Raw genomic sequence first — 72089 nt, forward strand, 5'->3', positions numbered from 1 at the left:
GAGTGTTCTCTGTGTAAACGTCCCAAATAATATTAACTATTGCATGTGATTGTAACTGTTCTAAAATGAATTTCTGGAATACCTTGGTTAAATTATCTTTGAAAGTTTCACATGGTGGGGATAAAATGTTTACAACTACAGCTCCATCAATAATCAAACATTCAACTATGGGTTTATCTATAAGTGCGCGGTGCAAATCATTGAAACAAGTTAAAGCATCTTATTTATTCCCACGGCGTAACAGTCCATCTTTTGAATGAGACGGTGGAAAAGTGTGTTTTTCATGACCAAAAAACTCGTTAAGGTTGCCATCTCGTATCAAGCAGGAAATGTACAGTTGCGAAAACAATTCGCAGTTCTTTTTGTATTGACATAACTAAAAAGTTGTAACTTGAAACCTGCTATAATAGTTTTGCAATTAAAATATCTCAAAAACTTCGCATCCCATAACAAAACATCTAATGAATGAAAGTTAGGGAATTAGAATGTTAACACAATGCACAACAAAAGATTGCTGAAAAGCAGTAATTTAAGGTACGCGGGCACTTTTTTAATTTTGGACCAAAAAAATAAAAATAAAATTTTCACTATTTTCCTTTTGGCTTATAAATTTTTTTATATATCATCTCTTAAATGTTAATTTTTACCAATTTATCGGAATTTCAAATAGAAGTAGCCCTTTTTTCCTTAGTCTTACTGTTTTCTATAAAATCTAACTAATGTGTCACCTTGTCTAGGCAGTAAAGCAGCTTTGAAAAAAGTAAATTAAACTGAACTATCAAACACAAAGAAACAGCTTTGATAAGAAATAATTTAGCGGTACATTATTTATATATATTTTTAAAATTAGTAATTATTAAATCGGGCTTCAAAGTTTAAGAGTAAAAAATAGTATTTTTATATTTTTATGACCCTTTCTTATTATTTAATTTTTTCTCTCCTCTTACTTACGTCATTAAAGAGCATACAATAAAAAGTTTATAAATTATACACACGCTTTTTGTTAGTGAAAGTTTTATTGACGATTCACGCAAGTTTCGTACCATGAATATTCTTTTATTTGTTGATTACTCAACTTACCTCACACTAATGTTCAACTTACCCAGGTGGGGCAAGTTGAGCAGTTTCGCTAACTTTAGGCAATACCTTCTCAAAAAAATCAAAAACTAAATTTTTTACTTAAAAAAATTTTAGCTGGTTAAATTATCTTTCAAATATTCAATATAAATATTGGTTTTTTCTTTTAACATTTCCTGGATAAATTAAACTCTCTGTAGTCTTCACCTGACAATACAAACACAATTTATAGTTAATTAACGAAAATTTAAATAAATTTACACTTAAACGCCTCTATAAAATTTCCTCGAAAACTAATTTAAATTACTTACAAAATAGATCATAGAAAAAATTTGCTTTTACTTCTTCTATTTTTTACAAGTTTTTTTAAACAACTGTCATAGCGAATTTGGAATTTTGTATGTACATAAAAGAATTTTGTAACAAATTAAAGTGAAAAAAATTTCTGGTTAAATACACCGAGGAAGTGTATTTAACCAGAAACTTCACGCCTCACACTAGTCTGAAATGGCTCAAAACTTGAACTTGAGTTTCCGAAGAAATCCTTTGGGGTGATTAAAGTACACATGCTTCCATTTAAAAAAATTGAAATCTTACTATTTTGTCCGAGAAAGAAAATTGATTTTGTATTTTTAACATTTTATGAAGAAATGCCGGTTGACATAATTATTGAAAAAAATGATTTTGACTCATTCTAAACTGGAAATACCATTCAAATATTACTATATGGAGCATATTTGAGTGTTTGGAAATTAACTTTTATGTTATTGTGTTTAAAAGTTTATAAAAATTTTTCTTTTTAATAAGATTTTCACTCATTCCGAAAAAATCTAGTATAAGAATGTTAATATTCAAAGATTCTAAATTTTCAATGAATATTTCTAAACACCTCATTTGTAAGTTCAAAGTATAAGTAATTATAACAAGACAGAAATAATGCTTTTTGAATTAAGCTAAAATTAAGTCAAAGAAATATTTTTTGATGAAATTGATTTTGCCGACCAAAGGGTTTCCTTGGGAGTTTGTGATCGCTACAGAGTTAACCTTCAAAAAAGGCAGAATAGCGAAAATGTGACACTTCCAAGTCTTTTTAATTTTGGCCAAGTTGAAACCCGTCCCTCAACAAGAGACCAGGACTGTGATTGTCTCATTTGCAAAATTGGCCACCTCAAGCTAAATGAGAGACACTCCTTAGAAAAATCAAGCATTCCATCATAATCATCATCATCATCATCATCATCATCATCATCATCATCATCATCATCAAAATCTGAGAAAAGATGTTCAGACTGCTTAACAATTATTAAAAGAAGTTTTCCACACACTTGCAGTAAATCTTCCTTCAGGGAGAATATGAAGCTGCTTGCATCTAAAGATTTGAAGGTTAGAGAGCAGATTGCATCATCTGTAATTCTTTCAAAAGATGCATCTCCCCATGGAACCATCAAAATAAAAAGATCTGGGGGTGGAAGACCATTGCCTATAACACAAGGTATTGTTTTGGAAGATTTATTTTACTTTTTATAATACAGATATATTTGTAATTTCACCTATGAATTTAAACAAAAAACTAATATTATGATTTTTTATCAACTTCTCATGGACAAGCCTTTGTTTAAAGGAATACAATAATAATTACCTTTGTACCAAATTGATGAAAAGTTAAATTTTTTTTTACATAGAATGGACTATTTTATTTTTCTCACTTCTACATCATTTTTAGGCCCTGCGTGTCAAACAACAACTGATGTTCATCATGATCAGATTAAAATCAGTATTCAAACAGTGGTCCACTGCAAAGAACTCTCTGCATTTACAGACGAAATTTTGAGGAGAAGAACTTTGCATAGATGGAGGTAGCGGTTTTCTTAAAATCACCCTTGGAATCCAGGAGGATCTATCATCTCAATCACTCTGTCCACCTAAAAGAAAGTTATTGACTTCTCAGCTTGGAAAGGACAGTAGCGTTGAACGTCAGTTTCTTGTATCCATTGCGGAAGATGTTCCAGAAAATTATGAAAATCTGAGAACAATCCTGAACCTAATTACACCAAACAATGTGAAATACTTTTTTTCATTTGAAATGAAAGTAGCTAACATCCTGTGTGGATTGCAGTCACATCTACAAATTTGCTAGTACCCATCCATGATTGCTTGTACCCATCCATGCACATGGTGTGATATAGACTCCAAGAATCTGTCCTTCAAAGGCAATCTTCGCACTTTTGGAACACTACGGAAGTGTTTGAAAGCCTTTGAAATGCTGGCAAACATCTAAAAAAAGCAAAGCAGTTCAAAAATGTCATTCATGATCCCCTTATCTCTGTGGAAGATGAAATGCTTGTCTTAGACGTTATTCTCACTCAAAGACGTTATTCTCATTCAAAGACGTTATTCTCACTCAAAGACGTTATTCTCATTCAAAGCACTGAAGGACCGCTGGTCAAAGGCTGATGAGTGGCCATCAGCTCTTCACATCAAATGTCAGCCTTTTCATGGGGGTCAAATTACTGGGAATAAGTGTCACAAACTTTTGAAAAACATTGATGTGTTGCAACAGCTCGCTGAGAAAAATTGCCCTTTTGAAACATTTCCCATCATTGACACATTCAGGAAGTTTGATTTTGTTGTGACAGCTTGCTTTGGCAATGCACTTGATGAAAGCTATATTGATAAAATCAACAGTTTTAAAAGCTCCTATCTTCAACTTACAATGGTCAGTGTCACTCCAAAGGTTCATTCAGTTTTTTATCACATTCAAGACTCTGTTGCTCAGAGAAAAGAGTCTTTTGGGCGTTATAGCGAACAAGTAACTGAGTCTATTCATCACAGCTTCAGTGTTCATTGGACTAGATTTAAAAGACCCTCTCATCACCCCAAATATGGAATAAAATTGGAAGCATCAGTGGTCGAATTTAACGGCAAACATTTGTAGAATGTAAAAAGAAATAATCAATGTGATTTTTATTTGTTTGGAAGAATAAATGAGAATTAAAATTGTTTAGTGATTATCATTTTAACTTAATTGTGATAAAAAAGCCTCAATATTATGAATACTATGCTTTTTTTATATTCAAACAAAATTTCTACAACTACCGCTTAGTACACTAATGTTTTTTTTAAACTAAGGATTTTCCTAAACCCACACACATAATAACGGAATGTTCCAGCACACAAATAATCAAAATCATTTTTTTCAATAATTCTGTCAACCGGCATTTCTTCATAAAATGCTAAAAAGACAAAATCAATTTTCTTTCTCGGACAAAATAGTTTGATTTCAATTTTTGAAATGGGAACATGCGTCTTTAATTCCCCCAAAGGATTTCTTCGGAAACTCAAGTTTAAGTTTGGAGCCACTTCGGACTAGTGTGGCCTCCTTCCATACCGTGACGCGAAAGTATGTTCGAGCTCGTTTCGATCCTGGATCTCCTGCTTCTAAAGCAAACGCTCTTACCACTGCGCCACGGCCAGTAAAATATAAATAATTTCAGAGGGAAAATACTATGGGCTTGATTGTCTTATCAAAGTGTTTAATATAAGGAAAATTGAAAAAATAAACTTATTTCATATTCTAAATAAATAAAAACCTTTCAAAATTTTATATAGTGTTTTAATTTTTTTTGCTTTATTTTTATTGAGCTTTCGATTGGTGTATAATCAGATTTTGAAAAATAAAATTATGTTGCTATGGGCAGGTACTAGTTTCGATGGAAACCATTGATGGTCTTTTGAAAGTGGGTCTGAGTCTTATAGCGGATGTTTTAACCTTATCAACATGTCCACTAAATTTCATGTTTTTACTATAAACAGCACAAAGTTTGCACCAACTGCGCTATAATTAAAGCAAAATATTGCGCATATAAACAACTAAGTTCCCTAATAAAATTACCGTTAGCCGAATCTGACATTTTAAAATTGGTCGCAGTTTTATTGAATCCTTGTAATCAAATTTTGTTACTTTAAATGAGCGTAACTTTTCGTAGAATTGTTGCCTTGTTATGAAATTTTCATTACTGTAATACTAATTTTAGCCTCCTTCCAACGATATATAATAATCAATTATAAAAATAGTTTGAAATTTTTTTAAACATACCAACGTAATGTGAACAGCTCAAGAAAATAAAATAAGAAAACAAAGAAATAAGAAAAGAGTATATGAAAATAGGAAAAAATATTTAATAATTAGAATAAAATTATATTAAAATAAAGTTGAAATAATAAAAATCAATATATTAATAATAATAAGTGTATAATTATTAAAATATACCTAAAATATTCATTCAAATTAACATTATTATTATTATTATTTAATGTATTTAATGTATTTAATTCAAACATGTTTGAATTAAATACATTAAACACATTAAATAACATATATGTGTATATATATATATATATATATATATATATATATATATATATATATATATATATATATATATATATATATATATATATATATATATATATATATATATATATATACACATATATATGTAATATTATAAATTTAGTTTAGAAAAATATGTCTATACTATATGATCCAGAGGAAGAATTTAAGAAATCTCATAGTTCTTACTCACGTCGGTCAAACGATAACTATCAATCAGAAACTGCAATTAAATATGATGATTTGCTAGTTTTTGGTTATGAGTGCAAATTATTTAGAGATGATCAACAAGCTGAATCAGTAAATAAAGGGGAGACATTAATTCCTTGGATGGGAGATAAAATGCTTTTAATTGACAGGTGTGTTTTAAAATTTTTTTACTTACTGGTTTAATTATATATACTTTAGTTCATGTACATCTTTTAACTTGTAAAAATGTATGTTCTAGATATGATTGTCGTGGCCATTTGTACCATATTGAGGAGTTCGATTTCAGTAAAATTGTTTCTAATGATTCTATGTCTCCAGAAGAGTTAGAAATCGAAAAAATTTGTGATGAAGAGAGATATATGAGTTTAAACAAAGATATGATCAATGAAGATATATTAAAAGGTTATCTTATATATATATATATATACATTATAGTGCTTGGGATTTTAATGACCACAATATTAATTCTAATAATTTTTTAACAAGTAATATTAGAGTAGGTAGACAAATCAAAATGTTGTCTGCAGCCATGAAGTAAACAGAGTTCAAATTAAATAAGCAATGTTCTCCATTTATGTTTTTCTAAGAGACCTAATGGCAGGTGGCTCACACTTGAGGATCTCAATTTAATTTAATAGATAAAAATAAATCAGTTTATCATTGACTAGGTTTTCAGCTCGTTAAGGTTGAATATATGGGATTCCTCAAAAATCCTTTATTAAAGTATTTTTATGAAAGTTATTGATGAGGTCATGTTCCTCAGGTGTTAATTATTTATATGGGCAATAAAGTTAATGCTCAAGTTAAATTTCAATATGATTTGTTTGATCATTGATAAGAGGGAAACTTGATGGGTCTTTATGTTTTATAAGGACTGTAGTTTTCTTTTCATGTCAATACTTTATATGTGTATATTAAAGATTAGCTTGTATGCGACTAACTTTTTCTACCAGTGTTTTGTACTTGTTGTTACATATGTTTCTTTTCAGCAATATTAGGACCTTGGACGGTTCAGTAATCCAAAAAGTTGTAAAGTAGAGGACTCAGTGAGAGGGTTGCCATTCATTAATATAGGAATCCTGACAGTATTGCAATAGTTGTTTGCTGTAAATAAGAGAGTTTTTTTGGAATTAAAATTTACAAACCACTATGAGCCCTAATCTGTAACAAAAGTAAGATCAGGTTCAAGATCTTATCTTTTTGATTGCTAACAACAAGAAGCTGCTTGTTGTTAGCAATCAAAAAGATATGATTTTTTTTCAAGACAAGAGTATAAAGTTGAGTCATTAACAAAAAGAGCTGCTTTAAATGAAAGGTTGTTAGGAAGATCATTAATGTAGATAAGAAACAAAACAGGCCCAAGGATAGAATTTTGAGGTACCCCAGAAGTTACTGTATCTGGAAAATTTTTGAGATTATCAAATTGTTTCTTTCTAACTACTTTATTATTTTCATACTCGAAGGCTTCCTGTTGGCCTTCAGGGCCATATAAAAAAAGCTTATAGAGAAGACCATCAAGCAAAATTTTGTCGAAAAATAATCACAACAGTTAGCAAGTCAGCCATTGAGCAAGAGGATTGAAAACTGTGTTGATAATTTGACAGTAAGTTCTTTGACTCAAGATGAGATATAAGAAATTTGTTGATCAAAGACTTAAAGACCTTACTAAGATAGAAAGAAGACTGATAGGTCGATAATTGAAGGGGTCAGAATTTTCACCTAAGTTTTTGAAAAATGAAACAACAGATACTATTTTCCAGCAGGCAAGAAAGCAAGACTCAAGCACTTATTAAATAGTTTAGAGAGAATTGAAGAGAGTTCTGGAGAACAATTTTGTAAGACTATGACAGGAATGTTGTCTGGACCATAACCCGTAGAAGAGTTTAATCGAGATACAACTTTATCAATGGAAGCTGAAGTGATTTGAATGTCTAACAATAGGTTAACCTATTTAATTGGAATGGAAGGAAGAGAATAGTCGTAAAGTTTGACAGTCAAATTAGATGAAAAGTTCTTTGCAAATAGTTCTGCCTTCTCTTTCGAAGAGGTTATAAGATCAGTCCCATGAATGAGAGATAAAATTTTAGATCTACCCTTGTTAATGACGCTGTTGAAGATTTTCCAAAAGTCTCTTGAGCCTAACTTCTGAGATAAGATACAGTATTTAGTGAACTGAGAATAATGGAGCTTAGCATAAGAGCACCTGTTTACATCGATTTCTTGCAACATTAAATAGCCGTTTGTTCTCTAGAGAGTTTTTCTTCTGAAAAAGTTGAAAAAAATGATTACGGTTAGATATAGCAGATGCAAAAGAAGGTGAAAACCATGGAGTAGAATGAGGCTTGACTTGGAGCTGATGAGAAGAAATAAATACTTCCATACCTGTCTGGATCCTGTAGATAACATTGGAGACATATTTATCAGTTGAGAGAAAAAAGAAATCAGCTCAAGGACCGCTATTAAGAAAATCACAAAAAGAATCCCAGTCAGCTTTAGGTTAGTAGTAAGTACTGTGATGATAAAGTGAGTTGGAAAAAGAAGTACAAGATGAAAGGTTTAAAGAGGTCATTGCATAGTCAGAACCACCTAAGGGAGAATAAGAAGAGAAGCTGAACACAAGCTAGGATCAGAGACAAGACATAAATCAAGGAGTGAAGGTAAATGATTTTGGTTGTCAGAAAACAGGTCACAAAGTTAACTATCTGAATAAGAGATTGAGAAATGCAGAAATGATAGGTTTTAGTGCCAGCAGAGTCAGTGATGTTAGAGCTTAGCCATTCAGCTTGATGATCATTAAAGTCACCAAAAACAATAATGGCAGAGGGGTAAAGAGAGAGATAGCATGGTCAGTTTGATCAGAAATTACATCTAAAAGAGTGCAGTCTTGGTAAGAAGGAGAATGATAAAGAACAATAAGAAAGTGATAGTGTGAATAGGTGCTAAGCAAAAGCACATAAAAGAATGGTCAAAAGATTCAAACCTGATTTCACAACAAATAGGTAAATTGATGTGTATGTATACCCACAAGTCAAGTAATATGTAACTTTTTGAGTCTTTGTGAATCAAAGGATAATACCTATCAACACTGAGAGGGTTTTGACCACAAGTAGCCTCATCATCCGTATTGGCTTTCTCGGCTTTGGAAAGGTGAATTACAAAAAAGGAAAAAAAAAAGAGCAAGCAAGTCTACTGAATGTTGCTATAGGTAAGATTCAACTGATGGAAGATTACTTCTAATCATAATTTATGATTTTTTAAAAATTTTTTTTAACAAAAACCCAGTATATAGAAAACCCAGTATAAAGATTGGAATGCAGCCAACCTGGTTGCTAGGGAAAAAGCTAGTTTGAAAGATAAAGATAGATTTATGGCTAAACTTGAAAGTAGTTAATGAATAAATGTTAATTAAACTCCTATGTAAAGTTAATTTTAGTTTTATTACAAGTATCTGCCTGTTTCAACTTTAAATTAACAAAATCTAATTAAATTCAAGATTAACTTTTGACATTTGAACCATTTTAATTTACTTATACTAATACATAACATATAATATATATATAATTAAAAGTACATGTACTTAAAGTATTTTACAAAAAGTTATTTAACGAAAATTCAATTTCTTTATCTACATTAAAAAAAAATTGTATGAAGAACTGCAACAAATAGAAGTCAGGAAGGTTTAAATTGGAATTTAGCGAAACAGAGGAACTATTTAGTAATGAATGTTGCATAACAAACAGCAATACTGAGCTCAATCTTAAGTGTTAACAAAATGAAGTTCAGGAACGTTTACAAGGATGAAGGAATTGTTAAAGCTCCATGTTGGTTATTGATCACAACAAAGGCAAGAGAGCTAAAGAAAAAATTATGCAGTCTCTTTCTATAGAGTTTGTCACTCAATGCAGGACTAGCATTATTGATTGTGTTTTTTTAATGGCAGAATTGATAATACAAAAGTTCAATTAATAGTTAAAGGTTTGACTGAATATTATCCTGCTACAATCAAAAAGGAACATTGTACAGTATGTCAAGAGCCTGGTGGTAGGTATTTTCTCCATTTCACACCTGAAAAAGTTCAAAAATATATCAAACATGCTGAAGTAATTGCTGAATATATGTGAATTTAAAAAAAATAATGGTACCGATAAAACTAGAAAGAAAACTAAACTAGCTGGTTTGCACACTCCATAAAAAATTTTTTTTTTTGTAATTCAACTCCTCAAAGCCAAGAAGGCCACTACAGATGAGGAGGCTACTTAATAGTGGTTATAACCCTATCTCAACTCTATAACTCCAAAACACGATCTTGACGAACAAGGCCGCTGCGCGGAGAAACAAGTTGAGCAAATGACGAGAATTTAAAAAACCTTAAATTATTATTTGAGTTCGTTGTGGGAGATAACTATGTGTTTTAAAAGTAAACTCAAACACAGGTTTACTGAAGAACTGAGACACATTTTTTACCAACTTAGCCTTATGAAATATCAATCAATTGAAGTAGTTGCAATTATTATGCCAACGTTTGGTATGCTTGGTATGCTTTCTCTGAGTTCGTCATTCAGACCATGCTCTGCTCAGAGAATGTAGAGGAAAGAAAGAATGATATAGATTTAGTTGTGAAATTTAGAGGCCCCGGTGACAAAAAAACTTCAAACCTGATGAAATAAAACCTGATGCAACAACACTTAAACAGCTAATTGACTGGACTATCTCCTATGAGCCTTTTCTTAGTTGTGATCTGACAACAAAAGAAATTAAACTGATTATATTTCAGCCTATGGATGTTCCGGATTGGCGTTATCATAAGTAGTCAATTGAAAGACAAGTTAAATAGGTAACAGAAGCGGCAAGCAAAATTGATGGCAAAAAGGATGGTTTTTTAAGAGGGCAGGATTTATTGAGATAGTGTCTATTAATCTGTCAAAGAAAGATTCGATCTTAATCACAAAAATTAAAAAAATGTAAATTTTGTTTTGTTAAAAAAATTATAGTAAAAAGAATTCTTATTTTATTAAATAGATAAATAAATGAAAGGTAATGATTATAAATAGTAATTTTTTTAAAAGTTTTAAAAATAATAGATAAAAAAAAAAGTTTAAAGGGTCAAAAATATACAAACACAAGAAAAAATTTGCATTCTTGTACAAAATTTTCTGCAAATTTAAATGAATTGTAAATCACGATTTCTGGTAGCTTAATGATTTTTTAATCTAAGCTTTTTTTAGTAATATTATATAAAAATATAAGTTTTTAGAATACATTATTTTCAATCTAGAAGAAAAATATAGTATGACATAACAGGCCTTGTTTTAAATAACAAATGCTTAATGCATTAGCTTAATGTGAGTTTGATGTCATAAAATTTCTTTATCTTTTTGTTTTTTAAAGACATCAAAACTAATGCAATATAATAAATTTCCGCAAAATGCGACCATAAAAAAATAACTCAATTAACAAAAAACAATAAAGAAATGTTATATTGGAATGTTTATTTTCCTTAAATTTTTTAAATTATTATTAAATAATTAAATGAAATTAATTTATTATTTAAAATATGATTTTGTTAAATTATTATTTCTTAGTTTTTAATTTCTGCTTTGCTACTAAAAAACAATTTTTTATTTTTAAAAAGTTAGGGAGTAAAAAATTAAAAAATTAACATTTTATTTATTTACTTTACCAGTGATTTGTATTTGTTTGTATTGTGTATTGGTTTGCTTCAAGCGTGTTTGCGTTTAATATTGCGCTTTTCAAGCAAAACAATCGATCATTACCATAAAACAAAATAAAAGTAAAAATAACATAAACAGCAATAATATAAAATATAACTTTTTTGTTTTTTGTTATTCACTTGTTTTTACTGTTCAATAGAGGTTTAAGGAATTTCTTTTTATTGCTATAAAAACTTGTATAAATAAATATACTTGCTAAATAAAAAAATAATACATAAAATAATTTATCGCAACATTTAGTTATAAATATTTCTTTTATGGTTTTCTTTTAAGTTTCATTTAGTAACTTTGTATACAAAGCAAAAATTGAATAAACTTGTTTTTTGTTACTAATAACAATAAACAATTTTATTAATGATTTTTTATAAAATTAGTCATTATTTATCAAAATATATAGCATACTATATATTTTGATAAATAATGACTAATTATTTTGATAAAAAAATGCTTAACAAAGCTTAAGTTTTTCATTAGTAAATAGCGCATATATCTAACATAATTGTCATTCAAACATAATTTTTACATAATCGTCAAAGTGGTTTTTTGTAAAATTAATTACTTCTTTTATCTTACCGCTTAATAGAGCAATTTAAAAGTTAAAAAAATATCAAAGTTGCTTCATGTAAATCGCTCTTGGCGTACATAATTCGTATGTAAATTGCCGGCAACTTAACGCTTTAAAACAAGCGCTGCATATCCTATTGCTTTACAGACCACAAATACTTGTAAAAGATATATTAAAGCAATTAGGTGGTGAGGATGGTATTTTATGTTTAATATTTTAGGTTACTTTTGGCATGATTTAAGTTTAAAGAGACTTGACTTATTTATAGAGCATGGCCTTCCAAGCAATGAGCTATGCAATTGATAATACACACCAAAAGCATTAACAGGGACACCATCTATGCGCAACATGGCGCTGTTAATACTCTGATACTTTGCAGCTGTTGATGGAATCAGCCTCTCTGAGAGCTAGAGAAACTTTACTGTTGGCCTCAGGACCATTAAGCTGAGTTTTACCTTACTTTAAAACTGCTCTAAACTAGCTCTAAAACTGAGTTTTAAAGCTAGTACCCTCATTAAGATATAGCAGGAAGAGTTGCATAGCCACTATAAAGGAAGTACAAGTAAAAACTTATGAGAAGAGTCAAGAAGATCCAGCGTTCATCATCGTAGGCATGAAACAATGTAACCCAGAGTTATTCAGCTTATCCTTTAAGTCTTTGCCTAGGAGGCCTCCTACAAGACAGTAGCTGAATGCAGTTAACATCTGCCCAAGATGAGTATTTTTATCGAGACACCATCTCTATTCTTTACTCAACCAAGAGCCCCAAGGCAGGGAATTTTTAAGTCTGACTTTGTTTTTCCTAACCTTTAGGGTGTATCTGGGTTACATGATACCAGTAGCAGGGTGATCCTGATGATCCTGAACCTGACCTGACCTGGAATAATTAAAAGGAGCTGCTTCCTGCAAAAAGTACCTTAAAATATTTGCCATGATGTTTTGTAAATGCATTAGGAAAAATATTACATCTAACAAATACTAGAGATCAAGGTGACTGTAGGTTTATAGTTGGAGATCTACTTAGTTAATGAGTTCACACTGCGTCTAAATAGATTTAAACATTTAAACAGAACACAAACATAAAGTAACTTAAGAGTGAGTAAACACTGCGTCAGACATTCAGACAGAACAAAAACATACATATAAACATAAAGAGGAAAAACACAAGCATACATAAAATAACTTACGGGTGAATAAACACGTAAGCCACGTCTTTGGTTTAAACCAAACACAAACACACATACAGTAACTAACAGGTGAATGAACACCGCGTCAGAGGTTTAGACAGAACACAAACATACAGATAGCAACATAAAGGTGAGTCAACATTGCGCCAGAGGTTTAATTAAACTAAAATGACATGCAGTTAAAGAGTACCTTCAATGTCTGCTTTTACTATTGTGCATGTTTTTTTTTCTCATTTAAAGAATATTTAAACTCAGATTTTAGAGAGTTTTTGAAAAAAAGACAACAGGTTGATTGTTAAGTAAGGGAGGTCAATTTTGTACTTTTTTCAAAATTTTAACTTGCTGTGCCCTCAGATAGCTGGGAAATATTGTCAGGAATTCGGAACAATCTTTCTTTTTTTTTCTACTTTGCTCAAATTTTTTGCAATTGATTAGAAAATTCAGTTAAAGTGTCAATTTTACTAAAAATGTGTTTAACAATTGAAGGGTATTATAGATAGTAGTTTTAAAGTTTTCAATTTTTTAGATCTCTTGCCTACATTTACAGTAAGGATGTTGTTGTATTGTTACAAAGAAGCAAAATCATTGAAACTTTCCAGTTACCACTAATTTTACGCTTAAAAACTGCAAAACAAACATTGTTACATAACTCCTAATTTTTTTGGTAAAAATAAAAACTCTGTCATTGCTGATTTTACATTGCACCCATCAACTAAATACTATTTTTAGTTATATAGCAGTTGAATATACAAGTTAGTGTTATATTTTACAGGTTTGCAAGAACCAGTGAAAACAGGTAGCAAAAGTAGTAACTGCGTTTGATCCCCAACAGTTTTAAAAGTAAACGAACTTTTATTGAAAAAATAGTTTTTTAAATACTAAAAGCTTATCGAAACTCAATTAAAACCATTACTTTTTTCTTATTTTTTTTATTCAAATTAGGTATTATAAAAAATAAATTTACCATGCAGCATTTATTTACAGCTTTACAGCTAAACAAAGGCATATGGTTTTAGGCTAAAAAAATTTAGTTTTTAAAATATCCTTAGATCCTATTAAAGTGCAATGCTTAGCCTTAGCTATTCCCTAGGTATAATCCAGCAATAGTTCCAAAAATTAGCAACTAAAAAATAAATTTTTAACTAAATTTTGTTTTAGCTTTAGGTAAAATAAAAGACTTAAAACTTAGAAAAATTATGTTATTGATGATATTTTTTTATTTTAATTATTAGCATTTAATTAATTTTTAGCATTTAATTATTAGCATTTAAATTTATTATAATACTGTGGGTTATAACATAGAGGAGTGTTGAGAAAGTTAAAAAACAATAAATACTATATATCATAATCTTATTTCGAATAAAAGTTTTTCCTTGAAATTCAACTTTTTTGTTTTCCTACTGCTAACTCATGCCTATTCTGTAAAGAATACGCTTTTTTTGAAACTTCAGAAACAAGCTTTACAGCACACTTAACAGACTGACTGTGCAATGGAAAGTCCCAGTCAAGCTCACAAGGATCTGGTTTACATTCAATTGTATTAAGTAGTTCCTGATAAGTTAATCTTTTAGTAGCAGGAGGTTCATAGATCAGTTTATTATCAGAAACCAGATCGGTCCATGTGTCACACTCAATTTTAAGATTTTCAATATTTGGGATTTTGTTAATTTTGTTGCCACCATATAATCTATCAACTAGGGCAGTTGGAGGATTGTCTCTGCATTTTAAGATCAACCTAACTGCTCTATTTCATAGTTCTTTCATATCATTAACAAGAAGGGATAAAAGAAAGTTTTCTGGGAGAAGACAATACGCGTTTCTTAAAACAACAGTTAGTATAATGTCTTGTATAGTTTGGCTAAAAGTCTTTATATTTTTTAATGTTGTGTATATAATTCTTGGCCCTTAAAGTTTTTTGATTTCTTAATAACAAACCAGGTTGGACCATATTCTGTCTGTATGTACTTTACTATCTCTTCAAGTACAGGAGTAGGTTGTTCTGTTCTCAAATACAAAACTAAAATTCGTACTGCTAATATCAGCCACCTGGCATGATTAACAGGACCAACTTTATAATAGGTGTAAATTGGATTTACAGCACCTGAGTTTAAATAGATTTTTGTTCTTTTTTAAAAATAAATTATAATAAAAGTAAACATCTTTAATTAAACTGCAGATTAAATTTGTTATATATTTTTAATATTATGCTTACCTGAACTTATACCACACACATATTCCAGCAATAACCTTTGATCAGAACTTAAGTCATTGATCACACTTTTTTCTGGAATAACTAAAGTATTCAAGACAGGTTCAAATTTGGTAATGGGTTTATGATGATGGTATTGTGCTGCAGTGTTTCCAATTTCACCAAGAAATGTTTGTGGAGTGTTTGTACCTCCATCTAAATATTCTATAATATGGTGCAAAGGTAACTCATTACTATGAAGTGCACATCCAATTTTATGAATTGTTCTGCCAAGTTTTCTTTCAAGACTGGCACAAAGGTCAGTTTTATACCCATTGTTGACATTTGTATTGTCAAAAACAATTCCTAACAAAGAATCAACACTGTTGTATTGTGTTAACACTTCAAAAGCAGACTGTACTAAATTTTCTCCCATTGCATTTAAAATGTCTTTGTGTGCCAGATATTTACCTTTCATTTCTTCTGATTCTATTGTAAAACTTAGATGATATTCCTTTTCAGTTAATTTACTTTTTTTGCCGTGACTATCTGGTAACATACTTCTATAAACCAGGCTACCTTTATCATCTTTACTATCACATCCAATACATGATAGGTTTTTGAATGTAATATCATGTTCAGCAACAGACTGAAGACAAACCCTTATTTTAGCTCGGTTCATTTTACTCTTATCTAAAACATCAGTTTTATCAGTTTTAGTAATAATTCCAAGATTTTTCAGTTACTTGTTACCAAGAGCTGCTGCAGCTTCACTTGATATCGCATTGCTAAAAATTTACAATGGAATAAATAACTTTATGTAAAAGCATACATTAATCAAGTAGATTATAACCAAGTTCAAATATAAATTGCTAAGACATCCATAAAAACACCAATATATATATATATATATATATATATATATATATATATATATATATAAATATATATATATTTATATATATATATATATATTTATATATATATATTTATATATATATATATATTTATATATATATATATATATATATATATATATATATATATATATATATATATATACATACATATATATATATATATATATATATATATATATATATATGTATACATATATATATATATATATATATATATATATATATATATATATATATATATATATATATATATATATATACATATATACATATATATACATATATATACATATACATATATATATATATATATATATATATATATATATACATATATACATATATATACATATATATACATATATATATATATATACATATATACATATATATACATATATATACATATACATATATATATATATATATACATATATACATATATACATATATATACATATATATACATATATATATATATATATATATATATATATATATATATACATATATATATATATACATATATATATATATATATATATATATATATATATATATGTATATATATACGCAAAAAAACTGAAACAAATTTGTTAAAAATTTTTAATTAGTTCTTTATTAGCTTAAAAACTAAATCTAACTAAGCTATCTAAGGGAACAGGTAAGTCGATTTAAAAAATCAACCTCCCTTATTGTTGAGGTTAAAAACTGCATATATGCATTTAGTATATATATATACTAAATTCATTGTTTTCTACTTCTATGTTCAGAGTAGTAACCAGACTAGTCTATGGATAGACTTACAACACAGACATAGACAATTCTGTATGTTGTAATGGACACAACAAATGTTTAATTTTTTGTCCTTGTTGTGTCTATCAAATTTTTGATGGTGTCCTAAGATTGCTCAGTTAAAAAATAATTTTCACTTCATAAGTCTACAAAGCATAATTTTTTGTCTATTTGGTGTCTATGATTTTGTCTAAATTTACTTGATTTCATAAAACCAGAAATCTTTCATTACCGTATTATTTGAAGATTGTTATGTAGTAAATTTATAATATTAAAAAAATATTGAAATGACATCAAAACTCCAAATGACGATCATTGCCCATGATTAATTATTGTTTAAAACTTGCGTACATATTCATCAATAAAATGAAAGTAAAAAACATTTTTCTTTTTCACTATTGTTTTATTCACAAACCTAAATAAATTTTAACACCTATTGGAATCTTCTACTTACTAATCCACATTTTATAAAGGACAACTCCTTGATCACATATTTTTAAAATAATTTTATTGAAGGTGATAAAGATTTTAGTGACTAAGGAAAATTTTTTAAATGATAAACTTACCTTCAACTTTTTTGAAGTAATCCCAAACTGGAGAGGGCATTTTAAAAATAAATTTTCACGCACATTCACTGAGAATTGAAAAACAACTGAACTGAGTAATTAATGAACTTCAATTGAGCACAAAATAGTCCATTTTGAGGTTTTTAAATAGACATTAACTTTTTGTTCAACAGCACACGCTGGACAAAAAATTAAAAAATGAACTTCTGTTAGAAAAATTGTATTTTTAATTTTGTGCTCGTTTTCAGTTTTTGAAACGATGCTGCAGTGAAAATTTAATTACTCGTTATAAGTCCAAATTATATATTAAATAGATCTTCTATACCTCATTAAAAAATCGAGATTGTTCATTTAGTGTCCGTTTTTAAAATGATTGTCTAGAAAGACAAACATTTTTTATAGACAATTCATTTTTGATAGTTGTAATTAAAATTGTTGCAATTAGTGCTTTGTCGAAGTCTATTATTGTCCTTTTATAATAAGTCCATTAGAGATTGTCTGGTTGCTAGTTCAGAGTTGTTAAATTATGCAAGCGAGGAATTTCGAAAATGAATGGTTTCAACGGTTGATCAAAGAAAGTTATCTTTGCTGTTGTTACTTTAAAGGACAATTATAAGCATATTGACTGCCTAGTAGGACAGACAACTTTGGGATGTTTTTTGATTTCCACAGTTTTAGCATGAAGAAACAGAGTTTGGGCTTTGTTGGCTTCAACTTTTTAGTTATTGTAGCTACAATGAAATCTAATGTTTTATATTTATGATAGTTTTCTATATTTTTGTGTGCAAACTTTTTGAAAATATTTCATCCAGATATACTGTTTTTTAGTAGGCGCTGTCTGATCTTTTGTGAATTTAATTACTGTTAGAAATGCATCTCTAATATACTCATCTTGATATTCAGTTGCAAATACCTGTTTAAAGTTACATTAATCTTAGTTTTGACATGTTGCATGTAAAAACTAGATTAAAATCTAATAAGATTTTAATCTAGTTTTTACATGCAACATGTAAAAACTAGATTAAAATCTTATTGCTTTATCACAATTAAAAAAGCTGAAAATAAATTTTTATACATTGTATTATAACATTTTGGCTTACTTTTGTAGCATTTTTTTTTCATTTTTAGATTTTTCTTTTTTCAAGTGTGTTCTTATATTTAATAATAATTATAATAAAATTATTTAAATATTATTAAATTAATTTATTAGATTAAATTTATGGAGCAGTTAATAGATTAAAAAATAAAAAAGCGTATATTAATCTTATTAAAACAATTATTAGTAATAATTTAATGTTTTCTTATGTTGCAAAACGACTGTGTGTCAACAATTGTTCAAATTTCAAACCATTTCAGATTTTTGATTGTCCAGCTCTTATAGTTGAGGAGCTAAGCTTGATCTGCTCCACATATTTATAGTTTGATCTGCTCCACATATATATAGTTTGATCTGCTCCACATATATATAGTTTGATCTGCTCCACATATATATAGTTTGATCTGCTCCACATATATATTGTTTGATCTGCTCCACATTCCTGGTAGTACCATGATCAACTTGTTTCTCTGCACACATGTTTGTCAAAATGAGTTAAAAGGTTAAAAAAGAATTAAAACAACTTTTTTTTTTTCAAAAAGTTGTCTTTATATCATTTTTTCTAATTCCAAAGGATATATATATATATATATATATAAAACCCCTAACTGGTTGTCAGAAAGTTTTTCCGTATTTTGTTGACAAAAAGTAAAAATTAAAATGCGAGACCGGAATTTTTTTTTTATTACTTGATAGACTGCCTGCCCCAACCAAACCCTCAGTCGATGTAGCAGCACTCCCTTGCGAGTCAGGCTATAAAATAATCGATGTAGCAACACTCCGTGCATGATTTACAGTAAAAAAAATAAAAATAAAAACATTGTTTATGTTTTTAAAAACATTCTAGTCAATAAAATTGTGTTTTTGCTGTGTTTTTAAAAAACGATTAATTTGTAATTAAATTAATGGTTTTAACTTTCTGACAACAGGCAAATGTTGGACGAAAGTCAAAAGTAATTAAAAATGGCGTATTTGTTGTCTTAAGAATCATTTTTTTTCATTCCGACCTCCCAAATCCAACAATCTATAGAACTGTATATATATATATATATATATATATATATATATATATATATATATATATATTATATATATATATATATATATATATATATATATATATATATATATATATATATATATATATATATATATATATATGTATGTATCCAAAGGGTATATATATATATATATATATATGTCTATCAAACACAAAATATAAGGGCTTGCTATGGTTAAATTATGTACTAAATTTTATTATTATTATACATAATAAAATCATAATATTATACATAATAAAATCATGCTTGTTCATTTTATTATCTTATTTTATATATAAATTGAAAACAAAACAAAAAACTGAACTTTTCTCTTGAATTTTAGAAGAGGAAGAAAAAAGAATCAACAACTTATATAATCCTCACACGGCATATCAAACTATTGATTACTCTTACAGTGATGATCCAAGTAAGAGCAAACTACTTCCAATTGAGAATGCTTTTTATCAATATTGTCAATACTATGGATATGACAAAGAAAATCCTAATGTGAAAGCTTATTTTCTTAGTAAGTTTTCTTTTCTATATTTATTTTTTAAAGTTTGTAATATTTTATTAATTGCATTATTAGGCATCCCTCTGTGCATTAATAATACCACATACTATGATATTAAATAGTTTAGATTGCCAAAGAAAATTTTTGTTCAGCGCTAATAAAACTTTTGTTAGTTAAAAATATAAATTAAGTTTTTTATATATAATAATCAAGTATTTTAATATGAAGTTATTAATAATTTTTAAATTTTGCAAGGTTTACAGAGTTATGACTATGAAAGGCCCCCACCTCCGCCTGAACCATCAGCTGAAAATACTAACAGTTCTTCAACTATTTTAAATATACAAAAACCTGATAAATTTGTACCACCAGAAGGACTTATTATTCCTGCTGGAATGGAAGTGGTATGTATTTTGTTTTATTTCTTAATAATTAGCTATTTGATGTTAATGATTTTGTATATAACAAATACCAAAAACAGCTGTGTGTTGGCTAATTACTGCATAGTCACTGCACATATAAAACCATTTTAAACTTTCATGGAAAATGAGCTACTAAATAAAAATCCTTTATGATTGAAATTTGAAATTTGGCTGGAGATGACATTAGTTTATTTGAAACCAAGAAAACAAGATTGTAAAAGGTTTACCCAAGGTTAGTCAATTTTTTATATTAATGCATATCTAAAATATTTAAATTATTTGATTAAAAATTTAACTTTTCAAATTGCAGAGTGGTATTTCATTAATGGCAAAATTTCAGGTATAAATTCTATAAAAGTTTTATTTAAGGTATTTTTATTTTTTTTATTTTTTTTAGATGATTCTGGTATCGATTGCTAATGCTGAACATATGAAAACCTTTAAAAAACTATTGTCTACTTAGCAATTTTGTATATATATATATATATATATATATATATATATATATATATATATATATATATATATATATATATATATATATATATATATATGTATATGTATATATATATATACATATATGTATATATATGTATAATATATATATATATATATATATATATATATATATATATATATATATATATATGTATATATATGTATATGTATATATGTATATATATATATATATATATATATATATATATATATATATATATATATATGTATGTATATATATATATATATATATATATATATATACACATATTATATTATTTGTATATATACATTTTTCATTTGATAATAAGATATTTATTTTAAAACTCTTTTTTCCTTGGCTTTATATCCTTGTGGACAGAAGTTTTTTATTATAAAACATAAAAAAAAGTTAAATTTATATTGTTTAATTATAATAAATTTTTATGATAATAAATGATAACATAAAAATTATATTTATATTATTTTTATGTTGCTTTATTGAATTCTAAAACGTCTTTTTGTACTATAAATCATTCTAACAAAAAAATGAAAATATTGCACATTTTTAAATTGAAATATTTTTTTCTATTACTTTAAGTAATTAACTTTAGTAATTAACTTATGTCTTCTTAAAAAGTTTTTTGAAAAGGGCAGCAATGTCTGACAAAAAAAGAACAAAAATTCGACACACAGTTTATATATTGTTTATAAAAAAAGAAAGTTTAATAAAAATTGAAAATTCAGTGCATGACCTAGATGATGTTGATATTATCAGCAAGTAGGTTTAGTTTTGCCTTCTTAGAATACTTTAGGTTTAATTTAAATTCAATTTAGGTTTGGAATCCCTTAAAAGTTGAGCAGAATACTTTACAACAGTAAATATTTTTTAATAGTTGTGTAGTTTTATAGATTATTATTATTCTAGTTTTTATGTGAAACTCCTTGTACTATATAGTTTTAAACTCCTAGTATCATATAAATATATCATAATCCATAAAGTTTTTAAGTCATTGGCAGTTTTTTTTTTAGTTATTGGTGGTTTTCTTGGGTAATTCTAACAAGGTTTCAAAATATATAAAAAAAGTTTTATAGATTATACATTTTACAGTAGAGTGATTTAGTTCTAGAAGTAACATTTAGTCAATGAACATTGATTGTCTAAAATTGACTCTGTTGTCAAAAAATGATTGCTTTATGAAAAATAAAAAAATAAAAATAAATGCAGAATTCATGAAAGTTATAAAAATGTTTATATTTAAATATAAACATAAATTGATAATTAAGCAACATCCTGTTTAGAGAGCTTTTTTACTCTCTAAGAAACATGTTGCTCTATCCAAGTTTTTTTACTTTTATTAATTGAAAAAAATGTAGTAAACCTCTCTGCAATAACTGCAATTTTTTGCAAGTTTATACAGGTTAAAAAGTTTCTTTTTTTTTTATATATGACTTGTAATTTGCTTACATTTTTAACCCATACCGCAAGGCAAGAAAGGAAAGCTGAAAACAAAAGAACTCAGTAAATAGAATATTGAGTTCAAGTTTTAATTTTTTTCCAACTTTTTAGTTGATACCTTGTGAGAAGTAATTACAACGCTTTTCCAATTGTGATAACTTATAGTAATAGTGATAACTTTCATTTTGGTTTCCAATAGTGATAACTTTCATTTTGGTTTCCAATAGTGATAACTTTCATTTTGGTTTCCAATAGTGATGACTTTCATTTTAACTTTGACCTTGTTATTACTTTGATTCATTTTATAATCTCAGAATATTTACTTTTAAACTTGTAAAAAATTAAGCACATAATGAAGAGTAAGAAATTATATTGTCAACTGGTAGAAGAAGCAACATCATTGATATTTAATAATGGTACTTCAGAGAATCATGTTTGTTATTTAGTGTTGTTACCAATTTTTGCTTAATTTTAAATCTTTAATCAAAATCTTTGTGGCTAAGTTCAAGATGTTTGATTTTAGAATATGCTACTTCTTTTCAAGATTGCAGCCATTCATTTAAAATACTTAAAAATGCAGAGTTTGTTTAATCATTTCTAACAGCAGTTTTCATTCTAAACATTGCAACAGCAACATGATTGCAAATAGACTTACCAGCATGTACAATGGCATAATTTTATTTTAGTGCTTTTTTTTAAATACCAGTATATGATACGTATCATTAATACACTGTGATTTCCAACATTTTACTTTTAATATACAGTAATTACTTCTTATAATTATAAAAATTAGCAGACATTTGCAGCTTTTTTTAGAAAAAGAAAACAAGATAAAATGTGTGTGTATGTGTGAGTGTGTGAGATACAACCACCAATTTTTGGTGTAAATAAATATATAAAATAGGTTGATTGGTGATTGTATGTAATGTCACCAATTACAAGGTAAAGGAATAAGAAAATTCCAATTTAGATTGATAGATAGAGTGTGGGTAGATGTATAAAGGAAGTTTTCTTTTTATTTTTCTATATTATCTTTTTTTAATTAATATATCACACTATCAATGTTATGCTTTACTTGATTGCATTTTTAATATTATTATAGCTGTTTTTTATCATTAAATATTTAAATATCAAAAAACAACTTAAATTATCATTAATTTTTATTATTTTCATCTTTTTTCAAATGTTATAAAGCTTTTATTTTTAAAAATACAAGTTTAGTGTGATCAAATCAACTTATAAGATTATCATTTGGAAAATAATCAAATAATAGCTTATATAAATAAATAATCAAATAATAGCTTATATAAATAAATAATCAAATAATAGCTTATATAAGTTATGATATAATTTATATAAGCTTATGTAATTATTATGATAATTATTATCATAATAATTACATAAGCTTTTTCATTTTTATGAGAACCTAGTGTTCTCATAAAAATGAAAGCTAGGGAAGTTGAAATTTTTGGTGCAAAATTGTTAGTTTTGAGGATCCTATTTACAGAAGACCTGTCTCCATGAAAGTTAGATATTCTAAAACATTTTTGGTGCATTAATATTTAATATTTCATTAATATTTCTTTTATGAACATTTTATTAATTTGTCTTTTTAACTCTATTCACACTAAATGTTTAAATGAAACTTTATTTATTTTATTAAAACAATCTTGCAGTGTTTTTTTATTTTAAAAGCATCTTCAAAAATAATAATAAATTAACTGAAAAGTTATGTACAAATAAAAACGCTATCAAGATATAAGTATTTATTATGAAAATAAAGCTTAAAAAGTTACTTAAAATATAACATTGGATGTGTTAATTGAATCTTCTTATTTTTGTTAGAATACTTAAAATTTTGCACTGTTTTTACACACTTTTTGTTTTTTGTATCTCATTTGTCTAAGTAGTATAGATGATAAAGATAAACCAAGCTTTATACTAATTACTCATAAAAAAAGTATACCCAGTATTTAAACATGGATTATTCTACAGCAAATACTGGTTGCAGTACAGCAACTTTTTATAGATATCTAACTATTGTATATCGATCACTTTTAAAATAAAGTGATAAAATAAAACTTAACATTTAGAAACTTTACTATTACATTCAGTATCTTCTGGGAGTTTAGTAAGTTTGTGTGTTACATATATATATATATATATATATATTATATATATATATATATATATATATATATATATATATATATATATATATATATATATATATATATATGTATATATATATGTATATATATATATATGTATATATATATATGTATATATATATATATATATATATATATATATATATATATATATATGTATATATATATGTATATATATATATATGTATATATATATATATGTATATATATACATATATATATATATATATATATATATATATATATATATATATATATATATATATATATAAATAAATATATATATATAAATATATATTTATATATATATACATATTTATCTGTGTTTATATAAAACATATATATAAATATATTTATTTTTATTTATTATTGTAGATTGAGGTATGTTTCGTGCAAATGTTCTGCACAATTGCACAAAATAAATTGCAGCTCTACTCATAAAGTTTTTTTTTAGAACAAGATTTATGATTAAAAAAGAGATATTTTTTAATACAATAATTTTGTTTATATGAAGATACTGCCTATACAAATCAGAACTTTCCGTCAATATACATACTGAAGCCCCCACTCTATTTTAGGATACTATTACTAATGCTTATATATATTTTAGCAGGTTAATTTTGAGCCAGTGGTATTCAAAAAGTTTGGTTATATAGATTTCTGCAAATAAAAACATATTTTCGAAAGTGGTTTTTTGTTGATAGTTAGCTTTTATCTTGTAGTTGCGTTGAAATATGGTGCTCAATAAAAATGCTCCAAATAACAGGAAAAAAAATCATCACAACCAAATTTTTTTTATCTATCTTTTATAAATATTTATAGTCGAGACTTTACTCAAAATGTTATTTCTGATCATTTTGACGGAGACCTTTGTGGTCATTGGTTGTTTTAAATGCTCATCGCACTGAATGACTTGGCTCTAGTACCACTGACCCTGCTGGCATTAGCTCAAAAATTTGTCTTTTTCAATTTTTTACTTAAATGGTTAACTCTATGTTTTGTTTTTTCCTAATCAGTTATTTTTTGGTAGTTTAGACTAAGGTCTAAAATTAAAACTTTTATCTTGTTGTTTTTTTTCTTCATCAGACCTTATCATTCCACTTGCTATTTTAATCAGGTTAATTAGAATTCTTTTTATGATTGTTTTTGTCTCACTGCTGAAAAATTGTGCCTCTGTGTAATTTCCTGGATGCAAACTAGAAGTTTTTATTTTTATTTTTTTCAACTTTCTTGAGAAATGTCATTTATCATTACAGGAAGCTTATGCATTTTCTGATGTCAAGTCACACCATTTTCTTATGTTAAGGTCTCTTTTTCTTAGATAAATTTTAAATTGTATCTCAGAATCTAGGTTCTAGAGACTTTTGAAACATCTTTAACAGTGTCATTAACAAAGGCAAATCTAATATCCCTTCTCTTAAACATGGGTTGGATCTTACTTCCTCTCAAAAGGATAAGGCAGAACCATTTGAAAAGAACTTTTCCTCTAATTTATCACTTGAGTCTCTTAAATTTTAATTTTGCTCATCTTTTCATCTGAGAGAAAGATTATAGTTTAGTATTATTATTATTATCATTATTTTATATATATATATATATATATATATATATAATACTTGAATTTATTTTTTATTTAATCTCTACTATAGTTTGTGTTTCACAGTTTAATACTGCTCTCCAGAACTCTTATTAATAGTTTAAATTGTTTAACAAGTTCTAAAACTGAATCTTGTTTTTCTGTATGCTAGAAAATGATATCTGTGGTTTCAATTTTCAAAAACTCTGGAGATTCTCTCACTATTGTTCAATCAGTTTTCTTACTTTTTTTACAAGTTTTTGAAATTATTGAATCATTCTTTTCAAATGCAGTATTGAAGTTGTCTTTGTTGTCGAGCACTCTTCTTAGTTTCTAGTATCTTATGGGGTACCAGAGCATGGGGCTTTCATTGGCTTGTAAATTTGACCCAAACATAACTCATTTGTTTACTGTTAATAATTATTGCAGTGCTATCATATTGATGAATGGCAACATTCTTACTGAATAAATGACTACATTATTACTGAAAATTCTACTCTACTTTATATCTTCTCAGATTACACAACCCAGCAAAAAATATTCTTTCTGTTTCTGACTGAACAATACATTTTTCATTTCTCATTTTGATTTCAAATATGCAGCCCATTTTTCACCATCATGTCAAGTTGTAAAGATATTTAGGTTTAAATCTTTAGCATTTGGGGTAAAATCCCTAATATTGTTAAAAATTATTCAAAAGTATATCAGTAATTATGTCAAAAGAAGCATATTTTCATAGAGGTTTTCAGAATAAAGTTTGTAATAAAAATAAACACTTTTTATATAATTGCTGAAAAACATTTTGTTGAAATTGTTATTAGAGTCTTTAGCATTTTTTTACAATTTTTTTTTTCAATAAATTTCAAATCAAAATTTGTTTTCTAAAATCTCTATTAAAGTATGCTTCTTTTGAGATCCATGTTAACATACTTTTAAATGATTTTTTTTTGGACAAAATCATTTTTAGAGCAAAAAAGATTTTGCTCTAAATACTAAAGATTTGAACCCAAATATCTTTACAACTTGGCGTGATGGTGAAAAATGGGTTGCATATTTGAAATCAAAATGAAAAATGCTATATGAAGAATGTATTGTTGGGTTGGAAACAGGAATAATTTTTTTTTTGTTGGCTTGTGTTGCTGATTTCTATGGAAACCATATTTACAATTGATTACTAAATTAGCATCGGCTAAGGTTGCCTCTATTGTGTATACCATTTTATTACTTCTGTTACCTACTTTTTCTTTTACCTACTTATAAAGTTTCCGATTTGTCCTTTTATGGAATATTGTTGTTATATTTGGACTGATTTTTATGGTTCCATCTCTTTCTCTTTATAAAAATACCACATCGGTTGCTGCTAAAGCAAGTTATCATATCTTGTTCTATCAACCAAAACACAATTTTGTGTGACTCATCATTCAGCTAAGTTGCGTCCTGTTACTGTTGCAGCTGTTCATTGATGCTCAAAAATCTTTTATTTATCTGTTTTTTTCTTTGCACATTATAGCGTTAGAATTCTCCTTGTTTGTATAGAGTACCATAGTTTTCACATAAATTGTTAAAAAATGGAAGGGATATTAGTATAAAAAGTTAAACAACAATTCTACAACAATACAAAAATTCTACAACAAATACCACCTAATTACTATTTAAAATTACAAATTAATGATGAAAAACTTACAAATTTTTAAATTTACAAATTACTTACAAAAAAATTACAAATTACAGCTAAATTACTTTCAAAATGACAAATTGTTTACTAAAAAATAAAACCAAATCATTGTTTAAAGTTACAAATTACTTACAAAAAACTTCCAAACTACTATTGCAATATTTATTTTTGTTTAAAAAGTTGATAACTTTCCCTAACATACATAAGTTTACTTTCTAGCTTACTATTAATCTTACATAAAATAGTTTTTATTGTAGTTGTTTAATATCTATTTGTATAATATCAAAATATATATATAATATAAAATCAATTGTTTTCCAAAATATTTATTTTTAATTTTTACCTAAAAGGAAATTTCATAAAATTTATCGGAGAACACTTTTTCAATTCAAAAATGGTTGCTACTCTTAAAAGATGCACAAATGAAAACATTCTTCTGAAATGAAAAGATTTTTCTGAAAAAAAGGTTTGTCCGAAATGAACAGCTACTTCTGAAATAAAGATATTTCATGAATGAAAAGGATTTTCTGAAATAAAAAGGTCTGTTCTGAAAAGAAAAGGTTTTTCTAAAATAAAAAGATTCTAAAAGAAAAAACTTCTGAAGTGAAAAGATTCTTCTGAAATAAAGTCCTGAACTAAAAGCATATGGATTAAAGAGATCTTTTTGAAGTGACAAGGTTCTTATGTTGAAAAGATTTACATCAAGAAGTTTTTACGAGAAACAATACTTCATTAAAAGATGAATCTAAAAGCCATTCTTTTAAATAACTATAAATATCTCAAACGTTGAGCAAGATACAGCTATCGAAAAGATTATGGCAATTATATCATGTTTGCTACAAAAATTGAGAATTTGATGATCTTTAAATTGTTTTTGGTTTTAGTTTGTCTGTTTCTTTTGAGAAAACTTCCAAAATGTGAATAATTTCTTGGCATAAACTTTATCAAGAATTTTATAACTAAGTTATTGGCTCTCCAATGAATGTTTGCCCGTAATAATTTAATTCTTTTATTTTATTATATATATTATAATTGTTATTATCATTTAACTCTTTACTTTTATACTTATTTTTAATTTCATTTTTAATTTCATTTTTACTTTATTTTTAATATTTTCATAACTGTCATTTGTGCCAGTAAAAATGAGTCCTCCTTTTTTTCTCATTAATTAATAATGAATAATTAATGAGTGGTGGGTATTTTTTGAATATTTGTTTTCTATCATGAAAGGTGTTTAGGTAAGTATTTACAAGTTCAATATCATCAATTAGACAAATTTATTTATTTATTTTTTTCTCATTAAAATTATTTTTAAAAAGTTGTTCAGAATTTTGCAGCATTTTAGTAGGTAGTTATTGTCTTAGTTTTATTTTGTTGTTATTAATGCAATTGTTTTAGGTATTTGATTTTGTTTTAATTTGTTTTGCTTTGATTTGGATTGTTTTGTGTCTTATGTTGCTCAAAGTCATTTTATGTTTTATTATTACATTTATTATGATGTTTGTAAATTTTTTGTTTTAATTTAGCCGGAAACCTCAAAGATGCAGTCAATAGTGGAGAAAACTGCTTTGTTTATCAGTAAGCAAGGTACACAAATGGAGATAGTTTTAAAAGCTAAACAATCTGGAAATGCTCAATTTGATTTTCTCAGTTTTGACAATTGGCTAAATCCATATTACAAGTTTATCTTGCAGAAAATCAAAAGTGGAGAGTATAAGTTATCAGAGGAAGAAAAAGATGGTGAGTTTTTTAAAATATTTTTAGTTGTATTTATGATGATGATGATGATGATCATGATCATGATCATGATCATGATCATGATGATCATGATGATGATGATCGTGATGATGATGATCATGATGATGATGATGATGATGATGATGATGATGATGATGATGATGATGATGATGATGATGATGATGATGATGATGATGATGATGATGATGATGACGACAATGATGATGATTATAAATTACTGTTATGTAGAGAAAGAAAAGAAGTTGTTAAAGGATGACTCTGATTCGAGTGATGAAAATAGTGATAATGAAACTGAGCTTCATCCGTTACTACAAGCTCATAGACGGCCTTTGAATAAAGTTGCAACTACTATTGCTTCAATTACTAACTATGTACCAAAATCAAAACCAACAGGAAAAATTGAGGATCTAGCTAAGATTTACATGAGTATGAAATATAGTTCAGAGAAAGAAGAAGAAAAGGACTTCAAAGATGAAGGTAAAGACAATACCAATGAGGATAAAAAGATCCTTGATAATAAACCAGAATCACAACCAATCCTTCCAATATCTGAAAACAATGCTTATCCTTTATATCCTTTGTATCCATCTGATTTGGTTCCTCAAAGTGAATTGCAATGCCCATCAATGCCACATATGATGAATAATGTTCCAATTAGTATGTTTTTATTGGTTTCTTTGACTTCTTTCTAACTTTTGAATATGATATTTAGTAATATAGAATAAGTTTTGGAATAATTTTTTAAATTTTAGTTCAATGGAATTTACAATTTTAAATAATTAAATATTTAAAAAAGCATTAAAGTTAGAATTTTTATTCAAGTTTTTCTTTTGTTTAAATGATATTGTTTTATTATCCTTATTATTTTTTAGTGCTTGACCCTTCCTCGTATCATTTCTATTCTGGACACAATATTGTTCAGCCACCTGTCCACAGTATTGTACAACCACCTGTTCAGAGTATTAACCCTCTTGTGCAACCACCTATAAATTATAGGTTTCAACAACCAAATTCATCTGCAGCTTCTCTGCAATCTGCTACTATATCTAAACCTCCACAGTTAATATGTGATTTGCTTGATAGATCTACTTCTATACGTTCTACTACTTCAGAGCTTTCAAAATCATCAGCAGTACTTAGACCGCCTGGACCATTGTTACCACCTCAAGTTATGCCATTGTATAAAACATCTCATTTAACCTCAGAAGATTCAGATGAAAGCTTACAACCTCCTGGTGTTGAACTAGAATCAAGTATTTAATTTATATTTATTTTTTGCTAAATTTAGCAAGAAATTTTAATTTATTTCCTTTTTAAGCTTTTATATATATATATATATATATATATATATATATATATATATATATATAACAGTCTTTTCCTTTCAGTAGGCGCTTTTGTGCCCTAGCTTTTTCTCGCTTGCTCACACAACTGCAAAAATAAAACAAAAAAGCGCTTTATTATGCGTTGGGCAAAAAAAGAATAATAAAAATTTTTTTTTATTTTTTAATAAGCGTTTTTTATTATAGTTTTTTTTTTGCTGTTTTTTTTTTTAATTATTTTATTTCTGTTTTATTTCTATTATTTTATTAATTTAAATAAAACATTATTTTTTTTAGGTTTTTGAAAATTTTAATTTTTATAAAATTTAAATAGCAAACTAATTTTTAAAATTTTGTACTCCAGCCTGAAAATAACCATCTGGCTAGCACTTTTTCCTGTGCTGGCATTAAATTTGAAGCAAAGAAAACTGATAAATATATAAATGGGTATTTAAATAAGCAGTGTGACATCATACTAAAATAGCCTGTTGCCAGGGGCTTCAGTATATACATTGATTATCTTATAGCTTACTGCAGCAACGGATTGCCACTACATCAGCTGAGGGTTTAGGCAGGGGCAATAATTGTTTTTTGTTCTCTGTTTTTTTCTTTATCTAAAAAAACCATATGTTATTAGTAAGCCATTGCTGATCTATATCCATATATGTATATATACATATATAGATATAGTTGCTGATCTCTCTCTATATATGTTTATATATATATATATATATATATATATATATATATATATATATATATATATATATATATATATATATATATATATATATATATATAGTAGATATAAATATATAGTGGATATGTATGTATATATATATATATATATATATATATATATATATATATATATATATATATATATATATATATATATATATATATATGAATACAGTGCTTTCAAAAAAAATAAGTGTAATAGGCGTCTTTTTTAAAACATCATAAAAACCCATCTATATTTGCTAAAGACTAAATTTCTTGTGAAAAATATTTTTTTTAAACTAACATGTCAATAACAAGTTCACTTTTTTTTAATAATTTGCTTTTATTAAAGTAATACAGAAAACATACCAAAAAATGTTGCAAAAAAAAAAAAATGGGTGCAAACTTTTTAATTAGTTTCCATTTTACTTTCTTCTCAACCCAACTGTTATTTATAATCATTTTGTTAATTTACATGATATTTTGACAATTTCCTATAAAAGATTGAATAAATTTACTTTAATCACATTTAAAGCCTTTTTAAATATTTTGATAAGAAATAATTCAGATTCTTTTAGACGTTTGGAGAAGTGGAAGCAAGTAATTTTTAGTGATGAAAGTAATTATGAAGTAATAAATAGAAAAAGCAAAGTTCTTGTTAAAAGATTTAAATTGGAAAAGTTCATCTATTAGGCTAGCAAGATGTATTTTTAATACATTGTTTCCAGTTTAGGATGTTGAATGCTGAATCTTCTTGACTCAATGCATGGGTTTTGCTTGTGTCTCTGTTTTTATGACTAGGCAACTCATTCTATAATCTCCTAATCAGGGTACAGCTCTAAAACTCAGTTTTATGGTTCTGAGGCCAGCTGGTAGTCAGGTTTCCTGAACTCTGTGGTAGCTCTCAGAGACGCTGATTCCATCAACAGCTGAAAAAGATCAAATTATTACCACTGCCATGTTGCGCATGGTGTCCCTGTTTGTACTTTTAGTGTGCATTGCTAAGACCACATTTGGAGCCCTTTGTTACGGCTTAGGGTTTATTAATAGTAATGAAGCAGTTGCTTGGGCTGTTAAACAGTGTACTGAGTACTATCTATGCTTTCAGTCATGTTCTTAACAAATTTAAAAAATGATTAAAGTACCAAAAACTATAAAACACAAAAAACCATCATCATCTCCAAGTTCTCTAAACCTATCATTCACTAATATTCTTGGTCTTTCGATGTAACTTTTCTTCTGTTGAGTCTTATCTCTTTCAAAGTTCACCAGACCTACTTGCTCTTTGTGAGACTAATTTGAGTTCAGCTGTCTTATCTTGTGATCTTAGTGTTGATGGTTATCTTCCTTTAATTTGTAAAGACTTAGATAGTTACATGTTTGGCCTGGGCATTTATATTAGTAAGAATTTACCCATTTGTCGGGAAACTAGGTTTGAATCCAGAGACTATTCTTTTATGTGCTTTCGTTTAGCACCACTTCACTCTATCATCTTTCTCTTTGTTCTATAGTGCTCTCCTTCATCTCAAGACTGCACTCTTTTTGATGTTATTTCTGATCATATTGACCAAACCCTCTCTATTAATCCATCAGCCAATATTATTGTTTTCGGTGACTTTAATGCTCATCATACTTAATGGCTTGGCTCTAGTATCAGTAACTCTGTAGGCGTTAAAGCTCACAACTTTTGCCTTTCTCAATCTCTAACTCTAATAGTCAACTTTCCAACTCGCTTTCCAGACAACCTGAATCATTTACCTACTCTACTTGACTTATGTCTTGTTTCTGATCCTAGTCAGTGCTCAGTTTCTCCACATTCACCCTTAGGTTCTTCTGATCACAGTTTGATCTCTCTAAAACTATTGTCTCATTCTTCTTCATAATCTTAATCCCCCTATCATTGTACCTCTTACTGCTGACTGGGACTCTTTCGTGATTTTCTTCTTGGTGGCCTATGGGTAGAAATCTTTCGTCTTCCTGTTAACAAATGTGCTTTTTACATAACTTCATGGATTCAGACAGGCATGGAATCTTTCATTCCCTCTCAAAAATTCCAGGTCAAGCCTCATTCTTCTCCATGGTTTTCCTCACATTGTGCTGCTGCAATTGCCATTCGTTACTTCCATATCTATCCGCAAAACAATTCTGCAGAATACAGGCATCTGTTTATTATTGCTAAAAACCATTGTAAAAAGGTTTTGTCTAACGCCAAAGCCCGCTATTCTTAGGTTATGAAGTCTAGTATTTCATCTCAAAAATTAGGCTCTCGTGACTTCTGGAGAATCTTTAATAATATCAATAATAAGGACAAATCTATAATTCCACCTCTCTTGTATGGTTCAGACTTTGTCACCTCACCTAAAGACAAAGCTGAATTGTTTGCTAAAAACTTTTCATCAATATCATCTCTTGATTCCACTAGTTGCTTTCTACCTGATATTGCCAACAAACAGTCCATTGCTTGACATTCATATCACTCCAGCATCTGTATCTAAAGTGATTTCCTGCCTAGACTCTTCTACAGCTTGTGGCCCAGACAACATACCTGTTATTGTCTTGCAGAAGTGTTCTCCGGAGCTGTCGTCTATACTCTCAAAACTATTCAACAAGTGCTTATCAGAGTCTTGCTTTCCAGCCTGCTGGAAAGCGGCATCTGTTATCCCTATCTTCAAAAATTCTGGAGAGCGATCGGATTCGTCTAACTACCGTCTTATTAGTCTTCATCCTATCATAAGCAAGGTTTTTTAATCTTTAAATAAGAAACACAATCTCTTATCTTGAATCTAATAATTTACTTTCTGATCATCAATATGTACTTTGATCTTCTTGTTCTACAGCTGATTTGCTAACAGTAAAAACTGATTTTGCTAGCAATAATAACTGGTTTTATCATGCATTAGATAAAGGTGGAGAGGTTAAGGCCATTTGATATTTCTGAAGCTTTTGACAAAGTTTGGCTTGGTGGTCTTCTCTTTAAGCTTTCTTCTTATAGTGTATCTGGTAACATCTTTAAGATTATTGAATTCTTCCTTTCCAATCGTAGTATAAAAGTTGTCCTCGATGAATAGCACTCTTATTCTGTAACTTCAAGGGTTCCTTAAGGGTCACTCAATGGCCCTATACTCTTTTTAATTTACATTAACAATCTTCCAGATGTTCTCACATCTAAGATGGCATTGTTCGCTGATGATACTACCATTTATTTTTGTCATGATAAGAAGCCAACACTCTCAGATCGCTTGGAGGGGGCACTTGAGCTTAAAAAGGATCTCACTTCTGGTGAACTTTAATTCAGACAAGGCTGGTGAACTTTAATTCAGATAAAACTCAATTTTTTTCAGTCAATTGTTATTGCAATAATTTTGATCTTCCTATATTTATGAATGGTAATGTACTCGATGAGTCATCTATCCTTCATATACTAGGATTAACTCTTACTTCTGATCTTTCTTGGAAGCCATATATCAAATCCGTTGCAAAATTAGCATCTGCTAAGGTTGCATTTCTTTATCGAGCTTGACACATTCTTACTTCGGATTCTATTCTCTATCTCTATAAATCTCAAATCCAGCCTTGTATGGAATACTGTTTCCATAACTGCAGCAGATCTTCTAATGATGCCCTTTTAGACAAGGTGCAAAAGCGGATTGTAAACATAGTTGGACCTGCTTTTTCAGCCAACCTCCAACCATTATCACATCGTTGTAATGTTGCTTCTCTTTCTCTTTTCTACAAATACTATAATGGGCACTGCTCTAAAGAGCTAGCGTCTTTTGTGCCATCTACTAAAATTCATTCTCATGTTACATGTTATTCAATTAAGTCTCATCCTTTTTCTGTGACTGTTCCTAAGTGCTCTAAAAACTCTTATTCTTCTAGTTTTTTTCCTCAAACATCATTTCTTTTAAATTCCCTTCCTCCATCTTGCTTTCCTGATTCATGTAATTTGCAATCTTTTAAGTTATTTGTCAATCGTTATCTTGGTCTACAATCTTCATCTTTTCTCTTCCAGAAACTTCCAACTCTAATTTGTGGCTGCTTGCAGCCTTGTTTGAAGCGAAGATGTTTTTAAAAAAAAAAAGACGGTATAGTAATTCCTTTTTTCTTCCAAGGTTGCAAGGTGGCTGCTGGAGTTTTGGTATTTAAGGTTGTTTTAATTTTAACAGAGTAGGTGTGTGTAACATTTATACACATTATATATGGTTTTATGAGTGGATATGCTGATTGATTGAAACAAACAATGGAAATTTCAACAAGATTTGATGCCTGTCTACTACACAGCTTGTACAGTAAAAACATGGATGAAAGAAAACAAAGTAGATTTATTGTCATGGCCAGCTTGATCACCAGATTTGAATCCAATTGAATCTGTTTGGGTTTGGATGGACAAAGAATTAGTTAAGGTACAAATAAGATGTATATATATATATATATATATATATATATATATATATATATATATATATATATATATATATATATATATATATATATATATGTATATATATATATATATATATATATATATATATATATATATATATATATATATATATATATATATATATATATATATATATATATATATATATATAAATAAAACCTTAAGCAAGAATTAGATACCATTTGGAGAAGAGTTCCAAACAAAGTTTGCAACAATCTTGTTAAATCAATTCCAAAAAGATGTATTGCTTACAAAAAAGCTTGTGGGGGATATTTTAAATACCATGTGTACCCGTATGAAGTAAGTTTTTTTTTGTGTGTGAAAATGAAACACTAGTTTGAAATAGTAAAATAAAAAACTAGTTTGAAAAGTAAAAAAAAAATTATTTTAAGTATTGATCATTGCTTTCTACCTATTTTGACCTCCTTTGTTTCTACCTATTTTGACCTCCTTTCTGGCAGTTTGTGGATACCACGCCAATAGAAATGTTTGTCTTTCGAAGCAAACTAATCAGACACCCAAACTTTGACTTTTCTGTAGGAATCAAAATGCATGTCCGATTGATGAAATTAAATGGTAGTCAGAAAAGGCCAGGTCCTGTTGAATATCCTGGTTCACTGAACTGGTGCATAATCACTATTGTGTAATGAAATTACTTTGCTGTATCTTCTGGCCCAATCCCGGTTGTTTTTTGATTAATACATGATTAAATTGATAATTTTTTGTATGAAGCAATTATTATTAACAGTTTCACTAGGTTTTAGAAGCTCATGATACGCCACACCCCTCTAATCAAACCCAGATCATTGCCTTCTTCATTGACCATTCGATACGACTCTGCAGCACTTTTCTTCAAATGAAAACAAAAAATTAATGCTTTTTGTAAATTATCACTTTCCAATAAAAAATTTTATATTTTTAATTTGATAAAAAAGTATGTTATTTGTTTAATGATTTGTATCTTAATGCTTAAGTCAAACCAGTGCACCTGGTTTAAATGTTATTTTTGTTGCATTAACTTTTTATATTTCAGTTTTTTTATTGATATTTTTTGCAATTATGTTCAATAATGTTTTTATATACAGTTTTATGTTATAGTATATCATCCAAGATGTAAGATTTGTTTAAAAACGATTATTCTCGCTACATAATTTTTATGTGTTGATTTTTGTATGATTTGTATGATTTTTGAAAATACTGTATACAATTACACAGTGTTGAACCATGCATTAGTTTGGACAGTACTGTTTTTGTAAATTAAGTTGTAAAGAATGACTTAAAATGAATGACTTGAATTATTTTAAATGCTCTTATTTGTTAACTCCTAATTTTTCATTTAAAAAATAGTTATTAGCGGTGTCCAGTTCCTTTGTGTTGTCCTAATGTCAAGTTGAGTTAATGGTTTACATTTATTTTTAGGAGGTAATTTAATTGTTCTTTTTTTTTACTGTTTCAAAAGCAATTGATGATTAAAAACCCACACTCAACTTTACCAATATGTAGTCTGATCAATAAAGATAGTTTAAAATGATTTTTTTATTGAAGAAGATTTCTATTTTTGCAAAGATTATCATAAACCTCTGTTAAAGAAACTATATGTTCTTCTATGTTAAAGAAACTATATGCTCTTCTATGTTAAAGAAACTATATGCTCTTCTATGTTAAAAAAACAATATGCTCTTCTATGTTAAAAAAACAATATGCTCTTCTATGTTAAAGAAACTATATGCTCTTCTATGTTAAAAAAACAATATGCTCTTCTATGTTAAAGAAACTATATGCTCTTCTATGTTAAAAAAACAATATGCTCTTCTATGTTAAAAAAACAATATGCTCCTCTATGTTAAAGAAACTATATGCTCTTCTATGTTAAAAAAACAATATGCTCTTCTATGTTAAAGAAACTATATGCTCTTCTTGCTATGTATCTTTTCGCTCTGCAACTTGCCAGATTTAACTTTATTACAACTCTGTTTCTTTTTTCTGTTAGTAATTCCACCACCTTTTTAAAGTGCCAAGACAAGTTATGTTCATTTTGTAAATGAACATTAGAAAATAAGTTTTGAGTTTATTAAAATTACCAAAAAATTTATTTATTGAGATATTAACAAAAAACATTTGTTTTGCCATTGTACTTCTGGTTGAGGGTAATATTAATTTCATGAATCTGCATAGTTTTTTTTGTTGTAAAAATATCTGGTTTGAGTAATAAATGTATTTTCAGCATTTTTTTATACAGTTTAAATAAAAACACAATTAGATGGGGTTTCCCCTTTTAAAATCTGACAGTTCTTATAGTTTGTTTTCTTGATGGGATTAGTTTAGTTGTGCAACTTTTTCCAATATCACCATTTCACCTAATAAATCAATATCACCCTTTCAAATTGGTGACCAAACCAGTACCACAAACTTCAATAGTGGTTGCACAAAATATTCATAAATTGATTTCAGCAGTCTAATATCTAAATTAAAAAAACATTTTCTAATTCTACTTAACATTTAATTGGCTTCACCTACACATCTTTTTACATGATTTTTTTGAAGATTTCTTTCAGATTTAGATCTCCAAGGTCTGTTATGTTTAACTTTTATTCATTGATATATACATGGTGATTTTTCGTTATTCCAATCATAGTGCATGACCATTTAGAACATTTAGAATTAATTAATTTCACAAGCCATTCTTTAATCTAAAACTAAATCAATATCTGGTTGCAAAGATTTAATGAAGTTTTGATGCAACAGAAAGCATTTCATTCTATATTTTGGTGTCATCTGTATACAGTTTGGGTAATAAATGGCACGTACAAGAATGGTCCAATTACTGATATCTGTGACACTAGTGATTTCTACTCAAAAAGAATATTTGATTTTTTTAAATTTTTTTTATTTAATGCATGTCAGTGTATTTTTCAAAAGTGGTGTTTTATTTCAAAATCAAAAAAATTAATCAAAAACGTTAATCAAAAAAAAAAATATAACATCAAAATATAATGAAACAAATTAAAAACTAAACTTTTGAAAGCCATTAGTTTATTGTGTAAACTAAAGTTTCTTAATGTGCACAGTAATGACTAGATGGAAGTAAAACGGTGCTGGTAGTGCTGTTTTCAATATGAATTTATCTCCAGTTTAATGATTTGCAGGGCTACGTTTGTTGGATGTTATTCTTTTATACTGTGGATTTTTCTTTGGGCCGGTTTGTTTAATAAAACCTAATAGATAAAATAAGTTGACCTGATTGAAAGAGGTTGAAAGAATTTTTATTTAAAAATAAAAAAATAAAATTAAAAAAGCATTAGTTACAAATAAAATATAGTGAAAATATTTGCTAAAAAATATAATCTTTTTTTACTAAAAAGCTGAAAGTAAACTTTTTAATTTGAACTTAATAGTTCATTAAACTAAAGATTAACAGGTCTGTTTCGAAATAAATCTTGTCTTTTGCTATATTTTATTTTCTACTTTTTAATCTTTAAAATGAGTTACAGTATTTAACAATGCGAGTTATTGTTATGTGGCATTGTTATTGTTATTTTGCAATATTATTTTTAAACAATATTGAGATGACAAAGAAATAAGACTATAGTTGTGATTAAATTCCCTGGTAGCAAGTAACATTGGTGCAATATTGGTACAATGTTTATCTCAATGTTGGCTAAATGTTATTAAAAATATTGCACTAGTATAAAATATCTACATTTTGATATATGAATCAGTAAATGTTAAAAGGGTGGAAGTTCAACAATGTAAACTTTCGGGAAACTAAAAAAAAAACTTTGTTAATGGTAGAGTAATTTTTTTTTTTGGAGGGAATGTTTTTCACCTTAAAAACAAACATATGCTTGTAATATAAAACAAACCAAGCATATATTTTTTTCACCTTAAAAGCAAACATATGTTTTTTTTATATTTATTTTTAAAGAACCTATAAATTAATTAACACTGTGGACTTCAGCTCTTTTAACATTTAACAAATAATTACTGCTTATTTTATTATGATTTTAATTTTGGGCTATAGAAAGTAATGTCATAAACTGCAATCAATCTTAACAAAGCATATATTTATGAATTGTTTATAAATTTCAACAAAAAATATAAGGAAAAAAAGGCTTATTGCAGAAATTATATTAACTATGCCTAATCATTTTCAGCAATATCTTCTGCTTACGCCATTGTTGCTTTCAGCTGTAGGCCATTGCAGTAGTTCATCATAAAAATCAATATGATCATGTGGGATATACTTAATACACTTTCTTAAGTCATTCAATCTAGCAGGTTATATTGAAACCTTTCCGTTTGAATAAATAAGCTGTTCTGGCAGATTCACACTTTCTTGAGTATTTTTTCTCATCTTAAAAGTATGTTTGACCTATGGTGTCACAATCATATTGAAAAATGGTGAAATTTGCTTATTGCAAACTGAGTTTGTTGGTTTCTGGGTTTACTCATTGTTTCGATTGAGGCAGTGTTTCTTTAGAGTGGACTACTTTTTAATATAATTTTGATTTATTTATTGAATGCTGTACACTCTGTCATGACTTCTTAACTCTCTTTTTATGATTAAAAAGTCATGGTCACAGGGCGAAAAGCTGTGCCCTCATATATGGAAAAACGTAGTGCAAAAGAAAGGAGCAAGTTTCATTTGGAGACTTTCTAGTCTGCCCCTTGTGATAAAAGTAGAATGTTGCAAAGTCTCTCTTTACATTATGAATAGAAAAACACTCATCATTAACTGCCTTAGGTAAAATAGCTCTTGCACAGGTATTTGGGCAGTGGATGTTTTGCATAAGATCCACTGCTAGGAACAAAATATTTACATTTTTTTTTTCCTTCCATCATGTACATTTTGTTTTATGGCTTAGTAAAGTTTTTTTGTGCGTCTGTTATGTACTACCAATTCAGCTACTGCCGTTTGCTTAGCAATATCATTAAGGAGAGGTGATTTTAACTTCAGCATTAACTCTTTGCATGTGCAACAGATGTCTACTTGATAGAAAACAGGTGAAAAAAAATTTTTTCATATCTAAATTAAATTAATTTTAATAAACTCAAACATTTGATGCTAGTATTATAATCAATTAACAATTTTCTATATGCTTTCGGTTATTGAATTAAAAGTAGGAGATCAGTTAATTTTATGTGCATATATCAACTGATAAAGATTGAACTCCATTACACACTTATTAAAGTTAAGTTTAAGCTTTGAGACAGTCAAACATTTAAATTGTTTAATGAAAAACTCTGCCAAGGTAAAGGTAACAAAAAGTACCTTACTTCATTGTAGTGGCTCAACAGCCTTGGGGAACTAGTTAAGTAGAATACTGCAACTAATTAATTTTAAATACAAAATTAGTAACTTGAAGAATTGAGAAAATCGTTATTAGTTTGACAAAAATGTTTAAATATAAAATAATAATTATAAGAAAAATTTCCTATAATAAATATAAATCCATACTTTTAACATAAACTACTGAAACGTAAATAAAAGTGCTTGTGTCAGTAGTTATATTAGGACTGATAACTAAACTTTACTTTATTTTATTTCATGAATAGTTCATACATTATTTTTACGATCAAATCTTCACTCAAAAAATATCTTTCCTTACCGCCATAGTAGATCAGTTTTTTTGGAAAGGTGATTCATGTACCTTAGCTAGTATATTATGACTGGTAACTTAATTTGTGTGTTCAACAAGCAATCATTAACCTAGGTCTATAGGTCAACTATAAATTATAGAGCTTAAATCTGACTAATTATAGACAAATTATTACAATTTGGCATAGGCGTATTATTAAATTAAGAATTATTGTGTAATATCTCTCACCTGCATGGATCTCTGATAGACTTAGCATCAACTTTTTGTCCCCTGTGGTTTTTATATGCCATCTGGGTTTCTCTTTTTTTTTTTAGAAATTGTATGATCAGACTTGCTATCACTATCAACCATTTAAAAAAGCAGTAAATTAACTTAAATCACTATAAAAATGATCACATTGATAAATCAGCTTGATTGAACACACTGTTGTACAATCACAACAAAAAAATGAGATTATGTTTGATTTTAAAAAGCCACTTTTTTAACACAAAATGATAGAGCAATTTTTTAAATATACAAATTTGTAAAAAAGTCAATATTGTAAAATTGAACATTTACCAATTCATATATATAGCAAATATTGATTTACAATATTGCAGTGCATGTGATGAATAAAATCGCCCAACGCAATATTTCGTGCTTGTAATATAAAAACACATTATCAACAAGCGCAATTATGCACTTGGCATCAAGTCTTTGAGAGCGGTATTCAGAGTTAAGAATTAGTTGCCATGGGGCCATTCATAAATTATGTTCACAAGTATGGGGAGGGGGTCACTCAAAAGAAAATGAGTGCGTACATAGGAAAAGGGTGGACGATTTTTCGTTTGAATTTTTTTTCATGTGAAGTGCGGGAAATCAGACAAAAAAGCTTTGATTTTTTAGTTAATACATTTGTCTATCTACCAGAAAAAAATGTTACTGCAGCTTTAATATTAAATAAAAACAATGAAATCTCACCATTTACTAAAAGTTGACAACATAACATGATGTAACATAATTATTTCCTATCAGAGTTGAATTAACATGCTTGATTGCGGACATTCAAAAACATTTTTAAACAATTGTGGACGACAGAAATACTTTTAATTTAATTTAAAACAAATAATAGTTAAAAATAAAAAGATTAAGAATATTTCTTTTATTTACAAAAGATGTGTGAAAAATTAAAAACAATAATGCAAGAGAATCTTATGTTTTAGCAAAATCTTGTAGATTAAAACTTTTGATTTTTCAAAGTTCAATCAAGCTTTAATTTTTTAATTTAAATTTTCCATTCTATAGGGACGAAACGTTTTAAAAATAGTAAACATTCCATTCTATCTGTTAGCCGTAATGACTTCATAACTTTCCATTCATTGTTTTTACAAAACAGAAAACTGCATTCTGATTTAAATTGAATGCGCGATTTAATTATAATCAAGTGAATTATTTGTTATATAATTGATTATATACTTAATATATATATATATATATATATATATATATATATATATATATATATATATATATATATATATATATATATATATATATATATATATATATATATATATATATATATATATATATATATATATAATAAACTTATACTAACATAATATATATTAGTGTAAGTATATATATATACTTATACAAATATAATATATAAATAAATTATATACTGACGTATATTTTTAGAAATGCGTTTGTGAAAATAAAGTCGTTACACTTTTTCTTTTGTTGTTTGTGAGCATGCTCAAAAGTTTCAATTCAAAGTTATATAACAAATATATTTGTTATACATAATGTTTATTGACACTTTTTTTTATAACTTTTATTTTCGTTTAGCTTTAACTTTTTTAATAAATAGACTTTAATATAAGCTTAACCGATTCAAAGATATCAGTGATGAAGTTTTAATTTGATAAATTTTTTATGCTAGATATTTATTTATAAGATATTTATAAATATTACGCTAGGTATTTACTTTTTTAACATTTAACATTGGAATTTTAATTGAAGTGTTGCAAGTTTTGATATTTAATTACATGAACTTTTATGTAATTCAAAGTAAAATTAGTTAGTTAAGCAAAGTTTTTTGTCAAATGGACCCTAATAAACTGTACGAGTTGGCAAATGGTTCAACTTAAATAGGGTATGATTAAGCAGATAATATGATAAAGTTCAACTGGAATTTAAAAAAAAAAACATGTTGAATTTATAGCTTTCAAATAAAAAAAATAAATCATTTTTAATTTGAACTTATGCTGCATAAATTTAAATTAAAGAGCACCACGTTTAAATTATGCGTGATGTGTTTTATTACAAATATAACTTCTTTATTTAACAATATGCAAACTCTACTGTTTAAACATATTTTGGCTTCAGCAAAAAATTTTTACTCAAAATATTTTCTTTAAAATCAACTTATAATTTTCTCCCTCACAAGTTTTTCAGACGAGTGCGGTTTTTTACTCTCGTAACGAAACTAGCGAGCACTATTTGTCGTTCCCATAAGGTCATTTACGGGCGTGTTTCACGTGTGCAGAGCGATTGCTCCCGTTTTATCACAAGGCCTGATATTGGCTATAAGTAAACTGCAATATAATACCAACATATTTTATTTTCGCAATCAATAAAAAAACATCAAAATAAAAAAAAAAATACCACCTTTGCGGGGTAACTGAACTCACAACCCCGTTAGCAGCGCCTCAAAATTAGACATCCATTACATCCACAAAATTAAAAGGATTTAAACATTTAAATCATTTAATTTTTTAATAAATGTGCAAATAATGAATTTCTTAGAAATAAAACATTAAAGTTTACAAAAATAAATTAGGAGGACTTGAACCTCCAACACTATCACCTGCACCTCAAAAAAAGAGTGTTATTACATTCATAGCACTACGCAAATATAATGATAACAAATAAAAATCAAATTTGTAGATTACTTACTTTAAGTTACTTGATAAAAAGTTTTGGTCAAGTGAAAGAAAAGATTATAAAAACATAATAGAACATATAAAATCAAATGAATTAAAAATAAAAAAATATATTATAAAAACATAATCAAACAAAAAAATAAAAAACTTGTTTGTTTGTTACGTTTTTTATATAGATAGCCGAATAGTTATGATACTAGTTGCAGTAATTTTAATAAAATTTGCTTTTTTGTGAACCAAAACATATTTTAAGAACCACCAATATTTTATTAATTCATAAATACATGTATTTTACATTTGAAATAAATTTATATATTATTGGTTTATAATAGGCATAAATACATTGAATGGCTATTATTTAGTTATATTTAGCTTAAATAGATTGAATGACTATTATTTAATTATATTAATGACTATAAGGATCGACAAAGTTGAGTATTTTTGTTGGGACAGTGTGGGTTTTTGTGGGACAGTGTTTAGTTATAAATATAATCTGAAAAAGGACTAGTAAATTATTACATTATCAATTACTAATGAGATGATGCCTTGCCAAAAAGATTTTATTTTGTTAATTTTCAGTTGCATGGTACCTAGTGCAGTTTGCAGTTTGCATTTTACCTAGTTCCTTAAAATTCTTGCTGTATTCTTATGTTTATAAATTTTTTTTCTTCCTAATTTATAAATGTAATTTATACATTCTCTTCAATGTAAATACCACATGAGAATGTGACTTTGGAGACACGTGAAACCAAAACAGGAGGTGTTAAAGTCGCTAATTGAATAATGGTTGAATAAAGCAGTTGCACAGAGAAGGAACTTGCAGAGAAGTATGTTAAGCAGAGTACTACCATAGATTAGGTGGAGTTTGAACTATTTTCTTCTTGCAATCAGGCTTCTACTGTTGCACCACTTTTTATAAAAATGATATTAAATGCTCACAGTTAATGCACACATTATACATTTTTGTTTGATTTTTCTTTTTAATATAGTTGGTTTCTTTTGCTAAAAATGGTTTACTTTAGTTTAGGTTTTTTATGCTATTTAAAAAATGTATTTTTATCATACATGTATTTTAATCCTAAAATATCTTGAATACTTTATTTTGATATTTTAATATGTAACAAAAATTAATATTTTAAATAATATTTTAATATTTATTTTAAAATATATATTTATATACAGAGAAATGAAAAATTATATATAAAAATATTTATATATATGCTAAAGATGTTTGCATTTTTTAAGATTTTTTATTACTTTTATATTTATCGTTTGCATTTAGGCAAAGAATTCAATTCAAATCTTCCACCTCCTCCGCCATTGCCACCACCACCAACAATAGAAGTAATAAAAAAGAAAGTTATAAGTAACATTCAGCCCACAGAAAATGTTTGTGCTGCAAAAACTCTAACAGTGGAAAATAGTTTAAAAGGTCAAAAAAACCTAACCACAGACGATTTACATGTAAGAGAAAACTCTGAAAATGAAAATACTTTTTGTGAAAGTGAACCAGTTAACTTGGACAGCAAATTATTATCTAATAATGATCGCTACAAGCCATCTTCTTTACTTTCAAAAATTTTAAACAGTAGAGGTGTCAGTTCATCTTTATTTTTAGATAGATTATATCATGGTGAGAGCAACATAGATAATTTTAATGATGGAAGTCAAGAACGGACTTATAATTTACATCCTGATTTTAGTTTTTTTGAAACCAATAATATTTCTGCAAAAAAACAAAAAAAAAATGAACAAAAAGACAGTATAGAAACTATGTTTAACTCTGATAATGACTCATTAAATTATAAAAAAGAAAATTCTTTATTGCAATCAGCATATAGAAGAAATGATTCACTAGATAGATATTCTGCAAATGATATTTATTCAAATAGTACTTTACCGTTAATGACACATCCATATATTCCGCCTCAATCATTAAATTCTTCTATCAATGCTGTTCCTTTTATACCTGAACCCAGTAACTCTCAAATATTAAATGCATATGTCCCATCCACCGATATATCAAAAACAATAAATACATTAACAGATAAATCATTAAACCAGCATGCAACTATGCAAAATAATTTAGACCCACTTCAGAGGCAACCCGAAGAAAATTATAATTTTCAACTTTATTCCTCTCAAAGTCTATATGCTGATGTTATTATACCACCACCAGATCTTCAACCTGTTATTGACCGTCTTGCATTATATGTAGTAAAAAATGGTGATGAGTTTGAAGAAGGAATTAAACTCAAAGAAGACCCTCGATTTGATTTTTTAAATAGCTGGAATATGTATAATAAATATTATACTCAACAAAAGTTTTTAATGAAAGTTGAAATTCAAAAACAAAAAGAAGAAGGTAAATGATTATTTTGATATTATTGATTTTATTATGAATTATTTATATATTATTATTTTTTCAACAGTGTTTGTTTTAATATTATTTTTTTGTTTTTTAAATCAAAAGTTAAAAATATCAGCTCTAAAACTACTTATGGTTCCACATTTTTACATAAAACTTTAAACCGTTTCATATTTTTACATAAAACTTTAAACCGTTTCATATTTTTACATAAAACTTTAAACCGTTTCATATTTTTACATAAAACATTAAACCACTTTATACCATTTCATGTTTTTACATAAAACTTTAAACCATTTCATATTTTTAGTCAATGTGCAAATAAATATCTAAATTTTTGTTTTAAAAACTTTTGGAAAATTTTCAAAGTATCAACAACAAAAAAGCCAACAAAAAATTTTTCTCATGACATTCAGATATTGCCTGTTTGTTTAGATGAAGAACGAAAAAGGAATATGAAGGTTAGTTTTGGCTTGAAAACAAAATCAAAAGCAGTATCTAAAAAAGCTTCTAAAGTTCAGGCAACTGCAATTTTTAATCAAAATGAAGAAGAAGAAGAAGAGGAATCACTAAAAACTGATGGATTTAAACCTAACAAAGGTATTTTACTAAAATCAAAAATTATATTTTGATAAAACTTTTAAAATAAGATTTAAAAAAAACAACCTTAAAACCATTAAACGAATAAAAAACATAAAGTCTGTAAATAAAAATTTTAAAACTCTTGATTATTTAGTTTATATATATATATATATATATATATATATATATATATATATATATATATATATATATATATATATATATATATATATATATATATATATATATATGTATATATATATATATATATATATATATATATATATATACATATATATATATATATATAATAAAATGTATATATATCTAATAAAATGTATATATATAAATATATATTTAAAAAAATGTAAATAAATAATGTAAATATATATATTATATATATATATATATATATATTATATATATATATATATATATATATATATATATATATATATATATATATATATATATATATATATATATATATATATATATATATATATATATATATATGTATGTATACTTTTAGATAAAGAGAATGAGATGAGACGGAAACAGGAGACACATGATTGCAGTAGTAGTAGTCTTAACTTACATCGAACTAGTAAATCAACTCCACAACAAATTGCTCAAGCAAAGCGTTTTACACAAGCAGCAAACTTAAGAGGTTTTTATAGTTTAATATTTTTATTTAGCTTTTATAAATGTTTTTGAAAAATGTTTAAGCTTTTATAAAATAAGATTTTCTGTTGATTGGTTTGGTTTTTCTTTTAAAATGAGATTTTTATTACTAAAATTTATAACTATAGCATGATTAGTAACAAATAATATTGTACAAATTATATCGGGGAGACTGAGGACACAAGGAGACAGCAGACACTTAGAAATCTTATACCCTGTTAAAATTGAAATAAGGTTGTCTATGGTTGATATGTTGGTAGATATACCCTATTTGTTTTAAAACAGTTGGTTGACAGTTTTCCACGAAATAACAGGTTTTGACGTGAAAAATATTTTTTGGTTCTTTGATCTAAAATTTTTGATTATGAACTCTGATTTGATGCACTTTTTTCAGAACAAAGGGTTACCTGCTGATTTTTTGGAATGTATATTTATAATCATTAAATGAACATGTAATAACTCCCTTGATTTTTTCAATACGCCTTATGGGAGAATTTGGATACTGCCCTAAGTTTCCTACCAAGCTAATATAAATATTGCTGCATAGCAATTTCTTGTAAACAATTGTTAAACTTTTGTAAATTTTTATTTGCAAAACTATTAATGAAGAGTAGATCTATAATAGCCACAAATACCTTGTAAAAGAGACACTTGTGGCTGCAAAAAAAAAAAAAAAAATACAAGAATGGTGAAGAAGCTTACATAAAAGACAATCAAGAAGAAGACTCTACAGGGAAACCTCTAAAAAACCAATACTTCAACAAACATCATCAGATGACCAACAAATTTCAATCAATAAGAGTATATGTAACTAGGATGACGATGGATTCAATGATAGCAATACTGATACTCTTGATGTGCCAGAAGAAGATTTATAATTGTAAAGGCCTGTGGATGTGGATTCAGCAAAAGATGTTAAAAAAGCTGAAGGTGGTTAAATTGGCCCATTTAGAGTTTAAAATGTCTCCCCAGTTTTTTTTTGTTTTTCTTTGAATGGGTAATCTTTAGATTAATTTTTGATTTATAAAAAAGTTATTCGTTCATTGCAATCCACGTCACAAATGGTGGAAATGTGATAATGACCCATGGGATTTTTAAATTATTTGGTGAACCACTTGTACGATTTTTTTTTCCAGAATTTTTTAAATGTTTAAAGCAAGTTTATCTCCTTTTCAAATATTACAGTGTAGTTTTGAAAATCCTGTTTGTACATAAAGAGAATATATTTGCAAATTAAAAAAAAAAAAAGTTTAGACGAGTGACTTAAAAATTGTAATGTTTTAATTAATTCGCTTGTAAAAAAGTATAAAGTTCATAGAAAAAACTGACAGTCATATAAAAAAATTGTGGAGTGAAAGTCACAGATTGTTCAAGATATTGAAAAAAAAAACAAGTGTTCCTAATTTGATAATCCAAGTCAAAAAAAGATATGGCTACAATATATACAAGGTATAGTCACAAACTCCTATTAAAAAATAATTTAAAGGAAAGTAAAAGTGCATTATAATGGATGATTAAACCTGCTGCAAACTCGACTGTTTGATGCTCCAAGACCAGCAATTTAATAGAGTTTTGAAAGCAAAAAAGCCTGGAGTTTTGCTAAAAGCAAAACCAAAAAGTTTGCCAAAAAACTTTCAATTTTGCAAGCCATCTGTTTGTGTGGTTTCAAAACTCAGCGATTTTTCACAAACGGAAACATGAACTCCAATGTTTATGTAAAAAAATGTTTAAAAAAGTGACATTTGCTAATTATTCGAAAGCATAATTATCCACTCATCTTTTGGCCTGATCTTGCAACTTACCATTACTCAAAAAGTGTAATGGAATTGCATCAACAAAATTGCGTTCATTTTGTCCCAAAAAATATTATTGCAGTCTTATCACAGAGCATCGCAAAATAGCATTTAATTAGGAAGTTTGTTCCCGCCTCTTTTCTCACCTAAGATGTCTAATTATTATTCACCCGAGTTTATGTTTCATTAAATTTAAATTTAATGAAACATAAACTCGGTTTTAGTTTTATGCTTTAATTAATCCTCCCGCTTGAAGCAATTCATTTTTCTAAAAAAAGGGTTAAAAATTGCTGGTGTCTAACGTATATGTATATTAGAGTTATGACTTTTTTTCAACCCCATGCTCCTGTACTGTAGTTTAATGAACTTTTACATTTTGACATAAAATCGATTTTTTGGCGGGGTTTTTAGGTAAAAGTTCATCAAACTACAGTACAGGAGGATGAGGTTGAAAAAGAGTCATAACCCTAATGTATATAGAAAGAGAGAGAGTGAGATGAAGATTGCTTGATAGATAGAAGTATAGATAATAAATCATTGATTTATATCGTAATACCTATGTATATTATGTAATGGTTTAGAAACACAGCAAAAAATGCAAGAAGAAAGGAAAAAAAAGGCTGCATCATTTGTTGTAAAGTTGAAAAACACCGACAAGTAAGTCTTTTTAGAAATGTTTTTAACCCTGGTTAAATTGGTATTAGAGTTAAACTGGGTTTAATTGCAACTAATTATTTTTAGTTAGGGTTAGTTGTGTTTAAAGAAAAATTAATTGGACTTGATTTAATATTTCGGAAATAACTGAAATGTAATGGAATGGAATGTTTATATCAGATGTAATGAAAAATCGACATTATTGTAGGAAATAAAATTGCTATGATATATTTAAATAACCTTCTTTCCTTTTTTTTTTTATAGTGTACCTGACGGTCCGCCAGCAAAAAGGGCTGATACCAAAAAGGTATTATAAGTTTTTTATGGTGTCACCTGATTTATTAAATGCTCTTTTTTTTCTTTACTGTTTTATATTTATTTTATGTATACTGTTTTATATTTATTTTATTTATGTAGGACGCTTTTTTCGAAGCCATAAATCAGGCATTTAAGGGTATTTAAATCTACTTCTTGAGAAACATTTAAATTATTGGAAGTTTTATGAAGTATCCTTTAAAGTGTAAATTTAGTAAATTTGTTGTAATTTTTCTGTTTGTATAAAATTTTATGGAGAAAATACAAAATATATTATTTTGCGTTTTTATCATTTTTACTGAATTAAAATTCATGATTCAAATTTACCTATTTGCAACTCTGTGTCAGGTCAAATATTTTATGTATTCTTTGATATTTCCTTTTTATAAAAAATTTTCCATCAGTGGAAAAAATTGCCGTCAATGTTTGAGACAAATAAAATGGCCTAAAAAACCAATAATAATCTTTTTTTACAAATCAAACAAGTCGTGCAAATTGTTGTTAAAATCTCGGAAATGTTTGTTGTTAAAATCTCGGAAATGTTTGTTGTTAAAATCTCGAAAATGTTTGTTGTTAAAATCTCGGAAATGTTTGTTGTTAAAATCTCGAAAATGTTTGTTGTTAAAATCTCGGAAATGTTTGTTGTTAAAATCTCGGAAATGTTTCTTGTTAAAATCTCGGAAATGTTTGTTGTTAAAATCTCGGAAATGTTTGTTGTTAAAATCTTGGAAATGTTTGTTGTTAAAATTTCGGAAATGTTGTTAAAATGTTGTTTCTAATTAAGACTAGTTAGTACCCTTTTAAAACTTTTCTTGTTATGAACACCATTATGTAGTTGCTGCCCCAATAAGGGATCATCCATAAATTACATGACACAATTTTTGACCCCTCCCTCGTCACAAAACCGTAACTCTTTAGGTAATAAGTCCTGTACATAGTCATAAAAAGTTTTTATATATATATAAAAGACGAAATTAGAGGGTATCGATTCCCGACATTTTTTTGAGGAAGCGGGAAATTTAAAAATAACTTCCCGGAAATAAATCCTTTCTTAAACAAATATATAAACACGAGACTAACTATTAATAAGAAAACAACATTCATTTTCAAAATGTTATTTTATTTCAAATTTCTATGTATATACAAAGTTTGTATATGAATGCACTTGGGTAAAGTGGTTTTAAAATTTTTTGATTCCTCTTTGGATTCTAAATTCTTGACAAGTCCTAATATTGTTGAAATTTTTTCAAAAGAAGGCGAATAATGTGCTGATTTTAAAAATAATATTTGTTTTTATTTAAAAATACAGGAATAAAAAAGAGTAACTTTTTTCTTTGAAAAACCCCGTTTTTAATAAAACTGGAATTTTAGATATATTTTTGCAACTATTTTTGTTACAAAAATTTTTTATTTAATAAAATTATTGTTTATAAAACATGCATTTTTTTCTGCTTTTTTTGAGTCCTAGGTTGATATGGTTCAGAAAAAAAAAAAATTTAATTATTAGGACCTGTCAAGAATTTAGAACCCAAAGTGGAACCTGAAGAGCTCATCAAAATTGGAAAATGTTTTTTTACTTTCTTCTTATAATTAATAGACATCGGTTCGCGTCTCAGGAATATTTACTTTCGATTTTTTTTTTTCTACGAAAATCGCTTTACCCAAGTGTGCATATTTAAAATTTGTAGTACATATATATAGAAAAATTAATTTTACTTGTACAAAAAAACTTTTCCAAAATAAAAATATTAAAGACCTAAAAAGCATTTCATCGTTTAAACAACAAACTAAAATGCATCTCCTTAATTCCTTACATATATATTATAGTTTACAGTATTTGTTTTCAGATTTTTTTGTATTTTTTCTTTTTATTTATTTTTTCTTTTTTTTCTTCTTATGAGTTTTAATTTTATGAAACTTTTTAGTTTTCTTTAAAAATTAAAGTGTTTTTTTATTTTTATTTCAATAGTGACTAAAGGGGCTCTATGAAAAGGTTGTGATGATAAACGCATCATCCTTACCTTCTTTGAGTCCCTGGCTGATTATAACAGTATATATATATATATATATATATATATATATATATATATATATATATATATATATATATATATATATATATATATATATATATATATATATATATATATATATATATATATATATATATATATATATATATTATAAATTAAAAAGATTAAAAACGTTTTTTATAAAGGTTTTTTATGTTTACAATGTTATTTATTTTATATGAAAAATTGTAATATTGTTTAATCAGCGAAATAAAAGTTAAATAAATAAAATAAATAACAAAACATATTTTGAACTTACTTAGTAAGGAAATAACTTTTTAAAGTTGTGAGGCAGTCTAGAGATGAGTCACTAAGTGATGATTTTCGTTTTGAGCAAAAATTAGACGACAATGAAACTACTCTCTCGCTTTCTATTGAGATTGGTTGTATGCAAGTTAAAGTATCAAGCAACTTTTTTAAATTATTTATATTATTTTCAGCCTTCTCATACATTTTAATTTTTTTTTTTTGAGGTTTTTGTTAGAATCTTTAGTAATATCACACTTTTTAGGTTTATATACTGCATTTATAGCTTTCGCCGATCTGCCTTTAATATTTGAAATTGTAAAGCAATTATTTTCTTTAGAGAATTCACTATCAATTCCAATATCAACATCTTTATTGAATAATCTATTAAATAAGTCTTTCGCATAACGAATAATTGCAGCTTTTGAAGATGAAGGTAGCTCAGGAGTAGCAGTTGAATGTAAATTGCGCGTTTGGAGGTATTAAATCACAAGATCTTGATTTCTTCGCTCTTTAACGCAAAGAGACCGGGCTAGTAACGTCTCCTCTGAAATTGCATCATTGTTGTTACGCAGGGAATCAAACAAAAAATTTAGTATTGCATCAGCTGTTAGCAAATTTGCATCACATGTTTACCTAATGCTCCTGAAACTATTTTGATTTGTTGAAGTTTACCTAATGCTTCTGCATTATGTAAACGTGATTCAAATTGGTTGAAGAGAGTTCGAAACATTTCTTAAAACTGAAACATAAATATTGTTAAATAGCTCTAGTTCTATAATATTTAATAGCTCTAGGAGTTCAACTTATTTAATGCTTTTTTTACTGCGTCCATCACTTTTAAAAATCAGTTAAATAGAGTTCAATTCTTTGCTCTGCATTTACATAGTCTTGGAATTTAAAATGGATTTTCTTTTAGGCGAATGTTTAAAAAACTTTACTGTTTGTATAATCATTTGTAAAGCCGCATTTATATGTGAAATATAAAAAAATGAAACATAGAAAATTCCCGGGAATTCCCGTTCGATTTTCATAGAAAGAAAGTAAATAAGTTAGAAAAAGGTACTCAAAAACACAGTTTTTGTAACAAGAGAAGGAGCGGGATACTTTGTGCACTCGCCCAACATATCCCTACCGGTCATAAAAAAATCTTTCATAACTTTTTTATTATTCAGATTTCAAAACTCGTTTTCAATTGTAGTAAACATTAACAGAAAAAAAAAGAATTAGTTAAATGAACCTTTAATTAATGATTCAAGGTCAACGAGTAATAACCAGATGTCGATATCTGATAAATGAGCAAAAACAAATAGTTGCAAGAAATCATTATCATAAATTATCATAAACAACAAAAGAAAAAATTTATAGATTCGTTTGTTATTCTTTTATGTGATGTTTTCAGTTAATATCAGAAATTTTTGAATTGGAATCTCCTAAAGCTTTTTTTTAAATGTTTTTTTAATTTTTAATTAAAAAAACATTTTAAATAGGTTAATAGGAATACAGATAAACTGTGCCATGTGCTCAGAGATTGAAATTGAAAGATTACCATAGACTGTCAGAAGGGAATAAATTCATAAAAATATTAGCAATAAGGGTTAAGTTTCTGCTTGTGGTTTTATCTTATAATCGTCAGTTAGTGAATTATTTTTTGTTTCATGACTCAAGTTTTAAAAGAGTGAATTAAAATGGATAGATATAAATTCAGCGATGTTTAAAGAGGGATGTTTAAAGAGGGATGTTTAAAGAGGGATGTTTAAAGAGGGATGTTTAAAGAGGGATGTTGATACGTCAAAAAATTTACTCTTAAGTAAATTTATGACTACAACAAAACTCAAACAAATTTGAACGCATAAGTAAGGAGATCATTACAAATTATATAATTAAGATTTGAATTTAGGTAAAGAAGCGCAACACCTATTTTTGGCTCAAGCGAACAGCGCTCAATTTTATATCCTTGTATGATAATGTCAGTTAATTTAGAACCCTCTCAGTATAATTTGCAATTATTTTGCAAGGGTTTGATATTAATGGCGTTCTAACTCAGATTCCTTGGAATAATTGCACAAATTAGAAAAATCACATGACTTTCACAAAAAGTTATTAGACACCAATACAATTAATTTAGACACCAATACTTTTTTCAAAAGAATACAGAAAAAATAACGGAAAAGATTGTAAAAAAATAAAAAGGCGCACAAACTTTTTAACTGTTTTCCGTTCTACTTTCTTGTCAACCCAGCTGTTTGTAACTAATTTATTAATTTACATGTGAATTTGACAATTTCCTATAAAAGTTTGGGTAAAATTACTAATGATGTCCAGTTTAGTCACATTTAAAGCCTTTTTAAATATTTTAATAAGACTTAAAAGTAAATACACATAGAAATAGGTCGAAAAGCAGTTAGCGAAGCAACAAAGTTGTAAATAATTGGTATGAAGGATGGCTCAGTGATCAGTAATAGATAAATAGCAAGAAATTTAAAAATTTCAGAAAAATGCGTCAGATATAGTCTAAAGACATTTAAAACTACAGTTAGCATCCAACATCATGCAGGATTAGAAAGATTAAAAAAAAACTACTGAACGCGAAAATAATCTTATATTTCGTCAAGTAACAGCCAATCTGAGGTTAAGTTATCGTGAACTCACCGACGCATTCAACAAAAACCGTGAAAAATGTATTTCGTCAAATATAGTTAGAAACATTTCACTAAAAAATAATTGATGTCTTTGCAGCTGTTAGAAAACCTATGTCGACAGCCAGAGATCGGCTCACAAAATTTAGGTGGTGTAAGGAGAGAATTAGGTGATCTTTGGAGAGGTATAAGCAAATAATTTTTAGCGATGAAAGTAACTTTGAAGAAATAAATAGAAAAAGAATAGCTTTTGTTAAAAGATTTAAATCGGAAAAGTATAGCAATCGCTTTGTCGTACCGAGGTTGCAAAGTGGGGGCGGCAGCCTTGATCAAAACAAATGGTGGCAATTTCAACTTTGGCGCCTGCCCACACAGCTCGTACAGTAAAAGCAAGGATGAAAGAATATAAAGTAAATTTATTGCCCTGGTCAGCTCGATTATCAGGTTTGAATCCAATTGAAACTATTTGGTTTTGGATGAACAAAGAATTAGTCAAGGTGCAAATACGATCCATAAATAGCCTAAAGCAAAAATAAGATACCATAGGAAAATTTCCCAAAAAAAATCTGCAACAATTTCGTTAAATCAATGCAAAAAAGATGTGCTGCTTGCAAAATTTCGTGGGTAATATTTTAAATACTAGCTTAGATATTATTTTGTTGCTTTAATTTTTCATAAATCACAGCTTTTTTATTGACATTTTTTGTTTCTATGTTTGATAACCTATTTATTTGAAGGCACTGTATAAATAACAACTTTACATAATCTCTACTTTTTCTGGTTTCTATAGCAACTGTTGTTTACAAACGTTGCTATAGACTGCTTTCTCAGTTTCTTTATTTGTAATTTTACTAAAATTAAATAATCTTTCGAACCATTTGTTATGATCATACAATTTTTACCACTTGTTCTTTATATCTGTATGTATAATCTGTACTGTATAATTTATTTATGATGTTTACGAAAATATGTTATTTTTAAATCTATGAAATTTTTAGTTCTACTCCCTTTTAGATTTTTTTGGTTTTCAATTTGTTTTATAATCACTATGAAGACTGCAATTTATTTTAATCTTGTTTAAAAAGTTTTTATCTTGTTTAAAAACCGAGATTTTTCTTTATTTAGATGAAAAAGAAGTTAAATTTTTTTACACATAACAAAGTTCCCAGATTTTTTAGAATTAAAGCTTTGTAATATTTACATTTTACAAGATATTCTAAGTTTTCATCAATAATTTGCTCAACCGGTGTACCTTAACGAGTCCATAAATTGACAAAAAATGGAAAAGTTTTTTCTGATTGCTATTTTACGAGCAACAGTGTCTATTAATGGTAACTTTTAAATTTATGTAAATTTTTGTTTTTAAAGGATTATGATTACCTATTGTTTTGTTATAATAATTTTTTTTAATAATAATATCAGAGCCGACAACACGAGGGAGAGGGGGTCACGTGCCGCCCACTTTTTAGAATTTTAAGAAAATTCTAGATATAGAGGACTTTTTGACGGTTGTGCACCCCTCCCCATCCCCCCCCCCCTACACACTTTTAAACCCATGTCGTCGGCCCTGAATATAATAAATGGAATTTGAAGAGTCGATTTGACAGAAAAGAAATTGAAAGAAAATTATTTAAAAAGAAATTGAAAGAAAGTTATTTGATAAGAGTTTGAAAAAAAGAATTAAAAATATATATAGGGGAAAATGGTCTAAAACGGGCCCTTAAGGTGTGATGAGCCCCTATCAAATCTCTTGCTTGAACAATAATTGTTACAAGTTTAACTGTAGAATATTGTTCAGCTGACCATAAACATTTAAGAAAACCATCCAAAAATAGTTTTTTTATTGTTATTTTCTGGCAAAAAGAATATTTGAAAGTACTACCATGGCCTACTTTATACACGGCCGGATATGTTGCATAAATGAGCCGAAAATTGGAAGGCCAGTTTTTCAGAGTTTTTTTCGCCAACGATGTCGTGTTGATCAAGTTTCCAAATTTGTTGTGAGAACTATGGTAAATAAATGCGCTGTGGTTAATTGTCGAACTGGCTATAAATTTAAAAAACGTGAATCTAATTCTCTTTTTGCAAGTAAAGCTGTTTTTAGTTTTCCCAAAGATACTAGCTTAGAAGAAAAATGGTTTAAATTTGTAAACAGAAAAGATTGGAAACCAAGCATACATTCAGTTATTTGCATGGATCATTTTGAAGAAAAGTATTTAAAATATGGAAAACGAGTTACTTTAAAACACGAGTTAAAACCTGTTCCATCAAATAATTCTGAAGAAACTTGTATTCCATCTTCTGTAATGCCTAAAGTTTCTAACTTTCGTAAACCACCAACTAAACGAGATTCTACTATCCCAGATGAAATTCATTCATTTCAAGAAATGGATAAAATAAAAAACATTGATATGCTTCATGAATCTAACTCTCTAAATGGATTTAGTTTTCAAAGATATGAAAGTTTTGTTTTATATTATCGTTTTTTTTTTGTAGACTCCACTCCTTTTATTGAATCGATAAGTGTTGATAACAATTTGCATGTAAAACTGCATTATAAAAGTTGCCACTTCCACTTCCTCATTGGTTTAGAACTATCAACAATTGTAAACTCACAAGTTTATCTATTTTAGATAATTTGGTGTCTTATATGCACAATCTTGTTCAAGGAAACTCCTATTATTTAGTTAATGAACTTTCAAAGCTAATCTTTTTTAAATCTAAAGGTCGACCTCAATATTCTTCAAAAGTGTTACGTTTTACACTAATGCAAAGATATTCATCATCTCAGGCTTATTCGCATCTTCTGGAACAACTTCCTTTAAAGTCACTATTAAAAAAGTTAGTATCAGGTGGAGTTGATTCCATAAAATCATTAAAGTTATTGTTAAATGAGGACAAAATAAGCAATGATTGTGTTATTCTTTTTTATGAAATGTTTCTGCAGCAATCTTGTGAATACCACAGTGGTAGATTAACTGGACAAGATAAAGAGGGTAATCTCTACAAAGGAGTAACTGTCATTATGATTGTTGGCCTTAAGAAATCAATACCTTATGTAATTAAAGCCATCCCAGAAACAAATATCACTGGAGATTTCATTAAAAATGAAATAGAGGAAAGTTTAAATACATTAAGATCTCCAGGTTTTAACATTCGAGCATTGATTGCAGACAACCATCCAACAAATGTCTCAGCGTATTCAAAATTGCTTAGCATTCATGGGTCAGACAAGCCAGAAGAAAATTTTTTTATCACTTATAATGATCATAAAGTTTATCTATTGTATGATTGTGTTCATTTGCTTAAAAAGTTAAGAAATAATTTGATTAGTACTAAAAAGTTCATTTTCCCACCATTTCAGTTCACTGATTACGGTTTTAATATAAAAGTGTCTGCAGGGGATATCTCTTGGGCTTTGCTTCATAGAGTACATGAAAAAGACAAAACTCTTTCAGCAAACTTAAGAAAGGCATACAAATTAGGGGAAAAGACTCTATATCCAGGTAACAATAAACCAGATGTCAACTTTGCATTAAATATATTCCATGAAACAACTTCAGCTGCAATTCAAAGTTATTTTCCTAATGAATACTCAGCATCAAAATTTTTAAAACTCTTTAATTTATGGTGGGTAGTATCCAACTCAAAAATGAAATACTCTAATAATATTATAGGAAATGTAGCTGTTATAGGGGATGGTAAGCCACAATTTTTATGTGCACTTGCTCACTGGGTTCAAGAGTGGCAAAATTTACAGTACAGTTCCACTGAAAGATATTGTCTCACAACTCAGAGTTCTCACAACTCAAGTTACTTGCAAGTCATGTTGTTAGTTGCTTTGCTATGCTTGATATAATGAAACAAAGTCTACTTACGTTGGAAACTCTTGAGATCAGAAAAGTTAGCAAAAATATTTTATATGAATATAATTTGAACCAAAAATTTCTTTGTCATTTTGATTGGGGACTTTCTCTTGTTAATCGAACAGTAATAAATATTTTTTATAATAATGAACAAAAGATTGTAAGTGGGAGTAAACACAAAGATACTGTATTATCTTTCAAAAGGAGACAAAGAGAAAAAAGAAAATAAGAAATGTAGTGAATATATATATATATATATATATATATATATATATAAAATACACTAAAATAATTTAAATATATATATATATATATATATATATATATATATATATATATATATATAAATTTTTTATAAAAATAAATTGTTTTATCTAAAAATTTGTTTATAATTTCAATATCGTTAATATCTCAACTCCAAATGCTATTTTATAAATGCATCTGTTATATTTTAAATGTTAAAAATTATATATTTGAAATGAACTGTAAAATTAGTTTTACTTAATATTTGATAATTGTATTACTAATTTAAAATTTAACACAGATGAATTAGCCTAAAAAATATTAAATAAGGAATACTTAATAAACTTAAAACTTTGGAAACGTTAAGCATTACTTTTAAAACTATTTTAAAACACAAAAACTTAAAATACTGAAAAACTGGCCTTCTAATTTTTGGCCTATTTATTTATGCAACATATTCGGCCGTGTATAAAGTAGGCCATGGTACTACTTTTAAAATTTTATTGAGCTAAATTTGACTAAAATTGAAGTTATTGTCAATTTTTCTTTGCACAGAGTGTCAATTTTTCTTTACTCAGAGTTGGTTCTATCATTTTTTGAAACGGGGCCCGTTTCAAAAAGTGATAGAATCAACTAGCAGTAAAAAAATGATAGAATCACTCTCCCCTATTTGAAAAGAATTTGAAATAAAAATTATTTCAAAAGAATTTGTTGATTAGACAGAATAAGTTGATTAGACAAGAAAAAAAAAACATTCTTTAGAATTAAAGTACTTTTTAAAGTCAAACAAAAAGCTTTTTTTTCAATTCTAAAACAAATGTTCTATTTTGAAACTATATATTTAACTGACGTTACATCATTTACTTTACTGTTGAAAAGATTTCCAACGAAATCAACTCCAATCTCTGCGATGAAAAAAAATTGATGAGCTGAATCAACTCATCGATTTTTTTATAGCAGAGATATGATTATCAGTGACAATATACATAAAATTGGTTTGTGGAAAATGAAAAAGTAGTCAGACTCATATCAGGTTATTAGTAATCATATCAGGTTATTAGTAAGTTCAGTAAAACCACGTGTATAAAACCTATCGCGCATTATATATAGAGCTAAAGGGAGGGAGGGGGGATTATTTGCATGTCTTTATATTTAATGCTTTATGTTTTTCCTATAAATGGAGTACGAGGTAATTTTAGTCAGTTTGCAAGGCCAGATCAAGGAGCCCGGAAAAAAATACTTTCCTTTCTTTCTAAAGAATGTCCTTTAAAATACGATTATCGTTATTTAAACAGCCAGTAGTTTAATGACACTACCTTTTTATTTAAATTGCTTTATTATGTTTACACATATTTTATATTTAAAAAAATGTTTATTAAGAATCTTTAGTAATCGATATTTAAAAGCAATATAAAAACATTTTTAAATAGCGTTAAAGCTTTTAGGTTAATTCCCAAAGTTTTGGCTTACGTTACGTAGAAGAGATTTCAAAGGTTTCAAAGATTTCCGTCAAGAAAAGATTTCAAAAATTAAGGAAGGGGGTAGGGGAAAGGGGGTAGGGTGGTGAGATAAAAAAAAGGGGTTTTGTTAACTAAAATTTGCCGACTAATATTTTATCAAATTTTTCTAGGGGATTAAAAACTCCTACACAACACCCCCTGCCCTCCTAGGCGGCCCTGACGTTACGTAAATTCAAAATTAAAATTTGCTTTACCTAATCATCTTTATTTAAAACTTTAAATGAAAAATCTTAAGATTTAATATCCAAACAATTATTTAAAACCTTAAGTTTTTTAACGAATATTTGTGAAAAAAACAATTTACAATGTTGCGTTTTTTATCATTTGGCATTAGAAAGTACAATGTTTTTCGGAACCATTAAAGCAGTTTTAATAAAGTAGTTTTCTTATTAGAAAAAATTTTTTAATAAATTTTTATACGGAAATTTATATATATGTATATATATATATATATATATGATGAAATGACTTGAAATGTTCTGACCACACCTTTTCAAGATGTAATTGAGAACTTGAAAGTTGTAATTAAGAAACGTAAGATGTAATTGAAAAGATGAAAGTTGTAATTAAGAAACGTAAGATGTAATTTAGAACATGAAAGTTGTAAAAAAGAAATCGTAAGATGTAATTGAGAAGATAAAAGTTTTAATTGAGAAAAGTATAAAGAATACAAAATTCTTTGAATTTTGAATTTTGAAGTCCTAATATACTTTGTAATTTAAGACTGGAAATAATAATATAAAAAATATATATATATATAAAAAGTCATGAAAAAGGCATCTGAGGTTTAGGCGGTGTAACTGGAAAAATCATATTGGGTGCCAATTAAAACTTTCTTTTATTTTCGTTTGTGAAAAATTTAATTGAGATTTCAGAGGATCAGTAAATAAAACACAAACAATTTAGTTACATAAAAATTTAAAATTTAAATTTAAACAACGTCATTAAAAATTATTGCAATATTTAGTTAAGCACCAACTTGGACGTCTTCCATATTTAAAATCGACGCGTTATGCGTGGTCGTATGTTGTACAACGCATGTACAATCACCTCCCATTATTTTATTTTTTGCCACAGTAACAATTCTTTCTAAATACTGCATTTGTTGTTCCTTAATCCTAACACCGAATACAGGTGGAGTGCGAATATGCAAAATATGTTTCTATGCAAAAAGAAGACCTGGCAAAAAATTTCCGAAAAATTCTTATCAGTTTATGCTGCCTCCAAAAAGTACGACATACCAGAACGAACAATTAGTTTGGTTTTTTAAAAAAAGACAAAACGGAGAAAATCTAAAGAAAACTAATCCAAAAAATTTGTTAACTGAATTTGAAGAAGAACAATTGGTTGAATGGCTTGTTATGACATCTAATTTCGGCGATCCTAAAACAAAGGATGATTTAATTAAGGCTGCTTCAGACGTGCGGAAACTTCAAAAATGAACTTCCAACAGAATATTGGGTAAGATCATTCCTTATAAGAAATCCTGGAATAGTTCTTCGTACCCCTGTATCTAATAGTAAAGCGGCAGCAACCGTTCTAGTCAGCAGAATTACAAGATTTTTTGACAATTTTTTAAGCAGGAATTGTTTATTTTATGTCCTTGATTGTCCAGATACTTTTTACAATATCGATAAGACAAATTTTGAATTAAATCCAAGTGTGAAGAGAGCTCTCTCAAAGTCTGCAATTGCTTTGGAGCTAATGGTTCTATGTTAAAAACCCAGGTTATTTTGAAAGAAAAGTTTACACAGATAGAACATCTTGCATATGCTTCTGGAACTATCAATGGAAATTTTTTGTTCACTAAAACTAAATCTGGATGGCAAAACCAACGCTCCTTTAAAGATTTTGTTCAAAGAGTTGACGACAGTTTAAAAATGTCGCACGTCCTATTTTCATATTTTTAGAAAATCATCCAAGCCACATTAATTTTCATTTATTTAAATGGTGCAAGGATCGAGGAATACACATGGTGTATTTTCCTTCAAATTGCAGTCACATTTTTCAAATGTGTAATACATCAATTTTTAGACCAGCCAAGTTAGGATGGACAAAGGAAGTTAATAATTGGAAAAGATAAAATGGTTACAAGGAGGTTGATTAGATTGAGTTTATAAAAATTTTAAAATTGATAAATTATAGAGTTATTACAAAATCAAAAGTAGTTAATGGTTTCCGTGGTATAGGAACTTTTCCAATAAATATTGAGAATGTTCATCTTGAGCGGTGTATTGGATTAGATAATGATTCTAAATCTGCTTTCAATTTAGATGCACAAGTAACTTTTGAATGTTTTGAAATTCTTACTTTTTTAAACGCAGCTTTAAAGCCCTCGACAAATTGACATCTGAGACAATTAAAATTGGAGTCGCAATCAGCATAAGCGCCCTCTATACTTGTCTACTTTCGAAAAAACATGGAACATTAGAAGGGAAAAGACACGTCAAAAAGTCCCTGTTAGATTGATCAGAGCTCAGAATGATAATGGAATCTTCTGCAGTTTAACTATAAAATATGTTGAAAAAGTCTTTTCTGTTTTGGGATTGGATAAAGTGTGTTTCATTAGCAAAACGACAAGGCCAGAGTGACAATCGAAATCACAGAAGCCGAAAAACAGGCGCCTCTAATACATTTGGAGTACCGAGTAACTCTCCTGGACCACAATTGGGTCGTGACTGCTAAACACAAGCTTATACCATCAGTATACGCTAGAATTACTATCAAAAGAGATAGTTTTGGAAAAACAGATGCTGTTACTTATTCTGGACCATTGTTGCTGTTCATTGTTGCTGTGGAAACACGCATCCGCAACTGCTTTTGCTCATGGATTAGCGGCTCTTAGAGATCAAAGAATTCAAATCTATTACCAGAGATCCTCAAAATAATATGATTAAGCCTATTATTTGTTTAGCGTCAATGGAGGACCCAACAAAGATTCCAGATACTAGAAAGTAATTGAAATTAGAATTCACCGTTTCTTGAAGAATAACCTCGACTCTCTTTTCATCATGACAAACGCTTCGGGCGTTTGTCATGATGAAAAGAGACAAATAGCACCTCTAAGTAGAGAATTATCTGGGGTAATTCTTCTACACGAACAATACAGAAATCATCTTGAATCTCAAAGTAATTACAAATGTTCATTGACAAAAGTTAATTTGTAGAACTTCTTTTAATTTATAATAACCAATATATTTTTTTTAAATCAGGCAGGACAATAGATGAAAATTTAGAAATCTTTGGTTTTAACGGACAGGCATTCGCAGATATTTGGTCTGACCTAAAAATTGACGGTTATCCAACCGTTGCAGATTATATTGATCTAGACAAATCAGAGCTAGAGCCAAGGAACCTTTTATCACAAGATCAACGTTGGATTGGCCATCATCTTCGTACGAAAAATTGTTTTTGTTGTCGAACTATAAGAAACTCTTACTTTACTCTAATTAGAGTTCCATTTTTTCCGTCACCTATCCCGGTCAGCCAAAAAAGAGTTGGTCTCATAGCAGTAAATGTCTCAAAAGGAGATAAAGAGTTGTTTCCATCTTTCCTGTTTATGCTCATTGCATCTAACACTGAAATTATTCTTCCTAGACCTGCCAAAGGATTTCCATTCTTCCGTATGATACGTTTTGTCCGTCAATTAAGTCTAGCCTCGCTAATAGAATCTGTAAAAATTGCAATATCTACTTCGCCACTCAAGTTACGCTGAAAAAGCATGTTTTTATCCATTCTTCCGCTTTAAGACTCTTTCTTTTCAAAAGGGTCCGACCATAAATTCAGTCTAACGTTTGCATTGCTTCCAAACGTCAGACTGAATTTATGACAGTTGAACCCCTGCAGAAGAATTTGAAAACTGCTAAAGTGTATGAATTTAGATCTGGTTGTATCTCAAGAGGACGTTATGGAGAGCATTTATTACCTATTGTTTCAATCGAAGATCACTTCAAAAACTCATGGAAAAATGATGAGTGAATTTATTTATTGTTATTTCTTTAATTTTATTTTAGGTGCCCCAAGAAGTCCTTACAATCTTATCACAGAGCACCGTGGAGGAGCATTTAAAAGGAAGTTCATGCCTACTTTCTTACTGATGTTATAAAGCTTTCCCAGAGGTGGCATTGGAACACGGATCTCTAGCTTACGAGGCAAGAGCGCTAACCTCTGCGCTACGGTTGCTCATATATTATAGATATAGATACTTACTTAGTTGATTATTTGATGAGATATCAACTATTCTATAATATAATTTGCAAGATTATATTATAGAATAGTTGATATTACAATTGATTGCAATTCTATAAATGTATAATTTAAACAGAAAAAAACCAATGATGTTTACGCATTACTTTAATGTTAATTTAGGGAAGGGAGGGGGATAAAAACTGACATCATATATAAGGGAGTTAGCAAAAAATTGACAAAAATTTTGACAATAGGGAAAGGGGCTCGAATAATTGAAAAAATTACTGACACCATCACGGCTGTCATGCTGTCACTTATACTCAGAAATTAAGAGAATTTTCAATGTGTATACTATATAGTTAATAATCTCAAGAAATGTACGACTTTTTTTTATTCTGTAAAAAGTTTTGTTTAAATAATACATAAGAACATCAGAAAAGTATTACATTAAGTAAAAAAAATAATTTTCATTCAAATCATACCTATTACTTTAGAAAAAATGTTTAAAAAGTTATTTTATGAAATTTTGAACAGAATACTTTCTCAATTATCTCAAGAACTATAACTTTTTTTTATTCTGTAAAAAGTATTATATAAACAATACTTAAGAAAAACAGAATAAATATTATATTGAGTAATTAAAAAGCGTTTTACTTAAATTATACTTTAGAAAAAGTATATTCAAAAGTTTATTTTTAAAAGTTTTAAACAGAATATTTTCTCAATTAACTCAACATTTACTCGTTATGTAACTTGTTAAAAACAAATAGCGCATACTCAAATGAAGAATTATAAACATTTTCTCACAAATTGTTCACTTAATACAATTTAATGATAAAAAAAAAATGCTTCAAAAGAAAATTTATTAAAGGCAAAATATAAGGCAAAAAGCTAACAATAACATAAAAAAAATAAATCAATACAAAAATATTAGGATTAAGTTACAAAATAGTCGTTTAGTGAAAAATATATCAAAGCATAGGAAAGATTGTATTCAAGAAAAATTAGTCTAATTAATAAAATAATGACATTCATATGAAGGACAATGTTTATTCCCATCTTTTGCACATCTCAAAAACGTTACCTTGCACTTTTTACACAACCGCGAAGAAAGTTTGAATCATTTTTTGTTGACAAACGAATGTAACTCTTCTCTTTCAACTACAAGTTGGATACGTTCGAAATGGTTACGAACACAAGCCATCGACCTCAATGCTAAATTTACTGCTGCACATTTGCTTTCTGACTCTTGCTCACAAAGCATACCCACTATTTTATATTCCTTAACAAAGGCAATAATGTTAAATATAAATTCATGGCATTTTTGTGTGAAATTTCGCTATGGAAAATATTTTGGGAACTTCTGACCAAATTCATTTTAAAAAACTTTTTGGAGTCTTTTGAATTACAAATTTTTTTACTTTTAGATTTATGACTTGCTTGACTTAACTTTGCCAAATTACAGTTTTCTTGCTGGGTATTATTCAGACATGGTTCAATCCTATTTTTGACATTAATCATGAACATAATATTGTTTCCATGTTGACGAAGATGTCGTTCAATTTGTTCAAATTCAAGAGAGGCAATTTCCCATTCATTGTTTACAGCATTCATTTCATCTTTTAGCTGAATTTTATTTTCTTTAAGATCAATAGTTTTGGATGTGTCTAATAAAAGACTGTAAATAAGTAAAACAATTCCAAGCAAAATATGCAATGATGGAGGTACAAATTGTGTGAACTCTTTAAGTGGGAAAATCATAGGCGCAACTACACTATAGTAATGTTTTCCATTTTCATTCAGACTGTTATAACAGCAATCATCAGCAAGAATTTTATTATAATTTTCAATGTAATCATTAACAGTTCTTACTTCTACCTGACAGTTTGCACAACTGTGTGGCTGACCACCATGGCTTTTGCAAATATGATAACGTTATTTTATCAATTGACGATGGATATGTGGTGCTGGATTCTTGGTGATCATCAAGAAAATGATAATCACCACCTAAAAATACCTTGACATTACAACCATCTTTCATTTTGAAATTAAGGTTCTTGCATAATTTTTAGCTGTTGATAAAAACTGGATACCAAATCTTCATCATATTTTCAACACTATCATGTGCTCTAAACATAAAATAAACATCTACATTGTCAACAAAATCAGAATTTCTTGAATTGATAATTTCAACAAAATACTTCATGTGATCACCACCTTTATCACCAGAAAACAAGAACCACCATTTATAGTCAAATGCATAATCAAAAGAAAACCAGTAACAATCTTTTAAAATTATTTCTCCAAGAAATTCAATCACATTTTAAACACGCATATAGGGACAAAATTTAACTTCTTTGTGTGATTTTCCCAACCCTATAAAACTTGATTCAACTTCTTTCATGTGGGAAATCATTGGGAACTTTTCCTTATTTATTTTGTGCTCCGATGGTAGAATGTTCATTTTTAAATTATTCAGACATACTCTTAAATTTCTTATTTTATTGCTCGGTATATGTAGAAGGGTATTGCAACAGCATTTTTTGCAGATAGTTTTACTTGTGGAATACCCAAGTCATGAGAAATGTCTTTATTCAAACTAAATATTTGAAAATTTTATAAGAGCATCGATTGTTTTTCTGAAATATTTTCAATAAAATGTACACATTTCTGGAATTCTTTTTTCGTCGTACATGGATTCAAAGAATCTTTAAATTAAACATACATTCGAATATGCCCATCACAACTGCGCTTAAACTTGGAATATGTCCCAAAATACCTTGTTCCACGAAACAAGCCACCGCCTAAATCTTCTGTAATAGTCTCTATGTCTTTTGTTATTATGTTATTAATGTTTGTTGTAACATCTTTGTCCAATAGTGGTATTTCACTTTTTAATAGAACTGAAGTAAATGTTAATTTTTTTTCCTTTTTATTCCACTCTTAAATCCGCCATATATTTTATAATCTTCGATGTATTAATATCTTTGATTTGATTTTGAAGAGATTTTATAGCAAAATCTTTTTTAGCAACCTCAGCAAGGAGGATACTTTTTTTATTTTCAAGGTTTTTAATTTTGTTTACAATGATTTTTGAATTAGTAGTAATAGTTTCAATTGTCTCTATTAAAACATTTTTTTTCAAAACAAAAGAGTTTTTTTGAATTTGATAAGCTAATAATAGTCTGTTGAAGTTTTCTTTTGGGACAAGTATAGATTTTACTCTTTTTTGTTCAAACTGAAATGATTTATAAAAAAAAAAGTTTATTTTTATTTTTTTGAGCTATTTTTGATTCCTTCTCGAATGTATTTACCATACTCCTGAAATTCTTAGAATTTGTTTGCTTTAACAAGACTTCTGTTGATTCTGAAACAAAAGATTTAATAAACAAAAATTTCCTTGTATTGTCATCGAAAATGATTAAGTGTGCAAAATTTGAGCAAAATTGGTTGAGAAAAAAGCTTTCAAAAATTGATTTCAAATTTTGTGGCACACAAACATATATATATATAAAGTAACCTTATATAAAGCATGGAAAAAGTATAAACATTTACGAATGTCAAATATTATTCCGTTTGTAAAATTTAGATCTTTATTAACTCTAGATATCAATTAATCAATCAATCAATCAATATATTTCCACCTTAATAACTGTATATAAAAATACAAAAGTGAGGGACATTTACTAACAGTTACAAACTGATGATGCGTAAAGACCTACGATGGCATAAAAAACAATTATTGTAAAAACTAAAAATAATAATAATATCAACTAAAAACAATAATAACAAAATATTAATAAATAATAATAATATTAAATAAAAACAACAATAACAAAATAATAATAATAATGAATAATAATAATAACAATAAACAATAATAATAGATTTAATGAGGCAAATCATAACAGTAGCAGTAAATAAAATTAATTAGTAGTAGTTAAAGTAGTAATAGTGGTTAGTAGGAAATAATAATAAAATAATATCTAAGATATGGTAACAAAATAGTATAATATCTAAGATATGGTAACAAAATAGTATAATATCTAAGATATGGTAATAAAATAGTAAAATATCTAAGATATGGTAATAAAATAGTATAATATCTAAGATAAGGTAACAAAATAGTATAATATCTAAGATATGGTAATAAAATAGTATAATATCTAAGATATGGTAATAAAATGTTATAATATCTAAGATATGGTAATAAAATAGTATAATATCTAAGATATGGTAAGGCATATTGTATTGTTAGTAAGAAGAAGTTTTTTATTTTTTTATTTTTTATTTTTTTAATAATTTTTTATATATTTTTAATTTATACATTAATTTTAAACTTTTTGTATTTAAATTAAAAATAAAATGTAATATTTAATGTGATAATATATTAAAGTGAAATATATTATGATTAATATATTAAAGTGAAATTTTAATTTTTTATTTTTTAATTATACTATTTCAATATATTTTGATCATTTTTTATTTGTTTGTTGTTGTTATATATAAATCCATAAACAAATACCTACAAATACACCCATACACACAAACATAAATAACATACCTACAACTACACCCATAAACACTACCATACAAAAACACCCATAAACTTATACCTACAAATACATCCAAACACACAAACATAAATAACACCCATACACAAACATACATACAGTTTCATTTGGTATTTACCTGATAAAATACTTTACTTGTTTAATAAACATTTTTTTATTTACTTGTGTGGTAGGTTTTTTAATTTCAATTGGTAGGGAGTTCCAGGAATGAATTGAATGATTTTTAATTGATGTGATACCATACTTAAATGTCTGCTTTGATGAGATTGCTAAGTTGTTGTAAGATACAGATTTAAGATTGTGGTTGTGGATATTAGCTGTAAACTTGAAATAATTTTTGAAGACCGATGGTATATTTTGGTGTATAACATCCCATGCGAAGGCACTGTTCAACAAGTAGATCATTTGATCTAATTTCATTATTTTTGAAAGACTATATAGTACATCAGAGTCAAAATTATTGAAAGTGGATTATTCTCAAAGTGGATTATTCTCAAAGTGGATTATTCTCAAAGACTTATTTTGTAGATTTATAAGTTTCTTTTTATTTAAAGTATAATTCTGTCCCCATATCCGGCACCCATAGTTAAGGTGTGACCCAAAGATGGCATACCAGATATTTAATAAGGTTTCATAGTCTACAAAATGTCTTACTTTTGCTAGCATCCCATTTGCACAACTCGAGTTTAATAGAGATCGACTTTAATTGATGATTAAACAAAAGGTTTTCATATAGTATTACACCAAGGTACTTGATTTTATCAATACTATATAGTTTTTGGCCACTTATTCTGAAATTTAATTTTTTTTCAATTTTTTTGCCTTTAGATTTAAAGAGAGTAATTTCGGTCTTTTTTGTATTAAGTGAAATTTTGTTTGCACGTAACCACTGAACCAAACATGATAAGTCATAGTTTAGATGTTTATTTAATTTTTTCAGGGATTTTTCAACAATTAATAGGTTGGTATTATCAGCAAAATGATAGGTTCTGGAATATTTGATACATGTGTTGAGATTATTTATATATACAAGAAAGAGAAGAGGACCAAGGATTGAGCCCTGAGGAACACCTGTTGATATTGGTTTAATAGTAGAAGATGTATTAGCAATATCCACGAATTGAACACGATTAAACAAGTACGATTTAAACCATTGGAGAGCAATTCCTCTGACACCATAATGACATAACTTTGATAGCAGGATTTCATGATTAACTGTGTCAAATGCCTTTTGTAGATCCACGAACACTCCTCCAGCAAACTTTTTTTGATCAAGAGCCTCTCTTATTGTTTCAGAAATATCAATTAGGGCATGGTTTGTACTATGATTTTTGCGAAATTCATATTGCAGCCTATATAAGATATTTTATTGATGTAGAAATTTGAATAATCTAATATACATGGATTTTTTGATTAGTTTGCTAATGTTTAATAGCATTGATATAGGTCTATAATTACAGTGATCTTGTTTGGAGCCATTTTTAAAGATTGGTATTACTTTAGCAAGA

The 72089-nt window shown here is 27.5% G+C and overlaps 1 protein-coding gene across 1 annotated transcript; it reads left to right on the top strand.

Moving 5' to 3' along the window:
- The first annotated feature begins 5585 nt into the window (after positions 1–5585).
- LOC100210071 (uncharacterized) lies at positions 5586–51509 on the top strand. Its single transcript, XM_065807622.1, has 13 exons — positions 5586–5829; positions 5919–6082; positions 20113–20295; positions 20539–20687; positions 29590–29803; positions 30050–30478; positions 30694–31074; positions 46120–47202; positions 47641–47805; positions 48320–48457; positions 50846–50921; positions 51183–51225; positions 51336–51509. The coding sequence occupies exons 1-13, from the start codon at positions 5606–5608 to the stop codon at positions 51378–51380; spliced, it is 3294 nt and encodes a 1097-aa protein (XP_065663694.1). The 5' UTR covers positions 5586–5605; the 3' UTR covers positions 51381–51509.
- Positions 51510–72089: the final 20580 nt, after the last annotated feature.

Source organism: Hydra vulgaris, chromosome 10 (genome assembly GCF_038396675.1).
Source record: "Hydra vulgaris chromosome 10, alternate assembly HydraT2T_AEP".
Taxonomy (NCBI): domain Eukaryota; kingdom Metazoa; phylum Cnidaria; class Hydrozoa; order Anthoathecata; family Hydridae; genus Hydra; species Hydra vulgaris.

Bases quoted from the DNA above. Each gene is read 5' to 3' on its own strand.
- LOC100210071 (XM_065807622.1), top strand. From the start codon at position 5,606: ATGTCTATACTATATGATCCAGAGGAAGAATTTAAGAAATCTCATAGT. The intron at 6,083-20,112 runs GTTATCTTATAT...CTTGAATTTTAG, and splicing joins CAATGAAGATATATTAAAAG to AAGAGGAAGAAAAAAGAATC. The intron at 20,296-20,538 runs GTAAGTTTTCTT...AAATTTTGCAAG, and splicing joins TGTGAAAGCTTATTTTCTTA to GTTTACAGAGTTATGACTAT.